This window comes from Chlorocebus sabaeus, chromosome 5 (assembly GCF_047675955.1).
Source record: "Chlorocebus sabaeus isolate Y175 chromosome 5, mChlSab1.0.hap1, whole genome shotgun sequence".
NCBI classification, from domain to species: Eukaryota; Metazoa; Chordata; class Mammalia; order Primates; family Cercopithecidae; genus Chlorocebus; species Chlorocebus sabaeus.
The window spans coordinates 72,186,707-72,246,154 of NC_132908.1; the positions used below are offsets into that span (position 1 = coordinate 72,186,707).

General features: G+C 47.0%; 3 protein-coding genes and 1 long non-coding RNA gene across 11 annotated transcripts; 2 read left to right on the forward strand and 2 right to left on the reverse strand.

Annotated features, from left to right (window-relative positions):
• Window positions 1–3,464: 3,464 nt before the first annotated feature.
• On the reverse strand, window positions 3,465–10,509 carry LOC103233315 (carbohydrate sulfotransferase 5). 4 transcript variants are annotated; one of them, XM_073015577.1, is made up of 4 exons: window positions 10,399–10,509; window positions 8,024–8,182; window positions 6,510–6,574; window positions 3,465–5,274 (listed from the first exon to the last, which is right to left on the reverse strand). In XM_073015577.1, the coding sequence occupies exons 2-4, from the start codon at window positions 8,084–8,086 to the stop codon at window positions 4,086–4,088; spliced, it is 1,317 nt and encodes a 438-aa protein (XP_072871678.1). In that variant the 5' UTR covers window positions 8,087–8,182; window positions 10,399–10,509; the 3' UTR covers window positions 3,465–4,085. The 4 variants fall into 4 exon arrangements, with proteins under 4 accessions (XP_072871678.1, XP_072871679.1, XP_072871680.1 ...); XM_073015578.1 differs by having other exon boundaries at window positions 8,024–8,179; window positions 10,399–10,508; XM_073015579.1 differs by lacking the exon at window positions 10,399–10,509 and having other exon boundaries at window positions 8,024–10,391.
• On the reverse strand, window positions 10,469–32,917 carry TMEM231 (transmembrane protein 231). Of its 5 annotated transcripts, none has more exons than XM_073015584.1 (7): window positions 32,705–32,917; window positions 32,438–32,607; window positions 21,157–21,285; window positions 20,682–20,825; window positions 18,044–18,125; window positions 16,522–16,653; window positions 10,469–10,573 (listed from the first exon to the last, which is right to left on the reverse strand). In XM_073015584.1, the coding sequence occupies exons 1-6, from the start codon at window positions 32,841–32,843 to the stop codon at window positions 16,532–16,534; spliced, it is 786 nt and encodes a 261-aa protein (XP_072871685.1). In that variant the 5' UTR covers window positions 32,844–32,917; the 3' UTR covers window positions 10,469–10,573; window positions 16,522–16,531. The 5 variants fall into 5 exon arrangements, with proteins under 5 accessions (XP_072871685.1, XP_007992287.3, XP_072871683.1 ...); XM_007994096.3 differs by lacking the exon at window positions 10,469–10,573 and adding an exon at window positions 13,497–15,364 and having other exon boundaries at window positions 16,548–16,653; XM_073015585.1 differs by lacking the exon at window positions 10,469–10,573 and adding an exon at window positions 15,361–15,448.
• Window positions 32,918–43,611: 10,694 nt separating this feature from the next.
• GABARAPL2 (GABA type A receptor associated protein like 2) lies at window positions 43,612–54,965 on the forward strand. Its single transcript, XM_007994099.3, has 4 exons — window positions 43,612–43,778; window positions 44,109–44,164; window positions 45,300–45,472; window positions 54,363–54,965. Exons 1-4 carry the CDS (start codon window positions 43,745–43,747, stop codon window positions 54,451–54,453), a joined length of 354 nt encoding a protein of 117 aa, XP_007992290.1. The 5' UTR covers window positions 43,612–43,744; the 3' UTR covers window positions 54,454–54,965.
• A 1,252-nt stretch (window positions 54,966–56,217) lies between these two features.
• LOC140711697 (uncharacterized) lies at window positions 56,218–58,017 on the forward strand. The gene is made up of 2 exons (XR_012092980.1): window positions 56,218–56,297; window positions 57,845–58,017. It is a non-coding gene; the product is annotated as an uncharacterized lncRNA (long non-coding RNA).
• Window positions 58,018–59,448: the final 1,431 nt, after the last annotated feature.

Consider the following 59,448-nt stretch of genomic DNA (forward strand, 5'->3'; position numbering starts at 1 on the left):
AGAGGTCCAAAGCAAAGGAGCCCATGCAGGTTCTCTTCAGCTGGAGGAAAGCAGAGGCATCGGCCCAGATTATGCCTCTATCACATAAAAATGATTTTCAGCTGAAGGCAATTAAGAAGCAGAAAATACAGGCAAAGGTCAGGTTTCCCTCCCCTTTCTGCCTAAAGGCATGACATAAACTCCCCTTCACTAGAGACAACCCTTAACTCTGCCCAGCCAGAGGCGGTACCAGAGGCTGCTGCAGACAAATCCTGCTGCATCAGCTTCCTCTCAGATATTTACCTTTGCACAGTTTCCCACCTTTGGAGGCCTAAAACTTTCTTTTGTCCTGTTATTTCTCTACAAATTTATTGTGTCTTTTGGAAGATGCTGTGTAAGGCAGTGTTCTGAGCCACTGTGTTGTTACTTTTCATTTAGGTTTGTCCTGCATGATGTATGCTGCCTGTGTTAATGAAGTGTTCTTGGGCAGGCACAGTGGCTCATGCCTGTAATCCCAGCACTTTGGAAGGCTGAGGCAGGTGGATTGCTTGAGCACAGGAGTTGCAGATCAGCCTGGGCTACATACTGAAACACATGTAGTCCCCCAAAATACAAAAATTAGCCTGGCATAGTGATGTGCCTGTAGTCCCAGCTACTTGGGAGGTTAAGATGAGCGAATCGCCTGGCTAACACGGTGAAACCCTGTCGCTACTAAAAAAATACAAAAAACTAGCCGGGCGAGGTGGCAGGCACCTGTAGTCCCAGCTACTCGGGAGGCTGAGGCAGGAGAATGGTGTAAACCCAGGAGCAGAGCTTGCAGTGAGCTGAGATCTGGCCACTGCACTCCAGCCTGGGCGACAGAGCAAGACTCCGTCTCAAAAAAAAAAAAAAAAAAGATGAGCGAATCGCTTGAGTCGGGGAGGTGGGGGTTGCAGTGAACCAAGATGGAACCACTGCACTCCAGCTTGGGCCACAAAGCAAGACACTGTCTCAAAACAAACAAACAAACTTCTTGTCTGTGAATCTTTTTGTTAAGGAGCCTATTTTAGTCCCTTTTGTGCTGCTGTAACAGAATACCAGAGACTGGGTAATTGATAATTATAGGCATGAGCCACCACGTCTGGCCTGATATACCTCTTTCTCACTGAAGACACGGGGGATATAAAGGTCAATGGCTTTGATGGAGCGTGGTGCCAGGGGCATAAAGGGAACAGAGTCCAGGCTGTGTATGCATGTGAGTGTGTGTGTGTGTGTGGGGGGGCACATGTGGGATATTCAGAAGCAATATCACCAGATTTTGCTCCCAGCTGGGCCTAGGGCACCCCTTTTCAGCTGCTTCAGGATGCATTCCAAGAGAGGGGAGTCTAGGGGAAAGAAAGAGTTTGGGTAGAGGCCAAGTCATCTGAACTGTTAATAGAAAAACATTAGTCAAATTAAGCAGACTTTATTTGAGCAAAGAAAATTTATGAATCGGGCAGCACCCTGATTCCACTCAGCAACACTGGTAGGCCAAATTTATTGGAAGTAGCACAAATAAACAGTCTGATGGGGTGCAGCTCAGCATTTACCTTACACAGACTTGGTCTAATCAGTTGGTAGCCTGTGACTGATTAAAGCACAGCTGCTGTGACTTGCTGAGATTCAGCTATTTGTTACAAGAATATAGTCTCGGTTGGGAGGCAGTTTACTTAAATACTAAGTTAGATTGCAGTTCAACAGGTATGGCAGCAGCTTTGGGCCAAATTATTATTATTATTTTTTTGAGACGGAGTCTTGCTCTGTCACTAGGCTGGAGTGCAGTGTGCAATCTCAGCTCACTGCAACCTCTGCCTCCTGGGTTCAAGCGATTTCTATGCCTCAGCCTCACGAGTAGCTGGGCGTGTGCCACGATGCCTGGCTACTTTTTTGTATTTTAGTAGAGACGGGGTTTCACCATGTTGGCCAAGATGGCCTCGATCTCGACCTCGTGATCCGTCCACCTCGGCCTCCCAAACTCCTGGGAACTTTGGGACAAATTTAATTGAATTTAAACATTTCTGCCTTTTGGTCAGCCTCTCAATTTTGAGAGATTGACCAAAACCTTGGGCCCTGACTCCATTTTCTGTCACCATCATAATAGACTTGTTTTGTTTCAGTATTAACTTCACAATTCATGATTTCACCTTAGTTGGATGATTCTTTATGCTTTCTTCATGTTTTTGTTATTCGAACCCTAATAGGCCAGTTGATGTATAAAGGATGGCTGCATAGGAGTATGTAAGACTTCCCAGGGGAAGCAACACATCAGAGAGACTATGATTATTGTTTTTTATTATTATTTTTGAGAGGGAGTCTCACTCTGTTACCCAGGCTGGAGCGCAGTGGTGCAATCTTGGCTCAATGCAACTTCACCTCCTCGGTTCCAGCAATTCTCCTGCCTCAACTTCTTGAGTAGCTGGGATTACAGGCATGCACAGCCACACTGGCTAATTTTTGTATTTTAGTAGAGATGGGGTTTCACCATGTTGGCTAGACTGGTCTTGAACTCCTGACCTCAAGTGGTCCATCTGCCTCGGTCTTCCAAAGTGCTGGGATTACAGGCTTGAGCCACCGCTCCTGGCCTATTATTATTATTTAAGATGAAGTCTTGCTCTGTCACCCTGGCTGCAGGGCAGTGGCGCAATCTTGGCTCACTGCAACCTCCACCTCTTGGGTTCAAGCGATTCTCCTGCCTCAACCTCCTGAGTCGCTGGGATTACTGGCATGCACAACCACAGCAGTTATTTTTTGTATTTTTAGGAGAGACAGGGTTTCACTATGTTGGCCAGGCTGGTCTCAAACTCCCGAGCTCAAGCGATCTGCCTGCCTAGTCCTCCCAAAGTGCTGGGATTATAGGCGTGTGTCACTGCGCCTGGCCAGGGAGACTATTATGATGACTATGAGTGGACAATGCCAAGAAACAGGAGTACACTCCTTATCAGGAGTTTCTACAAACAACTAGTCAAATAACTCAAAGTCCACGCAATAAAGATAGTTCAACAGCATTTAACTCTAATTGGTCAGTCTTTGTTCTGGGGATGATGGTGATTAAAGCCCAAACTCACCCCATTAAATGAGAGATCTATATTTGAGAGGTCTCAGACACCTCCACTCAGCAACAGTGGACAAGCAGTGTTTATAAACAGAAAAAAGGAAGTGGCACTGGATATAGGCCGATTGGTGACAGCTCAGCCTTTGTCTAATTTGGACACATCCAGTCAGTCTGCGGTCTGCCCCTGGCTGAAAGCTGGCTCCTAAGGTTGGAGGAGACTCCTTTTTCCTGACAAGAATATACTCTGGTCAGGTTGTAGTTTGTTTACATATTAAATAAGGTTACATCCCAGTCAAATCCTCCCTACAAAGTATCCCCTATTCTGACCTCTATCACCATAGACTAGTTTTTCTGCTTTAAATAAATGGAATCACACAATAAAAAGAGAAAAAAAATGAGGTTACAGTTTACTAGATTGCAGGATTTTTGAACAAATTTATTTATTTATTTATTTGATAGAGTCTTGCTCTGTTGCCCAAGCTGGGGTGCAGTGGCACGATCTCAGCTCACTGTAACATCCACCTCTGGAGTCCAAGTGATTCTCCCACCTCAGCCTCCCAAGTAGCTGGGATTATAGGAGTGTGCCACTACACCTGGCTAATTTTTGCATTTTTAATAGAGAGGGGGTTTCACTATGTTGGTCAGGCTGGTCTCAAACTCCTGACCTCAGCTGATCCACACCCTTCTCAGTCTCTCAAAATGCTGGGATTACAGGCGTGAGCCACCACGCCCGACCTGGAACACATTTAATTTAATTTAGCAGAACTTACTCCCTGTGCCCAGAATAGGTAGGGGCAAGTGTTGCTTTCCATGAAGAGTGCACCTGATGAGAAGGCAGCTCCAGAGGACTCAAAGGAAAACGGAGAATCAGGAGAAAAAGAAACGTGCAGTCCTTGCCTACCTCAGGGGAGGACCCCAAACTCCCAGTTCATAGTAGGGACCTGCTTCCCCATGCATCCCAGCTCCCTCTCCACCGTGCAGTCACCTCCTGGGCCTGGCAACCACAATTCGAGGCCTGCTCTAAGGCCCAGAGTTCTCAGTCATGTGAAGCCCAGCTGAAGTGGTCTGGGCTTCGTGGCAGCAGGAGATCCAGGGTGAGGTCACGCTGCTGGTCCTCAGAGTACACAGGCCGGTAGCCCAGCAGCTGCAGCGCGTCGGCGCACACCTCCTGCACGCGCAGGATCTTGGTGAAGGGCAGCGCGTGGCGCCAGGCCTGGGAGACGTTGCGCGCATTCCTAGACGAAGTCTGGAAGGCCTCGATTGGCTTGCCGATCCCCAACCCGTGGGTGATGTTGTGGATCCAGGTCTTGAGCTGGGGCGTGAGGGTCAGCCCGGTGAAGGCGTAGAGTGCTCTGATCTCTGCCAGCGGCTCCCGAGCCAGGTCCTCGAAGCGCACCAGGCGGTAGCGGCCGCGCAGGAAGGGTGGCGGCTTGACTGTGGCGGCCTCCGCGATGCGCACATGGCTGCGACACACCTCACGCATCAGGCGCAGGTGAGGGTCGGCCTCCACCCACCTGCCATTGGTGCCCAGCACGATGCCGTTGTCGCGTGCCAGTAGTGGGCCCGCCGTCTCCCGGGAGCGCAGCACGGCCCGCGGGTCGCGCACCAGGTGCACGATGCGCAGGTTGAGCGCGGGGTCACTGAGCAGCGGGTAGAGCACCTGCAGGTTGAAGAAGCGCACCTCCTTGAGCACCACGTGGCTGTAGGAGCGGCAGGCCTCCCGGGCCAGGCTGAAGGGCTGCCGCGTGCACAGTGTCTTGCATATGCCCTCCTTGCTGATAGAGCCTCGGGGAAAGGCGTTGCAGGCGGGCGGCGAGCACAGCGCGCGGCTCGTTGCCCAATTGAAAAAGGCGGACAGGTTTCGGCTCTGTGGCATGTAGGCATCAAACACGTCCATGTCGCACAAAAAGACGGAGCGCATCAGGTCGCGCACGGCCATGTGCAGCGTTGCGGCGCTGCCTTGCGACAGGGTGGTCCACACGTGCCACGCGGGCTCCATCAGGTAGAAGACGTCGGGGTGCTGGCTGAAGAGCTGGCCCACGAAGGACGAGCCTGAGCGCCACGAGGACAGCACCAGCACATGCACACGCTCCTCGCCGCCCGCTGGGGATGAAGGCCCTGGCCGGGAGACGACGAAGAGCAGGAGGCAGGTGGTCTGTGCCAGGAGGAGCACGGTCACTGTCCTGCTGGAGAAGCGTGGCAGCCGCATGCTGGCGGCTGGAGGCCTTCGGGCGGGCGGAGTGGGCAACTTTAGGGACCGGGGCCCTCACGCCCATCCCACGCCCCAATTACTGCCCAGTGCCCTCAGGAAGCAGCCCTTGGATTTGACTACCCTACCCATTGGACTTCCCAAGACTCCCAAGGTCTCAGTCGAGCACTTTCCCAGGAATATGGAGTCAAGATATAGCCCAGAATATAGTCTGTGCTCAGAAGTACAGTTGCAGACAAATGTGGGATACCCTCAAATTGTCTACCTACCCACCCACCTACTTACATACCTACAGGCTATCTATCCGTAGAGAAAAATAGTATGTTTCACAGAGAACTTCTGTCTTTTGCTTCAGGATACCTCTTAGAGAGGCCCTTTTAGGTTGCTGAGCTAAAAGGGCTTGATGGGGGCTTCCGGGGATGTCAGAGCACCAGGCTTGCGGAGGTTGAATCCTGGCTCTGCCACTTCCTGGCCTATGATCTTGCTTATGAAGATCACTTAAATCTCTCTGTGACTGATCACTTTACCCGTGTGTAAAAGAGGGATAATTCTGGTACCTGGCTCACAGGATTTGGGGGGATTGGGGGGTTATTATAATGAAGATGGGGGAAGGGAATATGTAGTCATGCCCATAACTGAGGATTGCACCTTTTACGTGGTGTGCTTCTGCACTATATAACTTTTTTAACAGGCAGGTATAACACTTTTGTCGGCCGGGCGTGGTGGCTCATGCCTGTGATCCTAGCACTTTGGGAGGCCGAGGTGGGTGGATCACGAGGTCGGAGGTCAGGAGATGGAGACCATCCTGGCTAACATGGTGAATCCCCGTCTCTACTAAAAATACAAAAAATTAGCTGGGTGTGGTGGGGGACGCCTGTAGTCCTAGCTACTTGGGAGGCTGAGGCAGAAGAATGGCATGAACCTGGGAGGCAGAGCTGGCAGTGAGCCAAGATAGTGCCACTGCACTCCAGCCTGGGCAAGAGAGCAAGACTCTGTCTCAAAAAAAAAAAAAAAAAAAAGAAAAGAAAACTTTTGTCGTTAAAAATAAGCAAGTAAATAAAGTGCACAAAGAACACCAACTGTTGCCATCACTGGTGGGGGGTGAAGTGCTGAAGGCAGCATGGGCTGCAGAGGGAGGGTGTCCTGAAGCCCTGTGGGTTCACAAGGAGACCAGTTGAGGCGGAGCTGGCATGGAGCCAGAGAAGCAGAGGTGAGAGCAGAGTACTGTCCCAGCCAGCTGAGGGAACTCACCACTGTCCAGGGCTGCTGGGAGAGCTGCAACACTGATCACAAACCCATGGGAGATGTCTCGACACCTGGCAAAACAGGAAGGAGAGGAGATCAGAGTCCTATAGAGAGAGACAGCCCTGTACATAGAAAGCTCTCCGGGGTGGGAGCAGAACTGTCCTGCCTGTCTTTTGCTTCAGGATACCGCATAGACCTTTTGGGTTGTGGAGCTAAAGGGCTTGATGAGGACTTAGGTGGATGGATGTCACAGCACCGCCAGGCTTGCTGAGGTGGAATGAGTCTGAGTAGGGCACTTCTCCAAATGGCTGGGAACCGGCCAGGTCTACTGATGGATGGAGGCGACAGACCTGGCTCTGAATCCCAGCACTGCCAATGGGGAGCTATGAGACCTGGGGCAAGTGACTTAACTTCTCTAAGGCTCAATTTCCACCTCTGTAGAATGGGATTTGCAACATTTAATCTCTTAGGGCTGTTGTGAGATGCTGCTGCAAACACCTATGAAGAGGGGACCTGGGAAAGTATTCCTTACACACGTGCCCCTGTTACTGTTATTGTCCCTGTGCTGAGCTACATCTGGAGAGGAAGAACCGCCTCCACCTGGGGAGTCTCCCTCCAGAGGAGACACCCACAGGCCACCTACCCTTCCAATCCCTGTATCTCCCAGGCCATTCTCTGGCCTCCAACCACCCTGAGCCTTTAGTGGACCTTAAGAATATCACACGTGTCTCACAGGGTGGAAGGAACACTGAGCTGGCCTCCCGCATTCCAAGGTCCCAAAATGTTCTTCTGTTTGCACCTGTTGCATTCGCAATGCTCTCAAGGCTGGGCGACTTTGGAAGGGAGGAGCCTGGAATTTTTCTCCTTGCTCCTACATCCTTTGCTGCTTGCCTGCCCCACTCCCCTGTCCACATCACCCATTGAGAGAAGCCAGGGTCTAACTTGTGAGCAGATCTCATCTCTGCTCCTTCTCCTCAATGCAGGGATTGGAGTGAGTGGAGGATGCCCAACACCTCTGTCACCTGCTGACTCCTGAGCTACCTTCTGGTTCCCCATACCCCACTCCTGGAAAACCTGGAAGATGAGGAGAGTAGCCCCCCACCTCCTCTACATGTGTGACTGTACTTTTTCCAGTGCTGGCTGATGGATGGTGGGCTCCCCTGACAACAGAGTGCCAGAGAGGAAGGCAACTCATATTTTCTGACTTCAATGATCACAAGTGCTAGGTGCTTCAAGTCCACCGGATGACTTAACTCAGCGGGCCCTGAGGGGGGCATGATGATGTCAATTTTTCAGGTGAAGGACTCAAGGCTTGGAGAGACAGCAAGAAAGCTGGGACCCCAGGACTCCTGTTCCTAAGCTCCTGGCACTTCTGATCCCAGGCTGTGGGCCTCTCCCATGTGTGATTGCTCCCTGCAGAGTGCAGGACCTTGCTGCCCTGGCCCAAACACAGTTGTCCTGGCCAGCCCAGCCCTTCCCTGGTAGGGAGGATCTTGACCCCAAGCTAAGGTGTTTGTTACCTGTGTTCCAGGAAAGCCAGAGGTCTTCTTAAGAAGGTGGTTGAGCCGGGCGCGGTGGCTCATGCCTGTAATCCCAGCATTTTGGGAGGCTGAGGTGGGCGGATCACAAGGTCAGGAGATTGAGACCATCCTGGCTAACACTGTGAAACCCCGACTCTACTGAAAAATACAAAAAATTAGCTGGGCGTGGTGGTGGGCGCCTGTAGTCCCAGCTACTCGGGAGGCTGAGGCAGGAGAATGGCGTGAACCCGGGAGGCGGAGCTTGCAGTGAGCCGAGATTGCGCCACTGCACTCCAGCCTGGGCGATGGAACGAGACTCCGTCTCAAAAAAAAAAAAAAAAAAAAGAAGGTGGTTGAATCACCCTATGCCATACAGAGTCTCCAGAAGACCAGTTCCTCACTGGGAGCTTTCTGATAAGGAGACTTACATTCAGCACAGTGGACAACTGGCCAAAGGTTCAAAGTTAGGGAGAACCAGTTAGGCAGGCCCTATGATATGCACTTTCATCTTCATGATTGAATGTTATCCTCCCTAGTCCCTAAGAGGCAGAAATAAGCATCCCTATCTGTTTTAATTGAAGCAGTGGGGCTCAGAGACATGAATACCCAGTAAGAAAGTGGCAGGGCTGGGGCTTTAGTCCAAGAGTCAGACTCCCAGTGCAGGGCTCTGTGGTGGGTCACATTCCTAAGCCTTTGTCCAGAGAACTCTTCCATCCTGGAAGGAACATTCCCCTTCCCCTCCAAATTCTTCCCTTTTTTGATTCTTTTCTGGGGGCACATATTTATTACGTTTAATTTTTAGAAAAATAATACAAACAGGTCACACGAAATTCAAAAAGTAGAGCTGAGGGCATCACAGCCTTGACCTTCCAAAGTGTTGGGATTACAGGCGTGAGCCATAGCGCCCAGCCAAAAGTGCAATTCTTGACTGCCTTGCCTCCATGTGAAAGGGAAGAGAAAGGAATGTCAACATTTGCTAGAGGTCGGACACAGTGGCTTACGCCTGTAATCCCAGCACTTTGGGAGGCCTAGGTGGGTAGTCACCAGAGGCCAGGAGTTCAAAACCAGCCTGGCCAACAAGGCAAAACATATCTCTACTAAAAATACAAAAATTAGGCCAGGTGTGGTGGCAGGTGCCTGTAATCCCAGCTACTTGGAGGCTGAGGCAGGAGAGTCGCTTGAACCCAGGAGACAGAAGCTGCAGTGAACTGAGATCATGCCATTGCACTCCAGCCTGGGCAACAAGAGTATCCATCACACACACACACACACACACACACACACACACAAAACAAAAAACAAAACAAAAGAAAAAACATTAGGCCAGGTGTGGTGGCTCATGCCTGTAATCCCAGTGTTTTGGGAGGCCAAGACGGGTGGATCACCTGAGGTCAGGAGTTCAAGACCAGCCTGGCCAACATGGTGAAGCCCCATCTCTAAAATTAGCTGGGCATGGTGGCTCATGCCTGTAATCCCAGCTACTTGGGAGACTGAGGCAGGAGAATCGCTTGAACCCAGGAGGTGGAGGTTACAGTGAGCCAAGACGGCACAATTGCTCTCCAGGCTCTGCGACAGAGTGAGACTCCATCTGAAAAAAACAAAACAAAAAAAAAACACAAAAATTTGGGCCCAGTGCAGTGGCTCACGCCTGTAATCCCGGCACTTTGGGAGCCTGAGGCAGGTGGATCACCTGAAGTCAGGAATTTGAGACTAGCCTGGCCAACATGGTAAAACACCGTCTCTACTAAAAATACAAAAATTAGCTGAGTGTGGTGGCGTGCATCTGTAATCCCACTTACTCCAGAGGCTGAGCAAGAAATCCCCTGAGCCCAGGAGGCAGAGGTCGCAGTGAGCCAAGATCGGGCCACTGCACTTCAGCCCAGGCGACAGAGTGAGGCTCCATCTCAAAACAAACAAAAAAACATTTCCTAGGCACCTGTAGTGTCCTGGGGCCCAGAGGACCTTTCCTGAAGCCCAACATCAAGCCCCTGGAAGCAGTGAGGCACGACTCCAATTCCCCGGAGTCTGGTTCCAAATTAACTCACCAAGCTATTTTTTCTCAAGAATTTTATGGAGAGCTTTTGAAAGCCACACCTTTTGAAACCCAAGTATGGAATAAGAACCGCCCCCTCACCCCCGCCCCGCACAGTGAGGATTCCTGCGTGCAGCCAAAGCCGCAGCAAGACACTTCCAAACCAGCGCTAGCAGGGGCGATGAACTTTCCACGTTGCTGATGGAAAAGCCACTTCCAGCTCCTCCCGCCACCCCAGGCCCCCGGTGCTGGACAGAGGAGCGTCCCAGCTGTGTTACTGGCCCAGCCCCCAGCTCAACAGAGTGTGGGGACACCCCCCGTGGAGAATGAAGAACCGAAGTACCTCAAAGCTTGGCGTGTCTGCCCGACCTGGAGGGGTAGCGAGAGGGACGCCTCTCTGGGCTCAGCAAAGGCTCCCAGTCTCTTCCAAGTTCCACCGCACAGCCAGCTTCCTCTTCACTGGGAGAGTCCGCAGGGGCTGACTTGCTCCTTAAGGTCCCAAGACTATTAAGAGACACCTGGTGACGCCGGGAAAGGGGGTCTAAGAGGCATGGACGAGAGTCGCGGGGGGACCAAGACACTGAAAGCTCCTGGAGACTCGAGGCAGAGCGAAATCTGGGAGCAGGGCAGGAGTCTCGGAATGGGATGTCGAGGGTGGGAGTGTCCTGGGGCTACCACAGGGAAGGACGCAGCGCAGAGCTCCCTTCGGAGCCCGGCACTGCGGCCCGCGAACCTCGGCACTGCCCGGTCAGGCGCTTTCAGACGTGGCTGCGGCCCCAGAGTGGCCGGCAGGAGCCAGGGAAGTGGAAGAAGGAAGGAAGGAGCAACTTTTGTCCCCAGCTCCCTCTCCCCACCCCTGATCGAGGGGCCACGCCTCGGGGAGGGGCGCCGTACGAGGGCAGGGCCGGAGGGCCCAGGTGGGCTGGGGCTCTAAGAGGCACGGGGTTTAGCCGAGGATGTCAAAGGACGCTGGCAGAGTCACTTCTCATCTAACTGACCACAAATAAACGTTGTAACCCGTCCCCCCGCAAATCCCCAGAGAACCTGGGAGCTCCTCGGAGGACAAAGGCCCTAGTGAAGGAAGTCGAATCTTAATCTTGGCCCTCCTTGCTCTCCGGGGCATCCTTGCAGGGAAGGGACTTGGAATCCAAACCCTTCCTAAGGCCCCAATCTCAGCCCCAAGCCAAGACCCAGGCACCTTGACACAGGGACCAACGCTGTCTCCCGGTGCAGCGTCCCAGCCGGGAGGAGTTGAGAGACCAAGTGGCCTTAGGAGCTGTGCCCTACCTGCCCTAGCCTCTGCCCAGAGGCGCAGGCTTGATAACAGGTTCTGACGAATACAGGATATGTTTCAGTAAATAAAAGCTCCCCACCCACCCCTTACAAATAACAGGTCAGCCCCAAGTGGTGGCACACGACTGTAATCCCCGCACTTTGGGAGGGGAGGCAGGCAAATCACTTGAGGTCAGGAGTTCAAGACCAGCCTGGCCAACATGGTGAAACCCCGTCTTTACTAAAAATACAAAAATCAGCCATGCGTGGTGGCACATGCCTGTAATTCCAGCTACTAGGTAGGCTGAGACAGGAGAATCGCTTGAACCCCCGAGGTGGAGGTTGCAGTGAGCGGAGATGGTGCCATTGCACTCCGGCCTGGGCGACAAAGCAAGACTCCATCTCAAAAACAAACAAACAAACAAACGGGCAGAGTCCAGTCATCTGAAAAGGATAGAGCATTGGGAGGTCCTTTAATCCATGGTGGTATCTGCAACAAGAAGTCCCAGCTGCGGGGAGTAGAAATTAACACAGTCTTTCCTGGCCGTGGTTTGGCAATGAATTAAGATCCTTAACAACAGTCGTAAGTTTTTTGAATGTATCTTAAGGAAATAAACCAGCAATAAGGATTTCTACGCAAGGTTTATAGAAGTGTTGTTTATAATACTAAAAAGGTTACCACAAAAAAGATTAGAAAGATGTGTGCCAGAATGCCAACCATAATAACTGCTGTGATCAAACTGCTGTGATCCCAGCACTTTGGGAGCCAAAGCAGATGGATCACTTGAGGTCAGGAGTTTGAGACCAGCCTGACCACCAAGGTGAAGCCCTGTCTCTATTAAAAATACAAAAATTAGCCAGGCGTGGTAGTGGGCACCTGTAATCCCAGCTACTCAGGAGGGTAAGACAGGAGAATCGCTTGAACCTGGGACGTAGAGGCTGCAGTGAGCTGAGATCATGCTACTGCACTCTAGCCTGGGTGATAGAGTGAGACTCTGTCAAAAAAAAAAAAAAAAAAAAAAAAGAAAAGAATAACCACCTACTGGTACTATGCTTATTACCTGTGTGATGATATAATCTGTACACCAAAGCCCCAAGACATACGATTTACCTATATACGAAACTCATACATATATCCCATGAGTCTACAACAAAAGCTGGAAGGAGAAAAAAAAGGTAAAGAAATAATTGCTTTATTAGCCTTACATGATGGAATATTAGGGGAGTCTCATCTGACTTAAGCCAAAACTATACTAATCATTTGGCAAAATCAGGAGTCTTTCTGCCTCCAAATATTCAGTAATAACATCAAACCCTAACTTAGCAATGGGTCGGAGCTGAGTTAATAAAATCCCATATACTTCTTGCCTTTTTTTTTTTTTTTGAGACAGAGTCTAGCTCTGTCGCCAGGCTGGATTACAGTGGCAGGATCTTGGCTCACTGCAACCTCCGCCTTCCGGGTTTGAGCAATTCTTGTACCTCAGCCTCCTAAGTAGCTGGGATTACAGGCATGTGCCACCACGCCCAGCTAATTTTTGTATTTTTAGTAGAGATTGGGTTTCACCATGTTGGCCAGGATGGTCTCGATCTCCTGACCTCATGATCCACCCATCTCTGCCTCCCAAAGTGCTGGGATTACAGGCGTGAGCCACAGCTTCCAGGCTCTTGCCTTTTATTTCCCTCTTGCAGCTATGCTATGATTCAGAGTCAGAAACTATCAAGATCTGGTCTGTAAATAATTTCAAATTCACCAGACACAGTCATAATTATCCAGCACGTAGATTTCACATGGCATGTGAATTCCACTGAAAACTCATCTACTTGGGGAAGAACTAGGGGACTTTCATCAAAGACTTAGTGGAAGTTCCAAGGTCTTTTGGCAGAGCCTCGTAAAGCATGGCCGCAGATGAGTAATGAAAACAGGTGTGTGCAACCTCTGCCCTCCTTATTCTTCCCCATTCCAAACCCTTTCTCTTGAAAAAGGTACATGCGATCTTCCATTTTGACTTTTTTTTTTTTTAAGAGACAGGATCTCAGTCTGTCACCCAGGCTGGACTGCAGTAGTGTGATCACAGCACACTGCAGCCTCAAGCTCCTGGGCTCAAGTGATCCTCCCGCCTTGGCTTCTCAAAGCATTGAGATTACAGGGATGAACCGTCATGCTCGGCCTCATTTTGAACATTTTAATTAGAAAGGTACAAAACATCATAGGTTCTTTATACAAAATTTGCATTAGAATAATTTAATAAAATGCAAACTAATGTTTGTACATTATCTTGTCATCCTTCCATATCTCATTGCCTTATGGGGATTTAAACAAGAAACTATTTTTCATTTAGATCTTAAGAAAAAAATTTAGGCATATAAAACAGCCTGAATATTAAAAAAAGACAAGGGGGACAGTGTTAGGGAATTCCTCTGCTTGAATACTTCAAAATAGCTTTGTTTCCAAAATTGTTTTTAGTCAGCCTAAAGGAGCACTAAAAATGAGAACTGATCTCCATGGTAAACTGAGACACACACTGAGGGGTGTGTTTCCGGGTGAACATGAAGCATGGATCACAGGGGCCATGTCCTCCCAGTGGTAATGACCTGCTTGGGATCAGAAAGCAGCTCCGTCTGTCCTTGGAGGAGACTGCACGTGTCCTCAGGAGATGAATGGGCTGAACAAACCGTCTTCCGTGTGCAGAGGCCCCTTCCAGTCATCTCTGCTCTTGCAGACACTTGCTTAGCCACGAGGGTAATCTGGCTGGACTGCTTGGCATTCTGCTAGTGGCCAGGCTGGACTGGCCTGCCCAGGCCAGCATCCTCTTTACTCCCTCACTGCTTCTTGTGTCCTTCCCAAAGCTGCCTGCCCTACTCTGATGGGCACTGTGGTCCTTATTCAAGGGAAAGGCCAGCCGCTGGGCTTCCCACTAGCCTTCCAAATAAACTTGTGGTTGTCAGGCAGTGGGAGTCAATCCCAACACCAACTCCTGTTGCCCCTGTCCTTTGCAGGAAGGGGGACGGCTGTCAAGGAGGAGGAGGGCCAAGTGCCCAGGCTGTTGGGTGAGGGCCAGAAAGAACCTGTTGTGACAATCCTTTCTTCCCTCAGTGCTGCTGAGGGGGCTGGGAATGAAACAGCCCCTCTGACTTCAGTCTGCTATCAGGGGCACAGACAGAGGGCAAAATAGGGTGAAGAGCCAGCCACAGTTCGGCAAAGATCCAGGGCTGCTCAGCTGAGCTGATAACAGAGGACTGTTGGGCTGGGGCAGGTGGACAGTGCAAGTCGCCTTCAGCAGCCCTCCCTCATGCCTGTGCTAATGCAGCCCTTGCCCTTGGGCCCTGCCCCTCCAGGTCTCCAGTTAGAGGCCTCAGCTCTGGAAATCAAAGCTCTGAATGGGAAATGGAGATGCCCAGGGGTGCAAAGTGCTAGTGATTGGCATGTTTGTCACAAGAGAGCCCTGGAAAGAGTAAGAGTGGCTCACAGTAGAAGGAAGAAATGCACAGCGTGTTTCTCAGTTCAACAGAGGAAAAGTCTCTGCTTGACCAGAGATGGGACTCTTTCCAAGATGTCTGAACTGACTGCCATTTTCTCCCAAAATTCAACTCTAAGGCAAGGAAGAAAAACCCAAAAAAGCTAATTATAGCCTCCAGGAACCCTCAGACCTTTCCACAAACTAGTCCTTGGTGATTCCGCGGAGCTCTGAAGATATGGAACTTGTGTAGAGCAAAACTGGAAAGAACTGTTGTCTCTGAGGGGAAAGGCACACAAGCCGGCATGTGTCCTCTGGGCTCTTTCAAAAGGTCCTAAGATGTTCCCAGGAGATGACAGTGAGGCAGCCACGGTCCTGCCGAGTCTTCAGAAACGGCCTTCCTAGGATAAGTGCTCCTTACACACTTCTCCCCGGGGCGTCGCTGTCACAGGGATGGTGGTCACCACCTGATTCTGAAACACGAAGATCTTGATTCTTTCAAACACCCAGAGGAAGATAAGCAGGATGCTGACATACTGCACCCAGGCGAACTTTACCATCTCCCAGAATCCTGGCTGATAAGTATGGACAGCTAAGGAATGGAGGCCCACATGGTGTTAAGTATGAAGAGAAAATCCAAGACGGAACTGGCCGTGGCAGAGGTATCTAGAAAGGAGGCAGGACCTCTGTCACGTACACACCCAGATGGAAGGTGACCTGCTGAACTTGGCCAAATGGTAAAACCAGCCACATTTTATTTGAACTATTTATATACTAAGCTTGATGACCAACCTCCTAAACAGACAATTATGCCAAACTACATTGATCACAGACTAGAGACATCCTGAGCTGTTAACCAGCCATCATCCATCAGGGACTCTTCTAAAATCTTCCAGTTGTGTAAACTTACAATACCTTTATTAGCCCCTGCCTAATCGTACCTGTATGGAACACAATTTAGCTGCTTCCTAGGTTTGTGTCTCTGGAATTGTAATTCCTAAGGCCCTAGTTAAAACGCCTTCTCTTTTGTTTGCTTCTCTGCAGTGTTCGTGTTCGTTTCATTTCCTATTAGTTGACCTAAGTCAAAATTAAACCAAAGTTTAGGTCAGACAGGGACTGGCAAGAATGTTTCACATAACCTTAGCATAAAAAGGATAATATATGATTACTAAGACATACAAATGGATGATTCTTACCTAGAAGAATTGCTTGGAAACAAATAGGACCAAGAAATGAATTATTTGTTCCTGTATGAATAGCAGATATACAGTCATTTTTTGAATCATGTAGCCTAAAATGTCAAAGACACAGCCATTTTCATGAGGCTATAACTCTGTCGTGATTTCCAAGAGAACACTTCCCACATCAGTTACTACTTGAGACAACTGAGGAATCATTCCTCTTTGAAAACTGAACTGCCATTTAATTTTTTTTTTTGTAATTGTTGTTTAAGAGTCAGGTTCTCACTCTATCACTGAGGCTGGAGTACAGTGGCACAATCATTGCTCACTGCAACTTTGAACTCCTGGGCTCAAGCAATCCTCCTGCCTCGGCCTCCCAAATAGCTGGGACTACATGTGCACACCACTAGGCCTGGCTATTTTTTTTTTGGGGGGGTAGAGACAGGGTCTCACTATCTTGGCCAGGCTGGTTGTGAACTCCTGGGCTCCAACGATCCTCCCACCTTGGCCTCCCAAAGTGCCGAAATTATAGGCAGGAGCCACCACACCCAGCCTTACCATGGACTCTTTAACAGAAAGGATATGAAATGACTTCCACAGGGTATCGGATGATAGCATTAATCACAAATGGAGCATCTGCGGCTCTGCCCACCAGCCAGATGGGGTTGGGATCATTCAGGATGGTGGTAACTGCAATGCAAATAATTAACCATTAACCACGATGGCTGTTTGACCCTGGCAGTTGAAGGCTATAAAGATTATTTGATTCCTGGAAATTATCGTGTGCTTCAGAACTGAAAGAAATCATTCAGAAGGAAAGAGAAATTGCATGTGCAAAGTTGATCACACATTATTTGCTAAAATCATAGTCAAAATACTTTTGTTAAAATACATTAAAAACTTAGAAAGTTTCTTCTACACGTGCTGAATGGCTAACTGAAGGAATACTATACTGCCACTAAAAGTAGTATCACAGCTTTGTAGTTGTGTGGGGAAGTATTTATATCCCAAGTTTAAATAAATAAAAATAACCTGGATCCCAATGTGTTTCTACACTACAAGAGCTGTATAAAAAGATCCGCAGAAGGGTAAAGAATGAAAGGAATGAAAAAATAGCTGATTTCTAGGGCACTGTTTTCTAGTTTTGTTTTAAAATTCCCTCTATTATTGCAATAATGCCACTAGTATATGACACAAAAGCAGTAAGCAATACTGGATTTGCAGTCGTCCCCCTTGTGAGATGTCTGTGTATAGTTTCCATGATGTCTGGTTGCCAAGTAACACTCTAGATGCCCTTAGAGAAAACCTCAGCCACCGACCAGACAAACGTGCCGAGTCAACACATGCCCTGGCCTAGAGCTCTGTAAGGAATGAGCACATTGTGCCTTCTGGCAGGAAGCAGGGGCACTCCTGTTCTCCTGCAGGACTGCTAATGTGGGGAGAGTCACTCACGTCCTCTGCTTTGCATGAACAGCAATTTGTCTTTGGCATCTGTTATAGGTGTGGTATGGGGAACAACTCAATTACGCTTACATTTTTTAAAATGGCAACTCATCAAGCCAGTGGTAGGAAAATGATGGCATTTAACTATCACTAACCTTCTGGACCATGGGATGCTAGAGGGGTGGGGGCGGTCCCAGGTCTGAAGATGAGGACGAAAAGGACAAATCCTGGACAGCACATTTGCTCCCATCGTTGAGCATTCACAGGTTTTCACATTTTTTTTTTTTTTTTTGAGACGGAGTCTCGCTCTGTTGCCCAGGCTGGACTGTAGTGGCCGGATCTCAGCTCACTGCAAGCTCCGCCTCCCGGGTTTACGCCATTCTCCTGCCTCAGCCTCCCAAGTAGCTGGGACTACAGGCGCCCGCCACCTCGCCCGGCTAGTTTTTTGTATTTTTTCAGTAGGGACGGGGTTTCACCATGTTAGCCAGGATGGTCTTGATCTCCTGACCTTGTGATCCGCCCGTCTCGGAGGTTTTCACATTTTTATCATAAGGGTTCCAATTCTGCTTGTCTCTGTTGCCCCCACTAACCTTGAAAGTCCTGAGCAGTGGCTGAATGAGCTCTACCTGTGACTCACCGTTCCTCTCCTGGTAGGCAGCAACAATATGGGTGAGGTCGTAGTCATAGGCAAAGGGGCTGGTCCCATTGATCACGGATACCTGGTACACAGGAGGAGGATGTGGTGTGAGCACCTGGGAGACTCCTCCTCTCTTCCTTCTACCCTTCTGCCCACCCAGGCTGGTCCCACAGAGCACCCTCTCGTTCTTGGTGGCCTACTGCAGTATCAATAATCTTCTCTTCAAAGATGAATAAACTCTCTTGCAACAATTTAAGCCCGTTTACCCTTAGTCTTTCTTTCTGTGGATGGAAATAAGGGGTCAGTGTCCATGTTTCATAGGTTTTAAAGCTATTTTTAAAATACCCCTCTCTATCTCAGTGGGAGAAAGAATTCCTTAAATTATTTTAATAGACCATATTTTCTCCAGGTGTGGTGGCTCATGCCTACAATCCCACTGACTTGGGAGGCTGAGGCAGGAGGACCGCTTGAGGCCACGAGTTCAAGGCTGTAGTCGATGATGATCATGCCACTCACTATACTCCAGTTTAGGAAACAGAGCAAGACCTCATCTCTCTCAAAAAAAAAAAAAAAAAAAAAAAAAAAAAAAGCCAGGCATGGAGGCTCATGCCTCTAATCCCAACACTTTGGGAAGCCCAGGCAGATGGATCACTTGAGACCAGGAGTTTGAGACCAGCCTGGCCAACATGGCGAAACCCCATCTCTACTAAAAAGAAGACAAAAATTAGCCAGGTGTGGTGGTATATGCCTGTAATCCCAGCTATTCAGGAGGCTGAAATCAGAGGATCTCAAGCCTGTCTGGGAGACGGAGGTTGCAGTGAGCCGAGATCATGCCACTGCACTCTAGCCTGGGTGACAGAGCAAGATTCTGTCTCAAAAATAAAAACAAAATAAAAATAAAAACCCCTACACAAAAACGAAAAAAAGAAACCATACTTACAACTCTTTGTCATTTTCTTGGTCTTATCTGGGTGCTAAGTTCTTTATCACTTTTAAACACAGAAATAGATAAAATGCAAACCACAAGCGTGTGCATTTTTCCCTCAAGAAAACAAGACTGCTGTTACTGTAATCTGATATATAGACATTCAAACAAAAAGTGCCACATTCATTTCGTATGTTGCACCTTCCTCTTCTTTACAACTTACGTTGATTATAGCCAGAGCAACAGTAAAATCTCCTATATAGCTACAAGTACTGGTTTATGGCTATAATAACCGATAACATTCCTTTTTCATTTTCTAAAGTACCTCAGCTCGACTTCTATGGTCGCCATTGTGATAAAAGGAAAGTGAGAAATGAGTGATTAGATGAATGAGTTCTGTAGACAGACAGAAAGTTCCTGGCTCTGTTATACTTTCAAGCTTCGAGTCTTTGGGAAAATTAATCACTGTAAGCCCCAGTTACGTCTTCTGCAAAATGAATTCATTCTTTAAACAAGTATCTGTGAGCTTACCATGTGCCAGGCAGTGTGCTAGGCACGGACGTGATAGTATTTGAGATGCCACTGCTGCCAAGGCTGAGGGAGACAGCAAATAAACACACAAACACATATCCTGAGGAGGCCAGGTGGCAGGAGGGAGAGTCTGGCTGAGGGATGGTGGAGGGAGGGGCTGTTACTGTAGATGCAAGTCAAGGAAGGACTGTGCTTGGGGATATCTGAACAGGGACCTGAATGGTGTGGTCCGATAAGCCACGTGGATGCCTGGCAGAGGAAATGGCAAAAGCCCTGCGGTGGCAGCTGCTTCTTGGTTTCGAGGAACAGCAAAAAGGCCAGGGTGGCTGGAAGGGAGCAAGGGGGACAGTGATGGGACAAGTGGCTGGAACGCTGGGAAAGGACAGTGCAGGCAGCTCAGAGGTTGCTGTGACGATTAAGAGATAATACAGGTAAACCCCTGCACTCAGGGGTGGCATGTCTTATGGGTTCAGTAAACTATGGCTAGTAATATTTCTGAAATACTTTACATGAACATTTTACATCATCATTTTACAGTATCCCTCGGAGTACATCCTGTGTGTGACCAAGTGTGTGTATGGAAGACAGAATGTGTGTGTGTGTGACCACATGGACCTAAAAGCAACAGGCAATTTAGTTCTTTGACAAATATAGATTTTGTTTCTCTTCCCTTCTAGATGTAACTATGCATGTACCTTCTCTGTAGTTTGAAAAAATTCATGGCAAGAATTCTGCAGAGACCCTCTTTGGTGCCACCCACAGAGAAATGATAGTTCTATTTTTCTTTTCTTTTCTCTTTTTTTTGAGACAGAGTCTTGTTCTGTCGCCCAGGCTGGAGTGCAGTGGCGAGATCTCGGCTCACTGTAACCTCCACCTCCTGGGTTCAAGCAATTCTCCTGCTTCAGTCTCCCAAGTAGCTAGAATTATAGGCACGTACCACACGCCCGGTTAATTTTTTATATTTTTAGTAGAGACGAAGTTTCATCATGTTGGCCATACTGGTCTTGAACTCCTAACCTCAAGTGATCCATCCACCCGCCTCCGCCTCCCAAAGTGCTGGGATTACAGGCATGAGTCACCGCGCCTGGCCTGACATTTCTACCTTTCATCCCCCTCTTTAAAGAACTTAGTGAACAGTAACACACAGAAACAAAGGAGCTGGACAATGAGAAGCGCCCTTACGTTGTATCGGGCATCTAGGCCACCACAGCTCAGCGGCTGCTTCTGCTGCAGCCTCAGGTCTCCGTTCACATATAATTGGGATCCCGGGACAGGAAAGGAGGACTGGAGAAACGCCATGCTCTGCATCACGAGGGTCACCATCCTCTGAAATCATTAGAAGGACCAACATACCAACCGCCATCAGATCTGAAGGGCTCTGGATGCTAAGAGTCACCTGTCTTGGCTGAAACCTAAGGGGCCCTCACATACCTAGCGTAGCCATGCAGGAAACACTGCCTAGAACCTTCTGAGCTATTAACAGCCCATATCAGTTAACATGACTTTAGTGAAAACCATTCAATTGGCCTAAGTTAAATCCCAAGCTACGTGGGGAAGAGGGCCTGCTACAGTGTGGGTCTTCTAGAAATCAGAAGAAGGGCTCTGGTCTATTAAAAAGACACAAGGGAGAGGACAGCCTCCCCGTGGACTGACTCACGTGTAATTGATAGGAGAAAGTCAGGATGAGCTGCACACCGAGAACGTGCTCCGTGGACTGCAGGGGAAGCTCCAGCTTAAAATGTAGCATGTCCATCTTCCCATCCTGGTTCCTGTCTTCCTCTCTAGTCTAGGAAACCCAAACAGGGCCAGCAGCCCCGGTTACTAATGAGTCTGGGAGGAATCCACATCACTTCTGTGTCCTGCTGTACACAACAGGCATTCTCTCCCCCACCAAAAGAAAGAGAAGAACAGATAGATGTAAGTGCCTGAATACTGGGGAGAAACACAAAGTGCATGGCCCCTGAACTTCATATCCGAGTCTTTCAAATGTTCACTGGCCAAACTAAATGGGTGATAACAAAAAACATCTGGATAGCATTTGCGTCTTTTAGTTGTCTCATTTGATCTTGTTTATTTTGCACTGTCATTTTTTTTAATAAACATGCCTGAATTTGTATGGAAATTTTAAGTAGCACATCAGAATCGTCTTCTATGTCTCTAGAAGTCAACTTGTTAAAACAGAAAAACACCTAATCCTAATCATTATGCACTCCCCAACAAACTGAAACTCAACAGAAAATCACCAAGCTCTATCTTTTTTTTTTTCTGAGCTGGAGTCTCGCTCTATCGCCCAGGCTGGAGTGCAGTGATGCAATCATGGCTCACTATAACCTTCACCTCCCAGGGTCAAGCAATTCTCCTGCCTCAGCCTCCCAGGTAGCTGGGATTACAAGTGCCCACCACCATGCCCAGCTAATTTTTGTATTTTTAGTAGAGACGGGGGTCTCACCATGTTGACCAGGCTGATCTCGAACTCCGGACCTCGAGTGATCCGCCCACCTCTGGCTCCCAAAGTGCTAGGATTACAGGTGTAAGCCACCATGCCCGGCCTTACCAAACTCTATTTATAGATTCTGAAACCACAAGTGTCTTTGCTTCACATTCTTGATGTTAGATCTCATCTCATCATTCATGTCAGGACTTGAAAGCCTTGTGCATCTTTTAGTAGCAATCAATGAAATGAAAAAGGAAGCTATGTCAGATAAGCAAAGCATTAAAACCGTATCTATTTGATAAATTATGGGCATGAAAGGAAAGAAGACAAGAGGTCTGTAGAGGAAAAAAAGACAAAAATACAGCTTATGAAGCATATGTAGGCAGTGAAAAATAATTGGTGGCCAGGCGCAGTGGCTCATGCCTGTAATCCCAGCACTTTGGGAGGCTGAGGTGGGCGATCATAAGGTCAGGAGATTGAGACCATCCTGGCTAACACGGTGAAACCCCGTCTCTACTAAAAATACAAAAATTAGCTGCGTGTGGTGGCAGGCGCCTGTAGTCCCAGCTACTCGGGAGGCTGAGGAAGGATAATGGTGTGAACCTGGGAGGCGGAGTTTGCAGTGAGCCAAGATCGTGCCACTGCACTCCAGTCTGGCGACAGAGTGAGACTCTATCAAAAAAATAAACAAACAAATAAAAAGTATCCACTCCCACCATCCACAGTCTTGCCAAACAGTGATGCTAAAATGACGATCAGGAAAGGATGGTTACTGAAAAGTGATCACTGCTGACATGGTCCCTCTGCACAACTCTAAATCTTTTTGCTACAACTGATCCTTCCCCACTGTAGATTCCCAGAACAATTCTACTATCGTGTAGCAGCATTCCGACCTGGATCCACCATCTATGGATTCATTTTGATTCCCACCATTACTATTATGTAAGGAAGAGTTTTTTTGTGTGTGTGCTTTTTCAGGCTAATAAGGTCATTTGAAACGAAGAAATCTCAATTTTCAGAAACTTTCAATTATTTCTTTCTCTCTAAACAATAATGCCCTTCTTTTAGGTCTTGTTTTAGAGAAACCTCCCTCCCTTTTCTTTTGGATACTTCCTCTCTGCCCTGTTTCATCAGCTTTGGGGAGGGATATCTGCTACCGGGCTGATGATCAAGTTTCTGAGGTAATGATGGACTAGTCATTACGGGTAGGATGAAAAGAGCCTGCCTTGCGGATCATGAGGTCAGGAGATCCAGACCAGCCTGGCCAACATGGTGAAACCCCATCTCTACTAAAAACACAAAAATTAGCTGGGAGTGGTGGTGCATGCCTGTAATCCCAGCTACTCAGGAAGCTGAGGCAGGAGAATCGCTTGAACCAGGGAGTTGGAGGTTGCAGTGAGCCAAGATTGTGCCACTGCACTCCAGCCTGGTGACACAGCGAGACTCCATCTAAAAAAAAATAAAATAAAAAATAAATAACAGAGCCTGCCTTGTCTTCCTGTGGATTTTCTTCAATTGGGATCTGGGTAGAAAATGTTGTGTAACTCTCTGTGATGGATCCACACCTTCTAGAGCTTTAGGGTTGGACAAGAAGCAAAGATCACATTTCTCAACTTGCATCAGAGGATAGTGGTCAGGAGAGAACTGCCAGAAGAATCCAGACTCCAACACTGGAAGTGGGAGGGGGAAAAGCTCATTTCCTTTGATCTTCACAATAAATGTAAAGCCCCAGGCAGGCAGAACAAGTATTTTCCCATTACATAGATGAGAAAATCAAGGGTGAGGGAGGTTAGGTACAGCAAGTAATGGTGAAGACAGGATTTGAGATCAGGTGACTTCAAATCTGGTCCTCTTTAGGACCAAAATGTCCAGAATTATTAAAAAATTCAAAATGAAGACGGCAGGTTGGACAAATCTTCCTGCAAAACGGCAGCACCAGGCATCTATGTCTGTATACTTGCCTGTGCACATCCTTCCACTCCAAGTTCAGGGAGGACATATTTGGCACAGCAGCATCAATAGTGTCTACTTGTTAAATTCACTCAATGATCTGTTATGTACTTTTTGGAACCTACTACACGCCCGGCACTATTTCAGATAACGAGAATATAACGGCAAACAAAATAGACAAAGTCCTCATCCTAACGGGGAATACACTCCCAATGGAGAATGTAGAAAATAGTGACAAGTGCCACTGGCAGAAATGAAGCAAGCTAAAATTAGAGAATAATGAAGGTAAAATTTAACAGAAATTAGCCAGGGGTGGTGGCTCATGCCTACAATTCCAGCACTTTGGGAGGCCCAGGCGGGCAGACTGCTTGGGCTCAGGAGTTTGAGAGCAGCCTGGGCAACATGGTGATACTCTGTCTCTACTAAAAATATAAAAATTAGCCAGGCGTGGTGGCGTGCACCAGTAATCCCAACTACTCGGGAGGCTGAGGCAGGAGAATCGCTTGAACCCAGAAGGTGGAGGTCGCAGTGAGCCGAGATTGTGCCACTGCACTCCAGCCTGGGTGACAGAGCAAGACTCATCTCAAACAAACAACAACAACAGCAAAAAGAATTTAACAGAAATTTTTAAATATTCAGGATGACCTGACTTGTTGGAGTCCTGAAGGAAGTGAGGTGATGGGGTGCAGGAACATCTCAGAGAGGAGGGATCCAGGCTAACCAGGTGCCTGTGCTCTGGGTGCCCATGGGGCCAGTGCAGTTGGCAGAGTAGGTGAGAAGGAGAGTAGGGTGGAGAGATGGGGGAGAGAAGTTTCGATGGAAAGGATGTGTCTCCCACAAATGACCTGTCACCAGGCTAGACTCTCACCCTCCTGGGGCTGGCAAAGTTTGGCTGTGCTCCTCTGTTATCGCTTGGACCACTGAAGAAATAAATTATTTAATTCCATTTAGTTGAAAGTAAGTTTAACAAATACGCAATAGCTAACAAAGGCAGGCATTCAAAGGCTACTACTTCTTTAACACAAATTCTAGGTCTCTAACCTCTAACTGGTGCTTAGCCAAGAGAATTCACACATCACAGCACCACCTTATATCTACAAGGTATATGCAGGCATTGGAACAATTTTCATATCCATTCATTGTCCCATGTGATTCCTCTGCATATCCCAGGAGAGAGGTGGGTACTCTCACGCCCTGTATATGGATAGATACATTGAGGGTGAGGTTATGAAACCCAGTGACAGAACTGGGACTAGGACCTTGGTTTGCTCACTCTTGATTCAGGGATCTTCTACAATAGCTCATAAGAACTCTAACTGAAAAGATTTCTCATGGTTATATCTCATGTAAAAGGATAACCCTTTACAGATACACATGAAATCCACACTCATGTACTGAGCAGAGTCAGAAGGAATTTTTTTTTTTTTTTTTGAGACAAAGTCTCACTCTGTCGCCCAGGCTGGAGTGCAATGGCATAATCTCCACTCACTGCAACCTCCACCTCCCAGTTTCAAGTGATTCTCCTGCCTCAGCTTCCCGAGGAGCTGGGATTACAGGTGCATGCCACCATGCACAGCTACTTTTTGCATTTTTAGTAGAGACGGGGTTTCACCATGTTGGCCAGGCTGTTCTCGAACTCCTGACCTCAGGCAATCTGCACGCCTCAGCCTCCCAAAGTGCTGGGATTACAGGCATGAGCCACCGTGCCTGGCCAGAGGGAATTTAACATAGGGAATAACTAGTCCCATAGGCATTAGAGGACTGAAGACGTGAAAAGGGGATATCCCGGCAACACACAGATAGCTGCAGGGAACAGTTCTCACGCCTAGGACTAGAGAAGAAGGGGAAGCGGCTGGGGTTGATAGAACTTAGAAGTTCAGGGAAGAGGCCTCAAAGAGCTGAGCCTCAGACCTCAAGAAGGGACCGTTGCCCAGATAGGGCCAGGACCTCTGAGCTTAGAGGAAGGACACACTAGAGGGAACCTGGAAGGCTGGAGGAGAGGTGTCTTGATCCTTCCTATTTGCTGGTTGTCCCTGTTTGTGTCATCCCAGCAGTGGTGCTTCACCCTGGCAGTGGCGACTGGTTTCTTTTCTTTTTTTTTTTTTCAATCCCAGAACAAGGCTCATCATGCCTCCTACTGGCAGAACCTAACAGGCAGCTGCAGAGGAAGAAGGTGATTTCCAGCATCTCAGCAGGAACCTGGAAGCTGAGCATAGGAGGGTAGGTTTGGAGCTGAGACAATACCTCATAACCAGCACACCACCTGACTGCAGGAACGGCCAGAAATTTAGGTGCCATTGTTTCCAGAGTATCCTGATGTGTGACTTTTCCCCGTCTGGAATTCTACAGCATCTGATGGTTTGTTGGAATTTTGTTTGGTTTCTGTTTTGTTTGCGTACATTTCATTCATTCAAGTCATATTCTTCTTCTTCTTCTTTTTTTTTTTTTTTGAGATGCAGTCTGGCTCTGTCACCCAGGATGGAATACAGGTAGTGTGATCTCAGCTCACTGCAATCTCTACCTCCCGGGTTCAAGCAATTCTCATGCCTTGGCCTCCCGAATAGCTGGGATTACAGGAACCCGCCATCACACATCACAACCTGGCTAATTTCTGTGTTTTTAGTAGAGACAGGGTTTCACCATGTTGGCCAGGCTGGTCTAGAACTCACTACCTCAGGTGATCCACCCGCCTCAGCCTCCCAAAATGCTGAAATTACACAGGCGTGAGGTGGCTCATGGCCCATATTCTTTTAATAAAGGTTAATTTCCTAGTTTATACCAGTGTCGATTTCACCATATGTTTGTCATCACTGGGTGCTCCTTTCTTTTTATGCTAAAAATACTCTTTGGTACCAGTTTTGGGTCTCTAGCAAAGCAGAAACTGCTACTTCATGGTTCCTTTCCACCTGTCTACCTGTATTTCTTCTTTTTTTCTCTATTTCTTTTTTTTTTTTTGATACAGGGTCAAAAAAGGCTGGAGTGCAGTGGCACAATCACAGCTCATTGTAGCCTTGACCTCTTAGGCTCAAGTGATCCTCCCACCTCAGCCTTCTGAGTAGCTGGGACTATAGGCATGCACCACCACCCCTGGCTAATTTTTAAATTTTTTTGTAGTAGGGCCTCACTGTGTTGCCTAGGCGGTCTGGAACTCCTGAGCTCAAGTGGCTAGCCTCCCAAAGTGCTGAGATTATAGGCATGAGCCATGGTGTTCAGCCTTTTATTTCTATCAATCTAAGATACCATTAATTATAAAATAAACCATTATTTTATATATCACTAAGAAAAGAAAAATACTTCCAATTAAACTATGACACTTTTCTAATCATTTACTTTTTAAAAAGCTACTAAAAGAAATTTTAGATTTAGACATATTTACAGCAGCTATCATGTTTATTTACTTAGAAAAATATAAGCAAAACAGGTCAGGGTGGTGGCTCACGCCTGTAATCCCACCACTATGGGAGGCCGAGGTGGGTGGATCACCTGAGGTCAGGAGTTCAAGACCAGCCTGATCAACATGGTGAAACCCCATCTCTACTAAAAATACAAAAACCAGCTGGGCGTGGTGGTGTCTGCCTGTAATCCCAGCTACTCAGGAGGCTGAGGCAGGAGAATTGCTTGAACCCAGGAAGCAGAGGTTGCAGTGAGCCGAGATGGCGCCACTGCACTCCAGCCTGGGTAACAGAGCGAGACTTCATCTCAAGAAAGAAAAGAAAAGAAAAAAGAAAAGAGAAGAGAAGAGAAGACAAGAGAAAAGAAAAGAAAAGAAAAGAAATCAGCAAAATAAATTGATTCAGGGATTCCTAAAACTTCTTTACATCCTCGTCCTTTTGAATAACACTTTAACTCAGTCAACAATATCCATACTTTTCTATGCAACTTTGTCCTTTGTGCCATCAAACATGTTGGTGATACAGCAGTAAAACAAAAACAAAAAACAAAATAAAAAAAAAAACAAAAAATTCAGCAGGGCACAGTTGCTCATGCCTGTAGTCCCAGCACTTTGGGAGGCCGAGGCAGGCCGATCACTTGAGCTCAGGAGTTTGAGACCAGCCTGGCCAACATGGTAAAACCTCGTTTCTACTAAAAATACAAAAATGAGCCGGGTGTGGTGGCAGGAGCCTGTAATCCCAGCTACTTGGGAGGCTGAGGAAGGAGAATCTCTTGAACCTGGGAGGCAGAAGCTGCAGTGAGCCAAGAATGCGCCACTGCACTCCAGTCTGGGCAACAGAGTGAGAGACCCTGTCTCAAAATAAACAAACAAACAAACAGACAATTCATAAAAGAAACTAAAAGTCATTAGTCTGGCCCCTTAAGCAGACTCTGAAATTATGCAGAGCCTTCCTGTTGTTAAAAGTCTCTCAAACTTTCCCTTACTTGCTCTCCATTCAAGTCAGGGGTTAAAATAATGTCCTACTAGTGTTTTCTCTACTAGTTCTACTGAGGTTTTCTCTGAGGTCGTTGATGCCCCTTCTTTTTAAGTGCATTTTTCTTTTTCATTTTTTTTTTTTTTTTTTTTTTTTTTTTTTTTGAGACGGAGTCTCTCTGTTGCCCAGGCTGGAGTGCAGTGGCCGGATCTCAGCTCACTGCAAGCTCCGCCTCCCGGGTTCACGCCATTCTCCTGCCTCAGCCTCCCAAGTAGCTGGGACTACAGGCGCCTGCCACCTCGCCCGGCTAGTTTTTTGTATTTTTTAGTAGAGACGGGGTTTCACCGTGTTAGCCAGGATGGTCTCGATCTCCTGACCTCGTGATCCGCCCGTCTCGGCCTCCCAAAGTGCTGGGATTACAGGCTTGAGCCACCGCGCCCGGCCTCATTTTTATTTTTCTAACACCCACCTCTTACACAGAAATGATGCCCCTTCTGCATGGTTTGATGTTGGCACAGGTGTAAGCGATGAGAACTATGCCACACCTGCCTCTTTGCCAACAGTAAACCACAGACAGGAAGACACTGATTTCAGAGATGAGAAAAAACAGGGTGTCTTAGAAACATGGTACTCTCCACTCATCCTCCAGAATCCTTCTATAACCTTCAGTCCCTGCATTCTCTGGGTCCACACATGCCTTCTAGAGCTATGTCAGCCTCCTTGAGGGGAAAAAGTCACTCTGCTTTTTTCTTCTCTCATTAAAAACGACAAAAACTAGACTTCCAAAGCATTAAACATATAGGGAGCTTAGAAACGCTGTCCAATATGAGCTGACTAAAGCAGAAGCAAGGCTGTGACTTCAGTATTTCCCCCAGTTAGCCACTGCAAAGCCACCTCCCAGTACTTGGTCCAACCTTAACCAACAACCACTGTTTCCTTTGCTTTCTGGACAGTTTCCTGGATAGGCTGAGCCACTCTGGCTCTATGTACAAAGTTAGAAAATAAAAGTAGTTTGTTGCAATAAGGGCTAAGATTTTAAGATACAGCATAAGAAATACTGAGTTCCAGTCCAGACTCTGTTCACTTCAAAGCTAGGGCAGGTCAGGAACAGTGGCTCACACCTGTAATCCCAGCTCTTTGAAAGGCTGAGGCGAGTGTATTACCAGAGTTCAGAAGTTCTAGACCAGCCTGGCCAACATGATGAAACCCTGTTTCCACTAAAAACACAAAAAAAATAGCCAGGAGTGGTGGTGCATGCCTGCAGTCCCAGCTACTTGGGAAGCTGAGGCGAGAGGATCGCTCGAACCCAAAAGGCAGATGTTGCAGTGAGCTGAGATTGTGCTACTGCATTCCAGCCTGGCTGACAGAGTGAAATTCTGTTTCAAAAAAAAAAAAAAAAAAGCTGGGGCAAATCGTACCCCTTCTCAGTTTCTTTTTTATTTATTTAATTAATTTTTTTTTTTTTTTTGAGGTGGAGTCTTGCTCTGTCACCACGCTGGAGTACAGTGGCGTGATCTCGGCTCATTGCAAGCTCTGCCTCCTGGGCTCACGCCATTCTCCTGCCTCAGCCTCCCGAGTAGCTGGGACTACAGGTGTCCGCCACCACGCCCAGCTAATTTTTTTTTTTTTTGTATTTTTACTAGAGATGGGGTTTCACAGTGTTAGTCAGGATGGTCTCGATCTACTGACCTTGTGATCTGCCCTCATCAGCCTCCCAAAGTGCTGAGATTATAGGCGTGAGCCACCACGCCCAGCTTATTTTTTATTTTTTTGAAATGTGGGGTCTTGCTATGTTGCCCACACTGGCCTTGAACTCCTGGGCTCAAGCAATCCTTCTGCCTCGGCCTTCCAAAGTGCTAGGATTACAGGTGTGAGCTATCATATCTGGCTGCAAATATTTTTATCTCATTTACTTGATCATTTAGAAATGTATCTCCAGGTCTTGAGATAACATTTGCATTGAAAATTGTCAATTTCTCAGTTTTAGGCATTCTCTATTGAGTTCCCACAAGGAAAGATGATTTAGCTTCTTCTCTCCCCCAACTCTTCCCACCATCCCCTATCACATTCTCAATACCTTTCTCATTACCCCCAACAGAGTTAAAATCTCTTTTTAGTCAACATTCAGTGTTCATATAATTAAGACTATGTAAATCCTATTCACAACTCTCATAAGTTTTCAGTTCTCAGTTTCCCTTACTTTTCATTTCCCTGCAGTTAATAATGATTTGCTTAGTTTTCTATGTACTTACCTAATTTCATCAAAGAGCTGCTATTCCAATTCCTCACAATCTGATGTTTAAAGGCATACGATTTAGTCAAAACCTTGTTCACAGAAATACTGTCCCTAGGCCAGGAACGGTAGCTGACACCTGTGATGCCAGCACTTTGGGAGACCAAGGCGGGTGGATCACCTGAGGTCAGGAGTTCGAGACTAGCCTGGCCACCATGGTGAAACCCCTTCTCTACTAAAAATCCAAAAATTAGCCTGTAATCCCAGCTACTCGGGAGGCTAAGGCACGAGAATTGCTTGAACCCAGGAGGTGGAGGTTGCAGTGAGCAGAGATTGCAGCACTGCACTCCTGCCTGGACAACAGAGCAAGACACTGTCTCAAAAAAAAAGAAAAAAAAGAAAGAAAGAAAAAAAGAAATGTTGTCCCCAATAGTGAAAAAGTCAAAGCAAACCTCAAAAAGAATATGGCTGATTAATAAGAATATGGCTGATACATATACAAAACTGGGCCTTCAATTTTGGTCATTATATCTACCTGTAACTCTATATTATTTTAGAATGAGCATGCACTTTTGTAATCAGAACATAAGAACATTCGTAAAGTAATAGGAGAAAAGTAACCTGAATCATATTAGGTTATTGCAAAAGTAATTCCGGTTTTTTTGCCACTACTTTTAATGGCAAAAGCCGCAATTATTTTTGCGCCAACCTATTACTATTCTTTTTTTTGCAGTTATTTATATGACCAATTGGATTTTTAAAATTTATTTCTATTTATTATTATTATTGAGACAGAGTCTCGCTCTGTCGCCCAGGCTGGAGTGCACTGGCGCGATCTCGGCTCACTGTAAGCTCCGCCTCCTGGGTTCACGCCATTCTCCTGCCTCAGCTTCCTGAGTAACTGGGACTACAGGTGCCTGCCACCGCGCCTAGTAATTTTTTGTATTGTTAGTGGAGACGGGGTTTCACCGTGTTAGCCAGGACGGTTTCGATCTCCTGACCTCGTGATCCGCCCGCCTCGGCTCCCGAAGTGCTGGGATTACAGGCGTGAGCCACCGCGCCCGGCCCAATTGGATTTTTAAAAACAATTTTATTTAGTTGCTGGGAACAAGTCTGATTTTCTTTTCTCCGCAGCTATACAAGGTTGGCTTGTAGGGCAATCGTCTTAGAGATGTCTGAAGAGATTCAACTTTGAAAGAAGGAAAACCGTAACTGTCATACTCCTAAAGGAAAACGTTTTCAGAAAATGAGTGAAAGGGAGTGACTATAAAGGAAAGCATTCGCTTATCTCAAAGCAAATACTAAATTACAGATTCCTCTCGGCACTCTACTGATGAAAAATTTAAAAATAAATAAATAAACTACAGACAGTAACATGCTTCAATTTCATCCCGACAGCTTCAGGATGACGCAGTCTCCAATGGGACAAACCCAGGGAGGCGTGACTCGGCCATAGCGCGTTCTGGGAAGGCCGCTTAACCAATCAGCGCCTTGGTTTCCAGGGCTCAGGTCTCCATAAAAATGCTGCCCTTTCCACTCCTACAGTGGTGTGATGCAGAAACGCCGCGACAGAATGGGGTTACCTACATTAACAGCGCGCTGCCTTCAAGGCTCCTAAATGGACTTTCACAAACACCCTCCATCAGGCCAGGCCTGCGGGTGTGACGGGGGCAGACGCAGGCTGCCTCCACACCTCTGAACTCTGTATCAGGGCGCATATGCTGACAGCCTGGCTAACTTTCTGGGGGCCGGGGACGTCTGGGAGAAGCAGAATGAAACAGAAGTTCGATTCCCTAGGTCCCAGGAAATGAAACGCCACCTTTGCGGGTTCGCGAGTCCTTAGGATCCAAGCTGGGTTCCCCAGGGCCAGGGCCGCTCACCCCACATCCTCATTCCCGTCCCCGTCCCCACCCCACCGCCCGCTTTGCCCCAGGCCCAGGCGGGAACCACGCACCGAAACGAGCGGGACGCGCAGGCGATCCCCCTGCAGCCGGTTGAAAGCGGGGAACGTGCTCCAAGCGAGGAACCCGCCGCTCTCGGGTCCCAACAGGGCCACGAGCAGCACCTGGTGTTGGAAGCGCACGGTCGGCTGCTCCTCGTAGCTGCTCCTCTTCAGCCAAAACCCTGAATTAAAGAAGGCGGTGGGGAGGCCGTCAGGGAGGCCGGCCCCGGCCGAGCGCGCCCGGGAAGTCGCGTGACACAGCGGCTGGGGCAGGCTCACCGTGGCTCCGGAAGGCCACCAGCAGCGGCGGGATGTACGTGAGCGCAGCGGCCAGCAGCAGGAACAGCGCGGCTTTGGAGCAGAGTCCCGCGCGGTAGCTGCGCTCCACCGGGTGAGAGAAGAGATCGTACAACGCCATGAGCACCGCGCGAAGGCACGCAGAGATCCGGAGGACCAAGTTTGGCTTCTCCTGGTTGCCATCGCCTCGGTCTCCACGGCAACCGACGGCTCCCGGAAAGGAGCCAATAGCAAGGCCGGACCGAAAGGAGCCAGTGGCGGGGGCGGGGTTAGCGGGCGTGGCGCCGCCGAGGACTGCCGGCCTCGTTTTTCAAGCTATGTCCCTTTGCGTAGAGGCTAGGCGGCGATAGAACGTTTCCGTGGACCAAAGTCGTGGCTGTTGTCTGTGTTAACATTTGTGTAAAATAAGATGCCCATAAAAGTTGACTTGAACACTGAGGAGGAAAAATGAAATATTTAAATTTGAACTGACATGGACACAAACAATGGTCACCAAGTCCCGAAACAGGTTGTGGGAGCCCCTTGAGGCGTTCATCCAGCGCTGTTTCGCAGAAATCTCTATTTCAGTCTATTCCTATACGTTAGTTATTGAAAAACAACAATCGCAAAAACAAGTTGACCTTTTTGAATGTTCCTTGAGCCCAGCCACGAAGGGCCCTCGTGACTGGGCCTCATGTCAGACAACATGTTACAAAAAGAGCTAGGGTCCCAGACTACCCAAAGCTTCATGAGACCTCTTCTCGTCTGTGCACTGACGAGTGGCCGGCTCTGGAGCTCAGGCCCTTGCTTCCCAGTCTGGAGGTGAATCCTCCATAGTCTGGTGAGTGTAAATATATATGTGTCTTTTTCCTTCTCCTCTTCCCATTGCAATTTGCTTATATCAATCTGCTTATTGTATTAATTTGCTTATTATAATATCAGCATTGCCATTTACGTGGGATAAAGCTTGCTTACCCTTAAAGGTATTGTGTGTGTGCCTTTTCTTCTCCCCTCGCGCTCCTGCACAGAACACCTGCTTTTGTGTCATCTGTTAATCCCCAGTGTGGTTCCTACTGAAATCCAGTCAGTCACAAGCCTGGCCGCGGTCCTGGACCTGGTCCTGGGCTAAGACCAAAGCCAGGTGCCTTTGCTCCCAGATTTTCTGTTGCTTCCACTATGCTCCAATGCAAGACAGACACGGAAACACAAATCCCCTGGCTCTTCGAGGGATAGAGTGGAATTACTACAAAGCTCTGATGCACTTCGTTAACCCTGTGTTGGGTACAAGCTCAGCGGTGAGTTTTATAGGAAGCTGTGGTCCTCCCCAGAGATCACTGGCTTATTGCTTTATTGAATGCTTACACCCCCCACCGCCCCCAACCATATTTCAAACATGGTAGAAGGACTTTAAAAAAAAACCAACAACAACTATGGTCCACAGCCAAGTTCTTCATCAAATGGCCCTGAATGGCTGGGCACAGTGGCTCATGCCTGTAATCTCAACACTTTGGGAGGCCAAGTTGGGCCGATCACCTGAGGTCTGGAGTTCAAGACCAGTCTGACCAACATGGTGAAACCTCATCTCTACTAAAAATACAAAAATTGGCCGGGAGCGGTGGCTCACGCCTATAATCCCAGCACTTTGGGAGGCCCAGGTGGGTGGATCACGAGGTCAGGAAATCAAGACCATCCTGGCTGACACAGTGAAACCCCATCTGTACTAAAAATACAAAAAAATTAGCTGGGCATGGTGGCAGGTGCCTGTGGTCCCAGCTACTCGGGAGGCTGAGGCAGGAGAATGGCGTGAACCCGGGAGATGGAGGTTGCAGTGAGCTGAGATCACGCCACTGCACTGCAGCCTGGGCGACACAGAGAGACTCCGTGTCACAGAAAAAAAAAAATTATCCAGGCATGGTGGCAGGCACTGGTAATCCCAGCTATTCTGGAGGCTGAGACGGGAGAATCACTTGAACCCGGGAGGGGGAGATTACAGTGAGCGGAGATCACGCCATTGGACTCCAGCCTGGGTGACAGCGAGACTCCATCTCAAACAACAACAATAACAACAACAACAAAAAGGTCCTAAGTGGCTGAGCATAGTGGCTTATGCCTGTAGGTCCAGTTACTCAGGAGGCCTGGGTAGGAGGAAGCCTTGAGCCCAGGAGGCTGCAGTGAGCCATGACTGCACCACTGTGCTCCAGGCTGGGAGACAGAAGGAGACCTTGTCTCTAAAAAAATAAATACAAAATATTTAAATACAAGTAAATTTGTTAAAGGGTCAGAAAAGTGACATTTAATCAGAAAGACATGATAAGTTTTGTGTTTTGGAAAAGTCTCTCTAATGACAGCATGTCATTAGAGTAAACCAAAATGTATCGGAGACAAGTCTCAATCAACTTAGACATTTATTTTGCCAAGGTTAAGGACATGCCTGTGATACAGCCCCAGGAGGTCCGGATGACATATACCCAAGGTGGACAGGCTATAACTTGAATTTATACATTTAGGGAGACATAAGACATCAATCAATACATGTAAGATGTACATTGGTTCAGTACTGGAAAATGAGACAACTGTAGGTGGGGTGGGGCTTCCAGACCACAGAATTGGCAGATTCACAGATTTTTCTAATTGGCAGCTGGTTATTATCAAAAGACCTGGAATCAATAGAAAGGAATGTGTGGGTTTGTGGGCAGGTCACAGTGGCTCACGCCTGTAATCCCAGCACTTCGGGAAGCCAAGGCAGGCAGATCACTTGAGGTCAGGAGTTCGAGACCAGCCTGGCCAACATGGTGAAACCCTGTCTCTACCAAAAAAAAAAAAAAAAAAGTTAGCCGCATCTGGTGGCATGCACCTGTAATCCCAGCTACTTGGGAGGCTGACGCAGGAGAATTGCTTGAACCTGGGAGGCGGCAGCTGCAGTGAGCTGAGATCAATGCCACTGCACTCCAGTCTGGGTGACAGAGCGAGATTCCATCTCAAAAAAACAAAAACAAAAAACAATAAGGGGTTGTGGAGTCCAATATTTTATCATGCAAATGAAGCCCCCAGGCTTCAGAGAGAGAGCAGATTGTAAATGTTTCTTATCAGACTTTAAGAGTCTGTTCTATTAATATCAGTCTTAAGATCTGTGTGTTGATGTTAATACTCGTCAGCTGGGTCTGAATGCCAAAAAGAGGAGGGTATAATGAGTTACGTCTGACTCCCCACTTCCCATCATGGCCAGAACTAGTTTTTCAGGTTAACTTTGGAATGCCCTTGGCTGAGAGGAGGGTTCCATTCAGATGGTTGGGAGCTTAGAATTTTGTTTTTGGTTTACAATATACCAGGATAAGGTCACTGAGAGGTGAGGAAAAACAGAAGTCTGGGAGACCAATCAAGAGGCTGTTGAGGACAGGTGCAGTGGCTCATCTTAGCACTTTCATCAGAGGTGTTTGAACCAGAGCAACTGCAGCTTGAATAGGGGCTGGGTAAAATAAGGCTGGGACCTACTGGGCTGTCTTCCCAGGAGGTTAGGCATTCTTAGTCACAGTATGAGCTAGGCGGATGGCACAAGATACAGATCACAGAGACCCTGTGGATAAAACAGGATGCAGTTAAAAAGAAGCCAGCCAAGGCTGGGTGTGGTGGCTCATGCATGAAACCCCATCTCTACTAAAAATACAAAAATTAGCTGGGCATGGTGGCGGGCACCTGTAGTTTCAGCTACTCTAGAGGCTGAGGTGGGAGAATCACTTGAACCCGGGAGGCGGAGGTTGCAGTGAGCCAAGATCACGCCAGTGCACTCCAGCCTGGGTGATACGAACGAAACTCTGTCTCAAAAATAAAAAAGAAAAAAGAAAAAAGAAAAAAGAAAAAAAGCCAGTCAAAAGCCACCAAAACCAAGATGGCCCTGAATGTAACCTCTGGTCATCCTCACTGCTCATGATACGCTCACTGTAATGCACTGGCATGCTAAAAGATACTCCCACTGGTGCATAACAGTTTACAAATGCCATGGCAATGTATGGAAGTTACCCTATATAGTCTAAAAAGGGGAGGGACCGTCAGTTCCGGGGAAATCTCTGCCCCTTTCCTGGAAAACTCATGAATAATCTACCCTTTGTTTAGCATATGGATCAAGAAATAACTATAGGTTTACTCAGTCAAGTAGCCCATACTGCTGCTCTGTCTATGAAATGGTCATTTTTTTTTACTCTGTGGACTTGCACCAAATTCTTTTTTGCATGAGATCCAGGAACCTTTTCTTGGGGGTCTGGATTGGGACCCCTTTCCAGTAACACTTTGGGATGCCAAGACAGGAGGACTGCTTGAGCCCAAGAGTTAGAGGTTGTAGTAAGCTGTGACAGCACCACTGCACTCTAGCCTGGGTGACAGAGCGAGACTCTGTCTAAAGAAAGGAAAAAAAAAAAAAAAAGCCCTGAAGGATCACATTGCAGTGTCGGGAGATGGTGTGAGGTTTGTGCTGAGTGGAGTCCAGTACTTGTTGCCACTACTTTGAAAGCAACCTCGAAGTGACTTTTAGACGAAGGGAATAGCTGACATCCTAACAACACAGACTTAATAGAGAGGTCAGGACCGCCCATTTGGGAAAACCATCCCAGGGTCCTTACTACAGTCCAAGATGACATCATCAGTCATAAAATGCTTTTCAAATATCAGGTTCAATACCACTTGTTCTTGATTAAAAGCTTTTCTGGGTTGGCAATGTAGTTTGTTGTTGTTGTTGTTGTTTTTATGCAGGGTCTCCCTCTGTCTACCTCCTGGGCTCAAGTACTTCTCCTACCTCAGCCTCCTGAACAGCTGAGGCCACTGTGCCCAGCTAATTTAAAAAAAAAAATTTGGGCCGGGCGCGGTATGACCCAGGACTTTGGGAGGCCAAGGCAGGCGGATCATGAAGTCAGGAGATCAAGACCATCTAGCTAACACGGTGAAAACCCATCTCTACTAAAAATACAAAAAATTAGCCAGCTTGGTGGCGGGCGCTTGTGGTCCCAGCTACACGGGAGGCTGAAGCAGTAGAATGGCGTGAACCTGGGAGGCGGAGCTTGCAGTGAGCCGAAATCACGCCACTGCACTCCAGCCTGGGCGACAGAGCGAGACTCCGTCTCAAAAAAAAAAAAAGAAAAAAAAAATTTTGGCTGAGGCAGGAGAATCGCTTGAACCCGGGAGGTAGAGGTTGCAGTGAGCTGAGATCATGCCACTGCACTCCAGCTCAGGTGATTACATCTAGAAAAAAAATTTTTTTTAAAGTGACAAAGTCTTGCCATGTTGCCCAGGCTGGTCTCCAACTCCTGGGCTCAAGTATCCTTCTGCCTTGACCCCCCAGTGTGCTGGGATTACAGGTGTGAGCCACTGTACCTGGCCTCAACATAGTTTTTTGTTTGTTTGTGTTTTTTTGGTGGAGGTGGGATTTTGCCATGTTGCCCAGCTTGGCAGGTTGATCTCATACTTGGGGGCTCAAGAGATCCACCTGCCTTGGCCTCCTGAAGTGCTGGGACCACCACGCTTGGCCTCAACATAGTTCTTAAATACAGCAATTGTTAGGGTTAAATCTATGGTTTGATTCTGACATAGTATATTTATGCTTTAAGTGGATGACTTTCTTTTATTTTGAGATGGAGTTTCAGTCTTGTTGCCCAGGCTTGAGTGCAATGGTGCGATCTCGGCTCACCGCAACCTCTGCCTCCCAGGTTCAAGCGATTCTCCTCTCTCAGTCTCCTGAGTAGCTCAGATTACAGGTACCTGCCACCACGCCCAGATAATTTTTTTGTATTTTTAGTAGAGATGGGGTTTCACCATGTTGGCCAGGCTGGTCTCAAACTCCTGACCTCATGATTCACCCGCCTCAGCCTCCCAAAGTGCTGGGATTACAAGCGTGAGTCACCATGCCCAGCTGACTTTCATTTATTTATATAACCACAGGGGTCTTCTAGAGTAGATGGATCTAGGGTTGACTCCTGAGAGTCACTCTCCTGTGATGAAGGAAGTGTTTGCCTCCAAAGTTCCTTCTTTCAATGGAATGAAACAGATACTGTACCAGAGTCACTTCTGAAACAGAAGAAGGTGACTACTAAGAATTTAGGTGTACGAAGTGCTTCAGCCTTCCCTGAGATGCCATGAACTTTGCAAAAGCATTTAGTAATAATGGATACTATTTACCCTTTGCTTCCATGGTTTGAGAAAGCTAGTTTTGTAGTTTTATTTCAATTCCTTAAGAGAAAGTATAGATTTAAAAATCCTGAAGATCTGTGTATATGTGTCATGTCCATACACCCATGACTGATAACTTCTCAGTTTCCACTTCCACAATGTTCTTTTGTTTCATACAATTTATTTGTGAGGACAAAAACAGTCATCCTCTTAAAACTGCACTTTTTTTTTTTTTTTTTTTTTGAGATGGAATCTTGCTCTGTTGCCCAGGCTGGAGTGCAGTGGCGCGATCTTGACTCACTGCAACCTCCGCCTCCTGGATTCAAGCAATTCTCCTGCCTCAGACTCCTGAGTAGCTGAGATTACAGGTGCTCACCACCTGCCTGGCTAATTTTTTTTTTTTTTTTTTTTTGTATTTTTAGTAGAGACAGGGTTTCACCATGTTGGTCAGGCTGATCTCGAACTCCTGACCTTGTGATCTGCCCGCCTCGGCCTCCTAAAGTGCTGGGATTACAGGCGTGAGCCACCGCGCCTGGCCACAGTTTTTTTTTTTTTTTCCTTGAGATAGAGTTTCACCCTGTCGCTCAGGCTGGAGTGCAGTGGCACTATCTTGGCTCACTGCCACCTCCATCTCCTCGGCTCAGGCGATTCTTGTTCCTGCAGCCTCTTGAGTAGCTGGGACCACAGGTGCATGCCACCATGCCTGGCTAATTTTTGCATTTTCAGTAAAGATGGGGTTTCACCATCTTGGCCAGTCTGGTCTAGAACTCCTGGCCTGAGGGGATCCACCTGCCTCAGCCTCCCAGAGTGCTGGGATTACAGGCCTGCCTCAGCCTCCCAGAGTGCTGGGATTACAGGCATGAGCCACTGCACCCAGCTCCAAATTGCACATTTTAATCATGTTTCTCTCTCATTTATAGGAGCTCCTATTCAGGGTCTCTTGAATTAGGTTAAAACTTCTGAATGTTTGCTTCAAAGCTTTCCAACATTTTATTTACTTATCTACACTGATTTTCTGTTCCCTCTTCCAACCCCAGTCTTTGTTTTTATCTGGAAAGGAAACATTTACTCATTGAAAAATGTACCCCTCTCTCTACATCAGAAGATTCACATTCTCTGTGAAGTCTTTCTTGTTAATTCTCACTTGGCTTTGTGCTGGCCCCTATTGCCCTAACAATGCCTCAGTGTCCATGTTCACATACCTCTCCAACATTTGAAATTCATTTTGTGTTTTATAGATTTGTTAATGTGTAATTACATTGCATATATTCATTATCCTATTTCTTCTCCTGACTTGAACCTCCTCAACTAACCACCCCCTCAAGGAAGGCATCCAGTGTCCTTAGAACATTCCATAGCTAAATACAATGACCCAATGTGTAAAGAAGGTGGTACATATCATCAAGGTGGATGAAATAAGTCAATTAGAATATTGAACCGGGAAAAGACACTAAGAAAGTAGGTAAGGATGGAAGACCAAAATGCATTGCACATCATCGAGACTATCAGGAGACATGTCTATGAATTGGTATGCAGTGAAATTTTCCCCTAAGAAGTGTTTTTAGCTCTTTCACATGCAAGACAATATACATATATCTTAGACTAGGACACAATGACCAGCTCTGTAAAGGGAAGCAGGGGTGTTGAGTCCAATTTCTAACTCCTCCACTGGTTCACTGACTAGGAGATGGTGAGCAACCATCTTCATTCTTCAGTGTTTAATTCTATTTGCAAAATAGGTATTTTCTTTTTTTTTGAGACAGAGTTTCACTCTTGTTGCCCAAGCTGGAGTGCAATGGCGTGATCTCGGCTCACTGCAACCTCTGCCTCCCAAGTACAAGCAATTCTCCTGTCTCAGCCTCCCAAGTAGCTGGGATTACAGGCATGTGCCACCACACCTGGCTAACTGTTTTGTATTTAGCAGAGATGGGGTTTCACCACGTTAGGCTGGTCATGAACTCCTGATTTCAGGTGATCCACCTGCCTTGGTCTCCCAAAGTGCCAGGATTACAGGCATGTGCCACTGCGTCCGCCCAGGTATTTTCATTTTTAAACTCACTGTCTACCTACTCTTACCCAGTTTAATAGCTTGAAATATTTCTAAATTTGAGACTCATAGCACCATTCGCCAACTCTACATCTTCACTTGGGTGTGTCTCCTGGACATCTCATATTTAATATGTCTAAAACCAAACTCTTGTTTTTCACTCCCCAAGCTGACTCCATCCTATTTCAGTAAATGGCAATTCCATCCTTCCAAAAACCTTGATTTTGATCTGTCCCTCATATCTTACATCCAATCTATCAGCAAATGTTACCAGTTTTACCTTCAAAATATATCCAGAATACAACTGCTTCCCATCACCTCCCTAGACCCCACCTTGGCCTAAGCCAATATCATCTTTCACTAGGATTATCACAATAGCCTCTCGACTATTTCCCTGCTTCCACCCTCAGCGCCTACAGTCTACTAAGCTAGCCTTTTGAAAAGGAAAGGCAGATTGTGTTACATCTCTGCTTAAACCCCTACACTGACTTCTCATCTCATTCTGAATAAAATCCAAAGCTCTTTGCATGGAATTCAAAGCTCAACACAGTTTTGTTCTAGATCTCTTTGAATTTGTCTCATAACACACTCTCCTCTCTCATTTATTCAGCTCCAGCCACAGGGGTTCCCTAGAATATGCCAGCCACTTTATCTAATTAGCATTCCATCCCACCACACTCTAGTCACCTACTCTGCTTTATTTTTCTAAACAGCACCTATCATTACCTAACATATTTATTTTTTGTCTTGTCCCACTAGAATATGTCAGGGGGACAAGAATATCTCATGCTCCCACCCATAAGAACAGGGGTGTCATCTGTCTTCTTCACTGTTTTTCCCCAGCACCTAGCACAGAGCTTTTGAATGTAACAACAGTAATTTCTAAGTAGGAAATTCAAAGGCTTTTTTCACTTCATTACAAACAAACAAACAAACAAACGCAGTGGCTCACACCTGTAATCCTAGCACTTTGGGAGGCCAAAGTGGGCAAATCACTTTCTTGAGGTGAGAAGTTCAAGACCAGCCTGGTCAACAGGGCAAAACCCCATCTCTACCAAAAATACAAAAATTAGCTGGGTGTGGTGGTGAGTCCCTGTAGTCCCAGTTACTCGGGAGGCTGAGGCAGGAGAATCGCTTGAACCCAGGAGGCAGACTGTAGTAAGCTGAGATTGTACCACTGAATTCCAGCCTGGGTGACAGAGCAAGACTCTGTCTCAAAAACAAAAACAAAAACAAAACAAAAACAAAGAAACAAACAAAAAAACTGTTCTAGTTGCTCAGACACACAGTCTTAAAATAACAAAAATACTTTTAGAATGAAGCTAGATTCCACAACATCGATCAGGAATTTCCAGTGTAGGAAATGATGAACTACCATGTTCAAACATACAGGCTTTACAGGTGCATCAGAATCACAAGCACATGGCAGAGTTCATGTGCCCAATTAAGTGAACATTCTTGCTACATGTTCAGCAGCTTATAAACAGATGGTGACCCAGACCAGACTGCCTTGATGACTCTGCCTGGAAAAAAGGCATTACGTCACTGACCGGAGAATCTCAAAGCATATGTCCGGGCAGGTGACACACACGTAGCTCAGGCTATGATTGCTAAACCACTTCCACAGCCGAACGAGGAAAACCATCTCATGACCAGCTCTCAGGGGAATTCTGCGAGTCTGACAGTCACCTCTAACTCCTCTGCCAGCTAAGATTAAGGGGTCTGTGATCAGTGATGTTACACTCCTCAAATGTGCATTTTTTTTTTTTTTTTTTTTTTGAGGCAGAGTCTTGCTCTGTTGCCCAGGCTGGAGTGCAGTGGTGTGATCTTGGCTCACTGCAATCTCCACCTCTCTGGTTCAAATGATTCTCCTGCCTCAGCCTCCCGAGGAGCTGGGACTACAGGCGCCCGCCACCATGTCTGGCTAATTTTTGGGGTTTCACTACGTTGGCCAGGTTGGTCTCCAACTCCTGACCTCAGGTGATCCACCCGCGTCGACCTCCCAAAGTGTTGGGATTACATGCGTGAGCTACCGCGCCCCGCCTCAAATGTGCATTTGTGATACCTTTTCGTAAACGTTTATTCAAATATTTATTCACGAATAAAGGAAGAAAATGGGATTTGTTTAAATTCAATTTCTAGGTCCAAGGCAACCTATTACAGCTGTCCCTAATACTGGACCTCCGGGTTGTCCTCAGTGCCGCCTCCTACAGTGTCCTCAAACACCACCCCTACCATACTGAGCCCCCAACCTGTCACCCCTCCGAGCAATACTCCCCAACTGTCAACGCCCTAAACAGCTCCTTTGTTATCGCCAAGCACTAGAAACCCCTCATGTCATTCTTACCCCTAAAGACTCGTTCTTGTCACCAATTCCCCATTCAGACTTTCCCTATGAACCGCTCTAAGAGCTCTCAACTATTAGCCACACCCCCAAACAGCCCTCAGTAAGAGCCCTACACTATCAGCCAGACGTTTCCCGCCACCAAAGCTCCCGAGACTCCACTCCTGTCACCAGTTCCCCGAACATTCCTTCCTGGGGTAGCAGATACTGCTCACAGATGTCCCCGTAACCAACTTCATCACCTCCGTAGCCCAGGAGCCTTCGAAGGGGCCATCCACGGCCCCGCCCCTTTACGTGCGGCCCGGCCCCTTGGCGCGGCGTCCTGGCAAATAGCGCCGGAAGCCCCGCCCCCGACCGGTTGCTAGGCTCCGACAGCCGGAAGTCCCGCCTGCCGTGTAGTCGCCGCCGTAGCTGCCGCTGCTGCCGTCGTTGTTGTTGTGGTCGGTTCGCTGAGCTCCGCGGCTCCGAGAGCCGGTTCCGTCCCTTTCCCGCCGCCGCCATGAAGTGGATGTTCAAAGAGGACCACTCGCTGGGTAAGCACTTGGCCGTCGGCCCGGCTGCTGGGGGCCGGGGCGGCGGGTGGGCCCCCTCCCCCACTGGGGCGGCCCTGGTTCGGGTGGAGTGGGGCGGATGCCCTGCTCCGGTCTCGAGTCGCCTAGGCCCTGGTGCCTGGGGCAGCCGCCTCCTGACCCCGTGTCACCCTCCGCGGGCCCTGCTGGGAGCAGTAGGGGACAGGACCGCGGCCGCAGGGACGCCGGAACCAGGGCCTGGGCTGTGCGCAGGGCGCAAGAGGAGGAGGGCCGGGGGCCGGAAACCGACCGGGGGGCAGGCGCAGCCGTCAGTCCTGTTTGTTTCTCCCACAGAACACAGATGCGTGGAGTCCGCGAAGATTCGAGCGAAATATCCCGACAGGGTTCCGGTGAGTGTTTGGACTCTCCGCCCCCTCACCTCGCTGTCACCTCTGTCGTCTGGGACCCGTAACAGGCCCCAGGCCATTCAACAGTTGACAAGTTGAGATTCCAGTCCCAGTTAATAGTAACTGACAGGCCAGAACGGGATGAGGCGTCCCAGGGCCGGGGCGTGAGGGGCTCGGGCTGGTGCTGTTCAGGGTGCCTCAGTGCTGAATCTCCCGATCTAGGCCAGCGAGCCGTCTGCAGCCTCGGGGCTCCCTGGCCAATTATGTAAGGAACGATGTTCTAGGACAGGGCAACAGGTCACTGCCACTTTTGGGAATGGTGGTGGAGGGAGACTGTCACTTTGGTCTTGGAAGTGGTACTTGAGTCTCAGGACGTTCATCTTTTACTTTGAGCCTCCATCTTTACCTACCTTCTAGCTCTGTTACCTCACCTTGACCCTGTCATCCTTGCCTGACCAAAATAATGTGAAAAGCCGCTGAAAACCCTTCTGCCATGTTTTCTTCTTAGTCAATAATAAATATGATGTTATATTTCTTCCATGGTTGGGGAGACAGTTTTGTAATCCTTATTAATTTTTAATGGACATTAAGGCCTGTTATTGTAGCTCTTTGCTTGTGAATAATTCGTCTCAGGAAAGGAGTAGGAGGGACGGATTTGAAACTTGTTCAGAGAGGAGCAACAGGCCAAATGAAGAGCTTGGTTCTTGGCTGGCTGAAATTCCAGTTATTCCCATTAGTCCATCCGTTCTTGTCTCCTGTGTTCCTTGGGAACACAGTCGTGTTTCCTGTAGTGTGAAGGTGGATTCATTCTGGGGTCCTAGAGTAACGGACCATGGATGAAATCCTCCCCAGATACTCTTAGGTCTGCCCAGATAAAATGTGGAAAAGCTTAGCAGTAAGGGCTACATTTCTCTTACATAATTGACCACAGAAAAGCACTTACCGTTTCCCTATAACACATTTATATCAATTCTTAACCTCCAGAGCGTGTGGTTTATTAAGCCAAAGACGTATTTTCTCCTGCTATGCAGTTTCCCACCCACCTCCTTGCCCACACTCTGTTCGTCAGCTCCTCAGCCATGTGAGGCCAGAGCCTCCCTTTAGGAAACGCAGTCCTGACCTCTCTTTACTTTCCCAGGTGATTGTGGAAAAGGTCTCAGGCTCTCAGATTGTTGACATTGACAAACGGAAGTACTTGGTTCCATCTGATATCACTGTGGCTCAGTTCATGTGGATCATCAGGAAAAGGATCCAGCTTCCTTCTGAAAAGGCGATCTTCCTGTTTGTGGATAAGACAGTCCCACAGTCCAGGTGAGAGGTGTTTACTAGCTGGGCCCTCTGGTATTAGACATCTGGTTGGCTGCTTACGAACCTCCAAACCTTTAGAAGTCTGAAAACTCTTAGGGGTCCTGACTAGAAATCTGTATTTTGTGCTCCCTGACATCAGGGGCTCCAGGAAAATAATGGCTGCAATACATAAGAGTGCATTTTGGATTCAGAAAATAGAACAAGGCCTGGACTTTAAAAAAAATGATGAAACTCAGCCTAACATCTCCAAGAATCTTTTAAAACAGTTGAGAACTTATTTAGGCTTAAGCTATAGGTAGAACTGAGGCCGGAAATGAGGTTTTCTTTCCCGAAGGCAGTCCTGGCACGCTCCTCCACTGGGAGCCTGTGGGCCCTGCTGAGGCTCACTCAGTTAATCATCCAGTTTGCTTGCTTCCAAACTTGGTCAACTCTTTGACATTGTAAGTGTCTATAGCTGCCTGATCCTCAAGTATGACAAAATGCTGCACAGTAAAGGGCTCTGAAGTCTTTTTATAGACTTGTACCTCCCTTGCTAGCACCTGCTTTGACTGTCAGACTATTGTGCTGCCTGGAAGCAGTCTTTGGGACTGTAACTTGTGGCCTGAATGTAGGCAGAGGCATTAGAATTCCCTTTTTCTGTGTATTTGATAGCCCAGCTTTAGTCCCCTGTGGAAAGAGGAAAATGGAGGGGCTCCGTCTAACATCCTAGTCAGTCCTTTCCCATTACTGAGTGGGCAGTTTTAGGCCCTGATCCAGATTCTGGCTCCCACCTCTCCCCTGAGTGTGAGTTCCTGGCCACATCTTATCTTAGTGACCCAATGTAGGTTTCATATACCACCCCCAGAAGTAATACTTCTAAAAGTGAAGGCTTTCAGAAGCCCTGGGAACTAGCCCAATGTTGCCCACATAGGTTCCTGTTGAAAATCCTTGAAGACTCCAGAAGAGGCCTCTGCCAAATTCCAGTTACTTACTTCTGTTAAAGGTGGAAAGCTCTGGCTATTTTTTGGTCTGATTTCCTCTTTCCCAGTGTCCTCCACCTCCACTTCCTGGTGTCTGATAGAAAGGCAGGGGAGAAATGGAAGCTCCCTCCCTAAGGCCAGCATTCAACCTGAGGAGACAGCCCAGGGCCTGCCCACTGGACACCATTGGTCTGCCACAGCTGTAGCTCTGGAAGCTGTGGTGTTGCTTGAGGTGATCTTGTCACCCATAGGGCTATTCCAACCTTCCTTCCCAGGCCTCTGGGCTGTGTCTTCACCAGGGGAGGAAGCCTTGGGCATCCGTGGTTACCCTGGGCTTTCCTTAAGGTGTTTGGGGAGGTAATCTTCTTTCATAACATCTGCAACTTCTGCAGAGTCTTGGTGACCCTGTGTTTCCTACTTCCCGGAGGTGGTGGCTCAGTGGGAGAAAGTAAGTGACTAGGACCTATGGCATTGAGTTTATTTTCCTCAATTCTGATTCTCTGGTTCTTCTCAAAGGAAATGAAGCAGGTTTCTGGAGACCTTCAGATTACTCAGATGGCTCCACAGTAATCTGGCAATTAAAATGGCTACAGGTCTTATCAACTTCCCCTCCCCCATTATCCCTGAGATAGAAATAGAATTGAAAATGAAAAATGATTTTTCAGGGCAGCAGAGACTGCTTCAACCCATTTTCTCTCCAAGTCCCGTTTTTCTTTCCAGTGTGGTGAGAATCAACCCTAAAGCAGATTACACTAGAAACTCAAGTCAGGATTTTAGGGCTGAGTAACCAGAAATCCAAGTCCTGACCCTTCAGGATTTAGTCACCAACTAGGACCCTTTTGCCCAGGCTGTCAGCTCTTTTGGCCCCAGTTAATGACTGTCACCCTACACTTAATGCAGCTGTTCATTTTGGGGCTTTATTCTCAGAAAAAATTTTTTTTTGAGACAGAGTCTCACTCTGTTGCCCAGGTTGGAGTGCAGTGGTGCAATCTCAGCTCACTGCAATCTCTGCCTCCTAGGATCAAGTGATCCTCCCACCTCAGACTCCCTAAGAACTGGGATGGGACCACAGGTGCGTGCCACCACACCGGGCTAAAAATATAAATTTGTTTCTAAACAAAAGAGGCTTGTGACATCATTGGGCTTTATGCAAATGTAAATCAGCCATAAACATAAACAAAAAGTGCCACAGGGTCCTTCCTAAAGCTGGCTATGATTCAGCTTCACCATCTCCTCCCAAGACAATTTGCAGCCTCTTCCTCAGGTCTTTTCAGCCTCCTTAGGGAAGCATGGAGCCTCTCTTAACCTTCATGCAGTGCTTGCTGGCTTCAAAGAGTGGCTGGGGAAATTAGAGAAGGGACGAATTCAAGCCTGCAGGAGCCCTCCCTCTCCGATGACTGACTGGTCTGCATGAAGATCAATTATGTCTGAGGCTGAAGGGGAGTAAGTTCTCAGTTATTTCTGCCTTGGAGTGGAAAACAGGCGGTCACCATGTAAAGTGTCATGATTTTTATTTAGAGTAGTTAGTATTAAATATTGATTCTATAAATAGAGACAGAGGCAAGTCCCTAAGTTTTACTTCCTAAATTTAAGTTCTTGTTTCATTTAAAGAAAAGGGAATCACAATGGCCTTTTCCCATTTAGCGTTGGAAAGTTGAACTCTCTGCTTAGGTGCCTGCATCAAGAATCAGGCCAAAAACGGAAGGGGAACCATGCCTTTGTTCAGACACAACTTCAGAAAAAACATCAATGTACAGGTTTCCTACTCATGACCTTAGAGGGGAACTCAGACCTGGTAGTCAATGGTCTTTGGTCTTTGTTTATTTAGAACATAGATAAGAGTCTTGTTAATCCCCTGTTTAAAATAGAAACAGGAGTATATCATTAAATAAAATATCTCTAAGATACTATTTTTTGTTGTTGTTGAGACGAGCTCTTGCTCTGTCACCCTGGCTGGAGTGCAGTGACACAGTCTTAGCTCACTGCAGCCTTGAACTCCTGGGCTTGAGCAGTCCTCCCACCTCACCGGGTTGGTCTCAAACTCCTGGCTACAGGTGATCCTCCTGCCTTGGCCTCCCAGAGTGCTGGAATTATGGGTGTTACCCACCACACCTGGCCAGATATTATAATTTGACATTGGGAAACCTGTGCTGTTTAAGAATATGGTGTTTATTTGCTTCTAGATCTTAAAGAGATCTTCAGTAAAAGGAAGCTGTGATGTCTTGGAAATGAAAAGTGATTATCAGGGCAACGGAGACTGCTTCAAAGCCATTTTCTCTCCAAGTCCCATTTGCCTTTCCAATCTGCTGAGAATCCACCCTAAAGCAGCTTATACCAGTAACCCAAGTCAGGGTTTTAGGACAGAGTAACAAGAAATCCAAGTCCTGACCCTTCAGATCCCAATTAATGACTTCACCCCACACTTACTCATCCTTTATTTAGAAATGTGCTTAAAGCACTTGGATCATTTCTGGGTAAATACTTCTTTAAGGACAGGACCTTTTTTTTTTTTTTTTTTTTTTTTTTTTTGAGATGGAGTTTCACTCATGTTGCCCAGGCTAGAGTGCAGTGGCACCATCTTGGCTTACTGGAACCTCTGCCTCCCAGCTTCAAGCGATTCTCCTGCCTCAGCCCCCGAGTAGCTGGGATTACAGGCGACCACCACCATGCCTGGCTAATTTTTTTTTTATTTTTAGTAGAGATGGGGTCTCTACTAAATACAATATGGGGTCTCACCATATTGACCAGGCTGGTCTCTAACTCCTGACCTCAGGTGATCTGCTGACCTTGGCCTCCCTAAGTGCTGGGATTACAAGCATGAGGCACTGCTCCCGGCCTAGTTGTTCCTTTTTATCAGATAAATATGTGCTGTCCTATGCCGGGCTTAGTGGTGGTTGCCTGTAATCCCAGCTACTCTGGAGCTGAGGCAGGAGAATCGCTTGAAGCTGAGAGGAGGAGGTTGTGGTGAGCTGAGATCGCATCACTGCACTCCAGCCTGGGCGACATGAGTGAAACTCTGTCTCAAAATCAAAACAAAAAAAGGAACAACAACCAGTGGTTAATCTTTGTATTTTAGAATCTTGGGGAGCATCAGGGCCTTATTAACTTTGACTGTGAAGCTAGTGCCTCTCCAGGATTGATAGTAGTGGTCATTGCCCTTCCACCTCCTACCACCTATCCTGCCCTGCTGGAGAAGAGATAATCCAAGGTCCAGTGGAAGCACATGGGCTCCAAAGCAGATGGGTGCCCAGGTGTGCTCATCATCCCAGCCAATTCATGAGTCAATGTAGACCCCACAGCCTCCATGAGCTGCCCTTGGTTGGGGTGAACGTAGGTTCTCTAGGGATTGGGCATCCACACAGTTCTAGGTCAGCCTCTCCCAATGCATAGAGCTGTTGAGTAGCATAAACTGATGTCTGTCTAGAGTCACATGGCCATTCCTGATGTGGATCCTGCTGTAACTTTCCCTTTTTTATTGCACAGTTTCTCCACTGGAGAAATGGTTTTGCCTGGATCTATGTCCGTCAGTGGAGGGGTTGGGGAGAAGGCTTTAGGGGCAGTTTAAGTTCATTTTCACACAGTACTTCAGGGTCCCACTTCACCTGAGATTCGCTCCATAGCTTGAATCTACCGCTGGCTTTACCCATTTCTTTCCTCGCCAGACTCAGAGCTTGGAAGGTGGCAGTGCCTCTGTACTCAGAGCAGCATCTTTCTCAGATGAATGCATGTGATACTTGATGCCACAGGGTGTGCATTTGTGTTAGGGACTGGAGGCCATCTTCAGGTGTTTTCTACAGCCACCTCCCAGCAACTTAGGCAGCAAGGCTTGGAGCTGCAGTGCTGCTTGTGAGTTGTCAGGGCATCCAGCAAGCCTGTGCAGCTTAGCTGGATAGATGCATTAGAGCTGCCTCCGTGCTTCAGGATCCTCAGGCATCCTAGCCTGCTCAGTGCTGTGTATAGCTCAGGCCTCCAAATTCTGAGGGAGAAGTTTATCTTCTCAGAGGTTTGTGGAATGTGTCCCAAACTGACACACCAGCCTTCTGCTGATAGACTGCCTGCTAGTGAGGGCTGCATTTTGTCTCCCTGCACTTCCATTTGAATATCCTTTTAATGGGACTTCTAAAAAATGAGTTAATTTTTTTTTAAAGTCTGTTTGTGGCCCAGCTCATTTTGGCTGCAGGCCAAGTTATTCTGACTCTGCATGTATGCAGTCCGATCCCATAAGTGCTGTTTTCAAATCAGTCTTGCTTCATGAGACCCAGTAAAGCCTCAAAATTAGATGCATGTTCAGCATTGAGCATTGTCAGTTACCAAGTTCCTTGCCCAAGGGGTATCCTGACTATAAGGACACAGTGCTACTGCCAACTAACTTTCCACATGAGGTTGTGTGTCAGAAAAGGGGAAATATTGGATTCTTAAGTCATTAGGCACTAAGGCATCTAGTTGTCAAATTACAAGATCTGAAGGAGAGAGCCCTAAGACCTTGCTACTCAGCATGTGATGCAGAGACTGGCAGCAGTCGCCTTACCTGGGAGCTTGATGTTCCGATGATTGGTACCAACATTTGTATGAGAAGCACTGTTCTAAGGAAGATCTCTGCAGAAGGTACAAGGACTCTAATGTTAGGTCATCAGAACAGATCTAGCTGTTTGGACATTTGGAGGCAGCAAACCTTGGTGGTCTCCTAGTTTTTTGACCTGGAGTGAATTTAGAATCTCTGTGCCTCAGTTTTCTTATCTATGAACTATGGATTATGGTACTATCTACTTCATAAGGTTGTTTTGAGGATAAAGAGTTAACATATGTAATGTATGAGCAGTGCTTCGCACATACACGTTGCCATTATAGTTAGGATTTTTACTGTCAGCTTCTGTAGCTACTGGGGCACTGCTTAAACAGATTGATGAACCCAAGTTTTACTTAAAAGACAATGGAATCTAAAGCCAGAAAGGAATGAAAGCCACATGATTGTGGGCCTCTTCTCCTGCCGAGTCAAGGCTCAGTGTCTCAGGACCTGCCTTCAACAGTAGCGGTCCAGTGGTCATTGTTCACCATGGATAGCATACACAGGCCTGGGGGTGGGCTGCTGGTGTTTATGAAGCTCCTCAAATGTTTCTAATGTAGCAACGGGATTTAGAATCATTGTATTAGGGCTTCTAACTTGCTAGGAAAAGAGCAGAACTTGGTCTGTTTGGGACCAAACTTGACAAAGGCACTATGGGGCGACTCTGAATTGCACACAATGTCTGCTACTGCATCTAAACCCATCTGGTAATGGCAGTGGGGAGATGTTATGACAGTTGTCATCAGGGTCACCCTGGACACTTGGACAAATGGAGTAAAGAGCTGTGGCAGTAGCTGTAGTTGTTTTCCCATTAGCCTCATTCTGAGGAGTTTCAGAGGAAAGTGGGGTTATTCTCTGGGCCTTCTCAACCACCAGGGTAAAAATCTTGGGACACTCAGCTTTTGTTCAAGCCCTTCTGCTAGTTTCTGGCTTGTCATTTCACTTCCTGGCTCGTCACTCTACTTCCTAATCACATAGCTTTTAAAGATGACCCTCCCTTCTCTCCCACAACAAAAGGTCAAGCATCTTCCTTCTCAATCTGGCTGCACATGGAATCATCTTAGGCATTTAAAAAATATACTGATGAGGCTGGGCACGGTGGCTCATGCCTGTAATCCAGCACTTTGGGAGGCAGAGGTGGGTGGATCACCTGAGCTCAGGAGTTCAAGACCAGCCTGGCCAACACGGTGAAATCCCACCTCTACTAAAAAAGAAAAAAAATAATTTAGCTGGGCATGGTGGCATGCGCCTGTAATCCCAGCTACTTGGGAGGCTAAGACATGAGACTTGCTTGAACCGGAAGGTAGGGGTTGCAGTGAGCTGAGATCCTGCCACTGTACTCCAGCCTGGGCAACAGAGCAAGACTCTGTCTTAACAAAACAAAACATAGTGATGATTTCGTTGGTCTGGGTAGCGCTTGGGCGTGGAGATGTTTTTAAAGCTCTCCAGTAAGATTCTGATGCGCAGCCAAGGCTGCGGCCCACGGCTGCAGGTGTTGTTCCTCCCTCTACCCACTGCCCCCTAAGTCCTGTCCTGGGGCAGTGCTGTCAGTAGAAACGGATGCAAGCCACGTATGTCATTTAAGCATTTTGTAGTAGCCACATTAAAAAAATAAAACCAGTTGAAATTTAACTTTTTTTTTTTTTTTTTGAGACAGTTTTGCTCTCGTTGCCCAGGCTGCAGTGCAGTGGCACGATTTTGGCCCACTGCAGCCTCCACTTCCCAGGTTCAAGCGATTCTCTTGCCTCAGCCTCCCGAGTAGCTGCGCCACCACGCCTGGCTACTTTTGTGTTTTTAGTAGAGACAGGTTTCACCATGTTGGTCAGGTTGGTCTCAAACTCCTGACCTCAGGTGATGTGCCCACCTCGGCCTCCCAAAGTGCTAGGATTACAGGCGTGAGCCACTGCGCCTGGCAGAAATTAATTTTAATGATATATTTTATTTGACCCAGTATATACATAATTTTATCATTTCAGCATGTAATCAAAATAGAGCTATTTTGCTGCATTTTGATACTAAGTCTGAAATCTTTTTTATGTTTTACACTGCACATCCCAGTTCAGATGAGCCACATTTTCAAGTGCTGAATGCAGCTAGTGGCCACTGTGTTGTAGCAGCGATACAGGACATTTCAGTCATAGCAGAAATTTTGTTGAACAGTTCTGTTCCAGGGAGTCCTTATTTTACAAATTCCAGGCTAAGAGATCCTCACAGGGAGCACCGTTTTTATTGTACAAGATGCCGATGACAGGTTGTTTCATATTCATAATCAGCCCTCCCCCACATTGTTACTTAATAATTCTCATCTACCCACACAGCCATCCGAGCTAAGCTTGCAAATGGGGCAGGAAGAATAGGAAAAAAACTCAAAACCTCCCCCTTCATAAATGTGGTATTCATCCATGTTTACATGGAGGTCCCACTCAGCTCTTGAGGAGCAAAGCAGCAGGTGGGGCAGTCACTGCTTCCTCAGGTTGAGGCCTTGGACTGCTCCTTATCTTCCCCACTGGCCCTTGGTTTATGAGTCCCCCTTTTAAGGATCTGTTGTGACCGACCTATCTGGGCTAGTGACCTCAGATGTCTTAGACTGAGCATCTTACTACTGTTTCTGGTTGACCCCTCCACTCGTGGTCTTAACACATTTGCACCTCCTCTCATCTCAGAGAGTACAGTCACGGGGCAGAGCTTGCATAGGGATCCAGGTGTTACTAGTCTTACTCTGGAGCTGGTCCAGCTCAGTTTCATGGCACAGAACTAGATTAGGTCTCCACTGTGCAGTCTGTTTTACCACTTAGGGAAAGCCAGCTTTCCTACCCACACACGTTTAGTTTGAAGACTATCTATTTTTGGAAGGTTCTTTGGGAGGTTGGGCAGGCTTCTTTGGATCCCAGATACATTTACAGCTTTTTGCATTAAGTGTGCGGAAAATAACTTCTCTTTGATGATGATGATACAGATCTTTGGGGGCACAGGGGTTTAGCTGGGGAGCTTCTATGATAATGAACCCAAACTACTCTTCCTTGCTAGGGTCCTTTACCCACACAGAGGTGAGCCTTTCAGGTTCTTCATTTTGCTTAGTTTCTTCTGTCCTCCTTGGTATTCATGTGTTAACCAGCCAAAGTCCCCTGAAGGAGCTGGCTTCTTTAAAGGATTTACTTGGGAGGATGTCAGATGGCTTTGTCTTCTATAGACTTCATTTATTTTAATCTTTTTATGGCTCCTTTCTCTTTCTTTAAAACAGGATTATAAGCACACAGCAGGTACTGACACCTGAAGTCTTTTTACTAAATTCCTATCCTCAGGCCATCCTTTTTCTCCTGAAACCTGGACTCCAATTTTCAATGATTTTTTTTTGTTTTTCTCTTTCAAGCCTAACTATGGGACAGCTTTACGAGAAGGAAAAAGATGAAGATGGATTCTTGTATGTGGCCTACAGCGGAGAGAACACTTTTGGCTTCTGAGGGCCATTGCTGGGCTAGGTGCACCGTAACTGCTTGTGTATCTTGTAAATAGCCAGCCATTTTCAGTTATTATACCAGAACCTCTTCACATAGACCTATTAGTGCATTTGTAACTGGATTTATTTCTTAATATATTGGAAGGTTTTGTTTCCTTAGATTAGTAAATTATCATACAGAGTTTTATTTTGAGTTGTTCTTTCTGTGCACTGTCCTCATGGCTATATTATCCAGGAAACTTGTCCTTCTGGAAATCATATTTAATGATATTTCTATATCAAAGTGAGGTAGGCGCGGTATTAAAGTGAAAGGGAAGGTGATACATTTATTCTGGGTTATGCTTGAAGTGTTAGATGGCTAAGTATTAAAATTATCCAAATTAAATCCTTAGCAGTCAGAACACTTGCTTCACTAGAATATGCCAACTGCCAATCATGTTGGACTGAGCTAATTTGTTCCTCTTTCTGAAACTATTAAGGTAAATAATTAACAATAAAAATTATCTCATAAAGGCATTGCACTGTGGCCATGTCCTTTATTCACCTCCTTTTGGATGGGTCAGAGAAGTGGCTCCTACATCTGGCAGGTCAGGAAGAGGGCTTGTGGAGGTCATGGCTGCACATCCTGGGACTGGGAGCCGTGGCCAGGGTCATAAGGAGAGACATTGTTTTGAATAACTAATATGTTCACATGATTGAGGTATCAGGACAATACAAAAAGGTATACACCGAGAAGGCTTGCTCCCGCCAGCTTCCTAACCACCTCTGCCCTTTATGGGAAATTACTTTTACTGACTTCTTGTTTCTTTTCAGTATTTTAAAAGTAAATAGGATAATTTAAAGGATAGTATAATAACATAGTAAAAAGGATAATTAAATATGAATACATATCCTTACTGTGTTTTTTTTTTTTTTTTTTTGAGGCAGAGTTTTGCTCTTGTCATCCAGGCCGGAGTGCAGTGGTGCAGTCTCAGCTCACTGCAACCTCCACCTCCCGGGTTCAAGCGCTTCTCCAGCCTTGCCTCCTAAATAGCTGGGATTACAGGCATGTGCCACCATGCCTAGCTAATTTTGTATTTTTAGTAGAGATGAGGTCTTACCATGTTAGCCAGGCTGGTCTCAAACTCCTGACTGCAGGTGATCCACCCACCTCAGCCTCCCAAAGTGCTGGGATTACAGGTGCCCACCACTACACCTAGCTTGTTCTTTTTCTTTTACCTTTTTTTTTTTTTTTTTTTGAGATGGCATCTCGCTCTGTCGCCCAGTGGCATGATCTCGGCTCACTGCAAGCTCTGCCTCCTGGATTCACACCACTCTTCTGCCTCAGTCTCCTGAGTAGCTGAGACTATAGGCGCCCGCCATCACGCCCGGCTAATTTATTTGTATTTTTTTTTTAGTAGAGACGGGGTTTTACCGTGTTAGCCAGGATGGTTTGGATCTCCTGACCTCGTGATCCACCTGCCTTGGCCTCCCAAAATGCTGGGATTACAGGCGTGAGCCACTGCCCCCAGCCTCTTCTTTTTCTTATACAAAGAAAACATATACTTCTACCTACATTGCTTTCTTTCATTTAACATTATATTTTAGTGATCTTTCCGTATCACTTCTGTGCATCCTTTTAATGTTCCTGCGTTCTTTAAGGTACTGCTTTCTACTCCCTTCTTCCTAAAAATCAAGATTAGATTTATCTATGCCCATGAGTTTCATTTCTCACAATTAGTATAGATGTGTAGGCTTGCTAGGACACAAATACATTGGAGAGGAAATGCTTAGTTACTTTCTTAAATCTTCTGCAGACATACTGTGTTGGTGGCTAGAGCATTACACAGACAAGAATGGAGAAACCAGGTATGTCCCAGCAGTCTAAGAACATGTAATTAAAATGACTCACACTTTCCATTGGGGAAGAAACAAAGACCTTTAACTTTATTTTACCAAATTATATAAGTAGCTCATCCAAGCTCTCTACTGATGTCACCTTTTCAACTGGGATCAGAGGAAACATTCTTAATTTGTTACAAACATCTTGTTGGGTCTTTACCAAACTTGAGCTAATAAAATCTGTTTCTCTTTGCTGATAGTTTCACACTAAAAGCAGTTAGACACTGACCTCAGAGTGAGCAAGTAAAGGGAAAGCGAGCTCTGTGTTACTAAAGAATCTTACTTGCAATGACATACTCCCAATTCAAACTGGCCTTAGCATTAAAAAGGCAGTTTATTATTTCGCCTCTCAGAGGGATGGTTCACTGGCTTGAGGTGTAGCTAGAACCAGGGATCAAATAATAACATTAAAACTCCATATCTTGGTTTCGTTTTTCTCTGTGTTCTCTCCATGTGATGGCAAAGATGGCCCCATCTTTGGAGTTGCTTAGCAACTCTAGTGGAAGGAAGAACATCTTTTCTGAGAGCACTAACAAAAGTCCCTGAGAGGTCTCTGGCCTTGCTTGGACTACCAAGCAGCCCTGCTTGGGGCAGAGAGTGGTGAACCTCTGCCTAAACATATGAACAGAAATAGGATTTTACAGAAATGGAGGAGGGGTGGCTTCCCAAAGGCATTTTGATTTATTTGTTTCACAACCACAAACCCACAAATGCAACCGAGAATAAAATAGCTAAAGAGAAGAAAACCGAAAGGCAAGTATCGCTGAAGCCAATCGTGGGTTTTTTTTGTTGTTGTTTGTTTGTTTTTTGAGACAGAGTCTTGCTGCGGTCGGCCTGGGCTGGAGTACAATGGCACAATCTCAGCTCACTGCAAACTCCACCTCCCGGGTTCCAGCAATTCTCCTGCCTCAGCCTCCCGAGTGGCTGGGATTACAGGTGCACGCCACCATGCCTGGCTAATTTTTGTATTTTTAGTAGAGACAGGGTTTCACCGTGTTGACCAGACTGGTCTTGAACTCCCGACCTCAGGTGACCCACCCATCTCAGCCTCCCAAAGTGTTGGGATTACAGGCGTGAGCCACCGTGCCCAGCTATGTTTTTATTTTAAGTAATGTATAGTTAGCACTTATTAAGCACCCTCTAGATACCAGATGATTTACATACATTATCACAATCTTCAACAAGCCACCGTAAGATAGGTAGTGAAGTTTCCACAGCCACACGACTACCGAGAGGCAGAACTGAGACACTAAGTGAAACTGAAGAAGAATGACGTGGTTGGCAATGTCAAATCATTTCGTGATGTTGTTTTTTTCTATTTATAATGTGCCTGGGAGGACTCTGGCCTTGCTTGGCCTACCAAACAGCCCCACTTGGAGCAGGGACTGGTGGGAGGGCACGGTGAAACCTTCTTAACCATGTAAATGTAGGATTATACAGAATCCTACAGAATAGGATTAACCATGCTGCATACTAGGGCACAAATACAAATAAAGTACTATCCTGTCTTCCAGGAGGTTTCCGTCTGGCGGTAAACCAACATGTAAAGAATAATAACAAAGCAGTGTTGTAAGTGCTGTAGCAGAAGTACTGGAACAGAGGCTGGAGTAGCTATCGGCTACAAAACAAACCATTGAAGAAAGCAGCACCTATTTGGAATATCAGTCAATAAAAGTGGATTTGTCAATTTTGCCTTTAAAATGTAACATCTAAGTGAAGATTTAAAAAGTTAAAAAAAAAAAAAGCACATATTCTTCCCCCAAATCCTAATCCTCAAAAACACTAGACTTGTAAAATTGTACAGATGAATTTTATCAAACTAAGGGACCCCTTTCTTAAACTGTTTCAGAGATTAGAAAATGAATAATTATATTCATTTTGAGACTTAAAATCTCAGTGTTAAAACTTTATAAAGATGGTATAAGAGAAAAAGTTACAGCTTTGTCTCATTGACATATAAAAATCATATATATATATTTAAAAGAGATGGGGTCTCACTGTTATACAGGCTGGAGTGCTGTGCCGTGATCACAGCTCACTAGCTTCAAATTTCTGGGCTCAAGTGATCCTCCCACCTCAGCCTCCTTAGTAGTGCCTGGCCCCCATGTTTAAAATATAACAGCAATGGCCTGAAAAATGAACTGGATTACCCATGACTCTATAACGGTTATATATGAAAAAACAGATTCCTATATTACACATAAATTCAAGGTGGATTAAATATCTGAATATGAGATGGCCTGGTGGCTCACACCTGTATTGCCAGCACTTTGGGAGGTTGAAGTGGAAGGATCCCTTGAGGCCAGGAGTTTGAGCCCTGGCCAATATAGTGAGACACTGTCTCTACAAAAAATTTAAGAATTAGCTGGGCCTGGTGGTGCATGCCTATAGTCCCAGCTACTCAGGAGGCTGAAGTGGGAAGCTCAAGCAATGAGCCCAAGGAGTTTAAGGTTGCAGTGAGCTATGATTGCACCACTGCACTTCAGCCTGGGTGACCCTGTTGCAAAAACAAAAACAGGCCGGGGACAGTGGCTCACACCTGTAATCCCAGCACTTGGGAGGCTGAGGTGTGTGGATCACTTGAGGTCAGGAGGTCAAGACCAGCCTGGCCAACATGGTGAAACCCTGTCTCTAGGGCGGGGCGCGGTGGCTCACGCCTGCAATCCCAGCACTTTGGGAGGCCGAGGCAGGCAGATCACAAGGTCAGGAGATCCAGACCATCCTGGCTAACACTGCAAAACCCCATCTCTACTAAAAATACAAAAAATTAGCCGGGCGTCATGGCACACTACTGTAGTCCCAGATACTTGGGAGGCTGAGGCAGGAGAATTGCTTGAACCTGGGAGGCAGAGGTTGCAGTAAGCTGAGATTGCGCCACTGCACTCCAGCCTGGGTGACAGAGTGAGACTCTGTCTCGGAAAAAAAAAAAAAAAAAAAAGAATAAAGAATAAAAAGAAAGAAAAGAAAAGAAAAACCCTGTCTCTACTAAAAATTAAAAAGCCAGACGTGGTGGTGTAATCCCAGCTACTGGGGAGGCTGAGGCAGGAGAATCTTTTGAACCTGGGAGGTGGAGGTTGCAGTGAGCCGAGATCACCGACTCTCAAACAACAACAACAAA

What these genes read in the sequence shown, in the direction of transcription:
- TMEM231 (XM_073015582.1), bottom strand. Translation starts at nt 32,905, where the DNA reads ATGGCAACCAGGAGAAGCCAAACTTGGTCCTCCGGATCTCTGCGTGCC. An exon ending in CTTTCTCCTATCAATTACAC is followed by an intron (nt 20,826 to 21,156) that starts GTGAGTCAGTCC and finishes TAATGATTTCAG; the next exon opens with AGGATGGTGACCCTCGTGAT. An exon ending in GCCTAGATGCCCGATACAAC is followed by an intron (nt 18,126 to 20,681) that starts GTAAGGGCGCTT and finishes CCTGTGTACCAG; the next exon opens with GTATCCGTGATCAATGGGAC.
- LOC103233315 (XM_073015577.1), bottom strand. Translation starts at nt 8,086, where the DNA reads ATGAGCCACCGCGCCCGGCTCAACCACCTTCTTAAGAAGACCTCTGGC. An exon ending in CTGGCTTTCCTGGAACACAG is followed by an intron (nt 6,575 to 8,023) that starts GTAACAAACACC and finishes CTGTTTTGCCAG; the next exon opens with GTGTCGAGACATCTCCCATG. An exon ending in CCCAGCAGCCCTGGACAGTG is followed by an intron (nt 5,275 to 6,509) that starts GTGAGTTCCCTC and finishes GCCCGCCCGAAG; the next exon opens with GCCTCCAGCCGCCAGCATGC.
- GABARAPL2 (XM_007994099.3), top strand. Translation starts at nt 43,745, where the DNA reads ATGAAGTGGATGTTCAAAGAGGACCACTCGCTGG. An exon ending in CAAAGAGGACCACTCGCTGG is followed by an intron (nt 43,779 to 44,108) that starts GTAAGCACTTGG and finishes TTTCTCCCACAG; the next exon opens with AACACAGATGCGTGGAGTCC. An exon ending in AATATCCCGACAGGGTTCCG is followed by an intron (nt 44,165 to 45,299) that starts GTGAGTGTTTGG and finishes TTACTTTCCCAG; the next exon opens with GTGATTGTGGAAAAGGTCTC.